General features: G+C 47.7%; 1 protein-coding gene across 2 annotated transcripts; it reads left to right on the forward strand.

The window, feature by feature from the left end:
• Positions 1–24,069: 24,069 nt before the first annotated feature.
• CCR7 (C-C motif chemokine receptor 7) lies at positions 24,070–38,389 on the forward strand. Of its 2 annotated transcripts, XM_010594428.3 has the most exons (3): positions 24,070–24,153; positions 32,285–32,334; positions 36,271–38,389. In XM_010594428.3, exons 1-3 carry the CDS (start codon positions 24,144–24,146, stop codon positions 37,345–37,347), a joined length of 1,137 nt encoding a protein of 378 aa, XP_010592730.1. In that variant the 5' UTR covers positions 24,070–24,143; the 3' UTR covers positions 37,348–38,389. The 2 variants fall into 2 exon arrangements, with proteins under 2 accessions (XP_010592730.1, XP_023409442.1); XM_023553674.2 differs by lacking the exon at positions 32,285–32,334.
• The last annotated feature ends 33,237 nt before the right edge of the window (positions 38,390–71,626 follow it).

The following is a 71,626-nucleotide window of genomic DNA, read 5'->3' on the forward strand; positions in this document are numbered from 1 at the left end:
TTCATTCGCTTATCCGACAAATATTCATTAGGTATCTGTCTAGCACTGTACTGGGTGCTGAGGATACTAGAATGAAAAGACAAAGTCCCTTTCTCCAGGAACTCAAGGTCTAGTGGGGGAGCAATGAGGTCTTTATTCTTCTATCTCACCCCAGCCAGCGCCCTCTCCTAGCTCTGTAACCCTGATATCAGGAGGTGAGACAAGCTGGGTTGACTCAACCTGGAAAACTCACTAGTCAAATGTCAACAGCCATTTTAACTAACGACCCAGTGGAATCTGAAAAGTTTGGAATGTGAAGTAATCTTGGTAGTCTGGGGTGGGGATGAGGGGATGGAATTATGTTCTGCGATCCTAATAGTGGACAAGCTCACAAAGAGAAGATAAAATGGTCACAGAACTGGAAACATTGTCTGCTCCTCTGGAGAAAGGAAAATGATACAAGTAGAGAAAGATGCAAGTGGCCAAGACTTATACCAAGACAGGACAAGTGGGAGAAGGTGTGAACCCAGGCACCAGCCTCCTTACAAGGGCCTTAAGGCCTGGGTCCAGACTTTGGGGAACTGTTAGCACCTATGCTATCTGGTTGGGAAAGTATGGAAGGTGAGCAGTGACATCTCAAGTGGACTAAACTCATGGAAACCCCTCCCCATCCCCACCAATAATTTGGCACAAGAGGCTGAGTCTGGGCAAGTCTGGTCAGGCATGCAGCTCAAAGGCCACCCATGCCCTAGTCAACAGAGCCCCGAGTTCAATTCCCAGCACTTCTCCCAGCTTGCTGTGGCCCCTTGGAAAGCTCACTGATTCTCTTTAAGCTTCAGTTTCCTTGTACGTAAACTGAGGGACATTATCGGTACTCATCCATGGGGTTGTTGTGAGACAAATGTGCAAAGCACTTAAACAGTATCCCACAAGAGATTGAGGCTCATTACTTGCTAAATGTTATTGTCAGCTACATGGAGTCTTTCTCAACCCTCCCAGCTAAAATTGGCCTCTGACCCACCTTGAAATCATGTCACAGCCTAAGTTTACCTTTTATTTTCTGCCCTTAAAAGGAAGATTCCTGTCTGATTCAAATTCACAGCATCTAGTCAGAATTCAAATGATGAGCAAGAATTTAAATTGTTCTAGTGAGAGAGGGTGGAGAAAAAAAAGAGCTTAGAAACAGTGAAGTTTATTGGCAGAAATACGCAACTACTTCCAGCTACTAAAACAAAAGCAAAAACGTTGAGTTGATGGGGCTTGGAATCCAATTTGTTAGTTAAAACAAAGAGGAAATTAAAGACTGGCTCTTGCCACCACTCAAAGTGTGGTCCATGGACATCGCCTGGGAGCTTGTGAGAAACGCAGACCTTCAGACCCTTCCCCACCTAGGGAATGAGGCTCTGAAGTTTAACAAGTTGCCCAGTTGATTCCTATGCATGATAAAATTTGGGAAGCACAGGTTTTACACCAGTGGCTCTCAAGCTTGGATACATATTGGAATCACCTGGAAAGCTTTCTAAAATCCTGATGCCCAGTGGTCTGAGACTAGAGGGATCCCAGTAGACATGGCCATCGGACTCTCTGTTAGCCCAAAACTAAAACCATTCCTGAAGCCAACTCTTCAGACAAAGATTAGACTGAACTCTAAGACATAAAATGATATTTGTGAAGAGTGTGCTTCTTAGCTCAAGCAGATATCTACATGAGACTAAATGGGCAGCTTCTGTCCTGAGTTGAGATGAGAAGGCAGAGAGGGACAGGAACTGGTTGAATGGACATGGGAAATACAGGGTGGAAAGGAGGAGTGTGCTGTCACATTACAAGGAGAGCAACTAAGGTCACATAACAATGTGTATATAAATTTTTGTATGAGAATCTGACTTGAACTGTAAACTTTCCCTTAAAGCACAATAAAAAAAAATAACAATAAAATCCTGATGCCCAGACTGCATCCTAGAACAATTAGAATCTCTTTAATTTTTATAGCTCACCAGGTGATTCCAATATACGGCTAGGGTTGAGAACCACTGGTCTAGACCAACCCTATAATTTATAGGTCAAGAAATTACAGTCTAAATGGGTAAATTGACCTGCCCAAAGTCAAACATCAAGTAAGTGATAGTGCTTGAAACCTGAACCCAAGTCCTCCAACTGCAGGGTAAATTTCACAGCTGAACAGCAGAGTTCAGGAAGCAGGAATGAGATGAGGGGGAGCATCAGGCTTTCCCTTCTGCCTTGGCTTCTTCATGGTTGGGTCCTTAGCATCAGGTCCCGAAGGAGTTGCTTTCTGGACATGGGTGACCTTATACCTTTGAATTCACTGAGGGACTATGTCCATGGAGAGCTCACTCTCCAAGGCTATAGGGCCCCAGAAGCCTTGTAGAACTCTGCCTTCTAACCCATGTGTATTTTCTCGGCTAAGAACAGCCCCTACTCTCTACCTAGCCAACCTGGCCCTGCCATTCCCACATACCTCTGTCTTCCCAGTGACACAAGTGCTCAGGGACTGTCCCACCACCCAGGCCCTACAGTTCTCAGAACTCAGGTGAGGTTTCTGAGCCCCCACAGCCTGAACTCCCGGCTCCTCTCAGAACTGCTGGGACAGGCCCGTTCTCAAGTCAGCGACCGCGACGATCTCGAAACCATCAGAAATAAAGGCTCCCTTGTGACTTGTTTTTGCTCTCATGTCAGGGTTTTGGGGGTGTGTGTGTCTCAAACCTCTGATTGTCTCTGCTTTGTGACTTTTTCTGGTGTGTTTTTGAAGTGGCTTTTTGTTATTCTGCCTCAGCTCACTCACCTCTCAGCTGCTGTGGAAAACATTCAGCCCTGTTCTCTCCGCTGAGCACTGGATTCCATGTAAACAGCTCGCCCCGTGGCCTGGCATCGCTGAACAAGTGGGAAGGGTTTGAGCCTGTAGAGTTCTTGAAAATAAACATGGGCATAAAGCTTCCCATGCTTAAGGACACTGATGGGTCAGACACAAGAAAGCAGAAGGAACTTTCTACGCACACGATTATTCTATTTATGACCCAGGCAGGCCTATTCTACAGCCTTGGAGCGGACAAAGATAGAGAACTTCTCCTTCCATGGACCTCACACCTGCTAGAAGGAAGCACCCACATTCCAGGAGACTTTCTGGTCTCCTCTCCTGAAAATTGAGGGGGGCGCAGATCTGGACAGGAGAGGATTATCCAACAGGCAAGGTAAGCAAGGTGCTTACCTTGCTTACCAGATCATCTGTAGTGAACAATTTCACATTTTTTCACCACATCAAAGATCCTGCTTCTAGGTATGGCTGGCATCTGTCTCTCTCCCAACCCCATGACATCTTCCTACAGAATCAAAGCCTGTTTTTAAATTTACAGTCCCTGACAGGGACAGATTACCCAGTAAGCAAGGTAAACACGGGTTTACTTGTGCTTACTTACTGATCTGTGAAATTGTTCCCTACACATCAGTAAGTAAGCACAAGTAAGCCCATGCTTACGTGGTGAAACCCATGTGATCTAGACCTGCGTTGTCCAACAAGATCACTACCACATGTGGCTACTGAGTGCTTAAAATATCACAAGTGCAACCAAGGAACAGAATTTTTTAATTTATTTAATCAATTCTGACTCATAGCGACACCATAGGACACAGTAGAACTGCCACATAGGGTTTCCAAAGAGCACCTGGTGTATTCAAACTGCTGACCTTTTGGTTAGCAGCCATAGCACTTAACTGCTACACCACCAGGGTTTCCTAATTTTACTTAATTCGAGTTAAATTTTAATAGCCACATGTGGCTACTGCGTTGGACCATACAAGCTCAAAAGTTGTCAAACCTTGCTGCACATTAGGATTACGTGGGGAGCTTTAAAACACCCAGCAGTTCTGGTTTAATTGGTAGAGGGTGTAGGATGAACATCAGAGTTTTGATATTTCAACAGATAATTCTAATCTGGCCCAGAGGACTTCTAACAGCTCTTCCAACTCTGACATCCTACACTTTGATTTGGTTTCTATAGTTTTCAGAATCGATGGACCAGAAAGTTTAAGAATCAACTCAAGACACTTAAAAAGAACTAATGGACCACAACTACCACAGCCTCCACCAGACTGAGTCCAGCACAACTAGACGGTGCCTGGCTACCGCTACCGACTGCTCTGACAGGGATCACAATAGAGGGTCCTGGGGAGAGCTGGAGAAAAATGTAGAACAAAATTCTAACTCACAGAAAAAGACCAGACTTACTGGCCTGACAGTGACTGGAGAAACCCTGAGACAATGGCCCCCAGACTCCCTTTTACCTCAGTAATGAAGTCACTCCTGAGGTTCACCCTTCAGCCAAAGATTAGACAGGCCCATAAGACAAAATGGGTCTAAAGGGGCACACCAGCCCAGGGGCAAGGATAAGAAGGCAGGAGGGGGCAGGAAAGCTGGTAATAGGTAACTCAAGGTCGAGAAGGGAGAGTGTCGACATGTCGTGGTGTTGGTAACCAATGTCACAAAATAATTTGTGTACTAATTGTTTAAGGAGAAGCTAGTTTGTTCTGTAAACCTTCATCTAAAGTACAATTTTTTTTAAAAGATACATAAAAAGACGTTTTTACCATGCTCCAAATGTAATACATGTTCACTGTAGAAAATTCAGAGAAGCAAAAAAACAGAAATAAAAAGCTTAAATCCCCCAAAATCTCACCACCCAGAGATAAGGGGTTAACATTTCAGTGCATACCCTTCTAGAAATTTTCCACGGATATATTCTTGTTTTTTCCTTAAAAATTGGGATCATACCATGCTTCCTATTTTGTAATTGGCTTTTGTCACTATTTGGTTAATATTCTTCTATCATCAATTTTTAATGGCTACATGGTATCTTATCTTACACTTAAACCACAATCTATCAAATTCCATATTAATACTGGCCCCATTTTTGCTATTGTTTAAAAAAAAACACTGCTGTGAATATAATAGTAGCCATATCTTTATGAAAAAACATTCACTAACCCTTGAGGAGAAAAGAGAAGAGAAGGGAAGGGAAGGCAAGAGAAAAGCTAAGTCAGTAGGTTAAAAGGTATACAAAATTCTAAGTCTTCTCCTGCATGTTTATCAAATTATTCTCCAGAAAATTGAAACAATTTACATTCCTACCAAAAAAGCATGAGACTACCTATTGTTATGTATGCCCTCACTGGGGATTGAGCTTTTCAAATTAAACAAGGTCAAACAACCAAATGAAAACTGTTGTTCCAAAGCTCAGCCCATCTTTCAAATGCACTATGTGCCAGGTGCTGTCTTAGGTATTGGGTGTAAAGTTTAACAGAACTCATCCCTGCCCTCTAACAACTTACCCTCTGGCCAGGGAAAAAGATGGGGAAAGCGTATGGCTTTCAGTCAAGGGAGAACAAAATAGGTGCTAGAAAGAGGTACCAAAGTCCCGTTGGGGAGCAGAGAAGGAAAGAAACCTATAATCCTGAGCTGGGAATGCTGGGAAGTCTGTTGCTGTTAGGTGCCATCAGGTTGACTCATTTCAATCCCATGTGACAAAGTAAAATAGAACTGCCTGATAGAGTTTTCTTGGCTGTAAGAAACAGAGCAAGATCCCCGGGTCTTTGTCCCACAGTGACAGTGGGTGGTTTCCAACTACCCACCTGCCCAGTTAGCGGCCAAGTGCTTAATGGTTTTGTGACATCAGGGCTCCTGGTTCTATTTGGGCTGCCTCTAGAACAATGACTACTGACACTCATAGTGTCGTTTGGCAAACACCAAAATGTGCTGGATGGGCAAAGGATTGGAAGAGTGCCCCTTCCACTCTCAGTAGCTCCTATGTTTATCGGTCCTCTACAACAGCCTTTTATTGCTGCTTAAATCTCTTCCCTCTGGATATTGGTAGTGGGAATGAGAAGTAAATCTGTTGCCATTCTCCGTAGTCTCTATCAGAGACTTCTGTTAAAGTTTAGTTGTCACAGAGTCAGTTCGACTCATGGTGACCCTGTATGTGTACAGTAGAGCTACTCCCTATGGTTTTCAAGCCTGTGGTCTTTCAGAATCAGGCAGCCAGGCCTGTCTTCCAAAGCGCCTCTGGGTGGATTCAAACCACCAACCTTTCAGCTAGTAGTCAAGCAGTTAATTAACCATTTGTACCACCCAGGGACTCCAGAGACTTGTAGACCTAGGCAAATCCCAAAAGAAAACAAGCAAGCATGGTATGTTTTTATTGGTGAATTGATTATCTTTTGGGTTATTTGTTCCTTTCAAAAAAACAAAATTGACTTTTCATTATACTAAAAAAAAAAAAAAAGTACCAGAAGTCAAGGTTACAGGGCAAAGCCTGGGGTCACCGGGATTCCCCCATCCTCCAAATCCCAAGCCCATCTTCCATACTGTTGTTAGGATGGCCAGTGTCAATCCCGTATAAAGAAGGAGGAATCCAGTTCAAGTCCTGGCTTTCCCACTTAGAACTTCATGGAATTCACTTCATCTTGACGAGTCTGTAAGACATGGATTGTAAGACTAGTGTAAAAATTTTAGGTTTAAGAGGTGGGAAAGCATTTTGTTAATACTACTGGTACTACTATTACTAATAAAAAGCCTGTGACTCCATCAATGTAGACTCACTGTCAAGCTGGCCAGCCCCTTGCCCTCTGTTTTGGCGAATTTCTGTGACCCACAAACACACATACCCTTTAAGCCATGACTGTGACGTACTAACATTTCAGGAATGAGGCAAGTCCCTGAAGATGGCCTTTCTTGAGAAGCTCGTTGAAAAACAAATTAAGGAACTTGCCCAACTGCATCTCGGAGCAAGAGATGGGAAGGGCATGACACCCATGGGACCTTTGCGTGTGCTGCCCCCCTTTCCTTCCATTGACCCCCCCACCCATTCTGCCCTATTACGTCAGGGACAGAATCAAATTCCCCTGCCTGACCTGCCTTCACCTCCCCCTTCTCCTCACTGCTCTGGGACACGTGATGTCCCTGGAGAGTCCCCCACATCATTACAGAACAAAAACAAAAACAACAAAGAAAAAATACCAGACCTTTCCCCTTGCCCGATGCCACCCCCGCCCCCTAGAAGTTCTTCGACTTGAGTGTCAAATACTAGAAATGAAATGGCCCCTTTTTTTCTCTCTCACTTCTGCTATTTACACAGAAGTGCCTGCCAGGGACCTCAGCAGCTAAACCCACCATACTTCAAGTTTATTTTTAGATTTCTCAGCTGTTCTCCTTTGCCATAATGGGTTTGCGTGATTCAATCAAGAAGAAGAAGGAAAAGGGAGGAAGGCAATGAACTGTTGCAGAGAAGGAGCTCTGGGCCAGGTGCCTTATTGATGCAATCTCATTTCATCCTCACACAGTAACTCTTAGAAGAAATCATATTGTTGATCCTTTTTCCACAGATGGTGAAACTGAAGTTCTGAGTAGTTAAGTGACTTGCTCAAACAATTAATAATTAGCAAGACCTGAATTTGAAACTATGACTGATTCAAAAGCCCAAGTACTTTGTGCTGAGTCTCTCCTACAGCAAATTCACACATCCCATCTTACCTATTTGTTTGTATTCTCTCTGTCCCAACCACCTCCTGTACTTTGCTGTTTTCTGCTTTGTAATAAAAACAGGAGCAACCAGAGAAGGCTCTGGAAAGTTCTAGAAGGTTCTAGACATTTCAGGTGATGCCCCCCCCCGCCCCCAGCAGTGTCTCACACCTCTTTCCAACCCATTTAAGTGACTGACTCCTTGCCACTGGGAATAATGGTGGGGGAAAAAAGGGTGAGTCAGGACACCACTCAACTTGGAGTTATACACAGGTCTGGGTCGGCTACTGAATTCACTTAAATGTCAATGAGGCTTAGCTTCTTCATCTATAAATTGGCGATGATACACCCACCTAGCAGCATAGTTGAGAGACCCAGCTGGGATAATGCGAGAGACATGGCCCAGGTCAGATTCAGATACATAATAGACACCCAATAAATAATTATTTCTTCCTCTCATTTCCTCAGGAGAGGGGTACACGGCTGCCACCAAGTAGCCTAGCCTGCTGGAAGCTTTGGTAACTATCTCTGAGGAGACTCAATTTTAGAAGATGAAGGTGTTCTCTGAGGCCTGTCCAGAACATTTTCAGGGGGCACGTAAGATACAAATGGAGGCCCACATACCACATGGTTAAATATTTGTGTTACAAATCAATCTAATAATAATAATAATAATTTGTGTTATAAGTCAAGTTAAATTATATAGGTTCCTTCAACCTTGCAAAATATTCTTTCATAATGACCTAAAGTGCCATGTGCAAATTTCAGATTCTCAGAGAGCTTTCCCCCAGCCCTGAACCAGGGCCTGCAGCCTGGGCCCCTTCTATTTCTACTCTCCAGCCTGCACATCTAACCACTGTCTACATAACTCCTTATGAGGAGCCACCTCTTGGCCATCTCTTCAGCCTAGGGGTACACACACCCACTGTGCAGTCTGCCCTGGGGTGGATTGTTCCAGGGAAGAGACTCACACAAGCCCTGAAAGTGATTCAGAGATATTTGGGCAGAGAATTCTGGGCCCTGAACCCTGAGTGAGATAGGAACTCACTGCAAGACCACCCTTTCACCTGACAGAGAAGGGTGCAGTCAGAAGAAGGCCAGAGAGGGGCTCTAAAGCATGGAACTCCTCCACCCTGATGGGAGGGTGGCCCTGCATTTAAAAAGTACTGTTTAAAAAAATTTTTTTTTTTTTTGTTTACCTGTCATTCTAATAGTAAATTCATACAGTGAAGCGGAGCTGCAAGAGTTACCTCACCCTTCTTCCACCATTAAACCCTAAACCTGACATTTAAAAGGAAATTGTCCTTCTGACTATTTCAATCTATTTGCAATCATCTCTGCCCTTTCTTCCCCCCTGGGACAGGGGGCAGAGGAAGGAATGATTCTGACTTACATACCTTGACATTTACACAGTGTCTCCTCAGCTCTATTTTTGTTCCTTGCTTAAAAAGTCTTGCCCTAAAAACTACAGACAGAAACCAAATCAGTGGTTGCCAAAGGCTGGGAGTAGAGGAAGGGGTTGACTACAAAGGGACATGAGGGGATTTTGGGGGTGATGAAACTGCTCTATATCTTGATTGTTGTGGTAGCTGCACTACTGTATGCTTTCTCAAAAGCCCTAGAGTTGTACACGAAAATGGTAAACTTTATGTAGATTATACCTCAAGTTTTAGAATTATGTAATAAAAATTCCTTGTTTCAAACCACAGTTTAAGAAAGGAGCAAGGGGAATGTGTTAGGCATTGAAGTTTTAAATAACTTCCCCTGGTGTGGTATTTAGGGTGAGTCAGTGTAGTGGGCATGTCACATTCGTGGCTGCCCACTATATCATGAATAGCCTTTCTTTCTGGGGGAAATTCCCTTGTTATGGTCCTGCCTCCCCAAGTCAAGAACTCAAACTCCCAGCCTCCCTTGAAGCTAGGATATGGGTATGTGACCTACTCTCCACCAATCAGAAGCACTTGTGCTAGACTTTGATTAAAAGCAGACATTGGATGGATGCCAGGGTTGTGTGGGGCTTCCATTTTTGTGGGCACAGGGTCAGCAGAGGCATTTGGCTTTGGGGCTTTCTGTAGTTGTAAATTTGAGATCCTGGTTGTCAGCTAATGTGGTGTAGGGAAAAAGGACGGATGCGGGAGTTCCATTTCTGGCTCACTGCTACTGACTTTGAGTCTCCTTTGGGCAAGTCCTTAACCTCTCTATTTTCTCATCTTTAAAATGGGTATCATGATGCTTATATTGCTGAGTTGTTTTGATGTTAAATAAGGTGTTTCAGGGTCTGGCATGCAGTAGGTGCTAAGTATTAGTTCCCTTCCTTCCTCAAACATTATGTAAGACTCTTTACTTGATGACCAGTCTGTCAGCCTGGGAGCTTCCTGAAGGCTGGGCTGTGGTCCCTGGTCCAGCCTAGGAGTCTCCCCAGAGCAGGGACTCCATGAGCTTTACACAATAGACACTGACCTTTGAGGAGCGGGGGCAGGTAGCTAGAGATCAGGAGTGGTCACACATGTAGCTAGAGATTAAAAGCCCCGTTAATCTTCCCTTCTCTGCCCAGCTCCTCCCTAGCAGTACCAAGGAGTGGCCACTATTTCATGAGCCCTAGGAGGAGCCTGTCTGAGGTCAAATCAATAGAAACATGCTTCAATTTAAGTTAATACCCACTGGTTGTTCGCCACAAATATGCCAGGGGCTATGTCAGGTGTTTACAAAAACTAAATAAGGTGCCACTTAGTTGTAACTTGATGGAGAGAGAAAGATGCCTCCACGCTGATGATAAAAATTTATACTAGACGGTGTTATAACAGCAGTGTGAATAGTATGCTATAGGGACCAGGAGGAGGGAGTCAGGAATTCTTCTGGAATCCAAGGCTATTTGAGCTGAATCATGAGTGTTGAGTTAGAGTTTGACAAGAGGAGAAGGAGGAGCTGGGGGCATCTTAGCATGAGAAAATGCATGTGGAAAAGCCCAGAAGAACGAAAGTACACAGTGCATTTAGAGAAGCCAAGTTTGGGCCAGAATGGTTGTAGCACAAAGTGGGTACAGGTAGGGAGTCAGGAGATTGGAGGAAGAGATGACAAATGGGCCAGGTTGACAAGGGCTTTAAATGCCATGAAGGGGACACAGGAGAAAGATGAAGCAGACATTGTCTTCTCAAACAAGTCTGTGGAAAGGAACAAGTGGTTTCAGGAGGCCCTCTCCCCTTTCTCTTTCTGACCAATGCTCTACTAAACTAAAAAAAAAAAAAACAGTTGCCGTTGATTTGACTCCAACTCATGGCAATCGCACGTGTGTCAGAGTAGAACTGTGTTCTGTAATATTTTCAATGGCTGATTTTTTGGAAGTAGATCACCAAATCTTTCTTCCAAGATACCTCTGGGTGGATTCAAATCTCCAACCTTTTGGTTAGCAGCTGAGAGTGTTAGCCATTTAAACCACCCAAGGACTCCAAAATTCTACCAGGATTCCCTAAATGTGTGTAACCTAAGCATCAAGGACATCATACATGAAGAAAGAAAGAGGTCATTAAAAAGACAAGAAAGAAAGAAAAGACCTAAATGGATGTCACAAGAGATTCTGAAACTTGCTCTTGAACATGGAGTAGCTAAAGCGAAAGTAAAAAATGATGAAGTAAAAGAGCTGAACAGAAGATTTCAAAGGGCAGCTCGAGAGGACCAAGTAAGATATTATAATGAAATGCACAAAGACCAGGAGTTAGAAAACCAAAAGAGAAGAACATGCTCGGCATTTCTCAGGCTGAAAGAACTGAGAGAATTCAAGCCTCAAGCTGTGATATAGAAAGAGTCTATGGGCAAAATACTGAACAAGGCAGGAAGCATCAAAAGAAAATGAAAGGAATACACAGAGTCACTGTACCATAAAGAATCAGTCGACATTCAATCATTTCAGGAGGTAGCATATGATCAAAAACCCTTGGTACTAAAGGAAGAAGTCCAAGATGCACTAAAGACGTTGGCAAAAAACAAGGCTTCAGGAATTGATGGAATACCAATTGAGATGTTTTGACAAACGGATGCTGTGCTGGAAATGCTCGCTCATCTATGCCAAGAACTTTGGAAGACAGCTACCTGGCCAACCAACTGGAAGAGATCCATATTTATGCCTATTCCAAAGAAAGGTGATCCAGCCAAATGCAGATATTATCAAACAATGTCATTAATATCACATGCAAGTAAAATTTTGCTGAAGATCATTCAAAAGCGGCTACAGCAGTACATCAACAGGGAGCTTCCAGAAATTTAAGCTGGATTCAGAAGAGAACGTGGAACCACGGATATCATTGCTGATGTCAGATAGACCTTGGTTGAAAGCAGAGAATACCAGAAAGATGGTTACTTGTGCTTTATTGACTATGCAAAGGCATTCGACTGTGTGAATCATAACAAATTGTGGATAACATTGCAAAGAATAGGAATCCTGGAACACTTAATTGTGCTCAAAAGGAACCTGTACACAGGCAAGGAGGCAGAAAGGAGGGACCTCATTACCACCAGAAAGAAGAGCCAGGAGTGGAGCACATCCTTTGGACTCGGGGTCACCGCACTGAGAACCTCCTAGGCCCAGGAGACAGACAGAACTTTAACACCAGAGACAGTGCAAGATGGCAAGAAGCAGTGGGAGAGAAATGGTGGCAGCAGAACCAGGGGACCAGTGTAAGATGGTACAGTGGGCTTCCCAGCCCACAGAACAAGATGGCTACAGTGGCTTTGCCAACCCACCGAGCAAGAGAGCTGAGAACCTTCTGGCAGGAGGCTTGCTGGAGGAGTGGGGTTCCTCTGGGCACTTAGCAGAGATAAAGAGCTTTGTAACACTTGCTGAAGAAGGGCAGAGCCCAGGCCAAGGGGCCTAGAGGCCGAGGGCCAAAGAGAGGCCTGCCTATGGCAGGCACAGCCAAAAAGAAGCTCTCCTGATGGAAGAACTGTATCCTGAGTTGTTCCTTATCCTGAATTGTAGCCTGTTACTTCCCTAATAAACCTCATAATCCTGAGTATTGTCTGTGAGTTCTGTGTGGCCATTGCAACAAATTATCGAAACCAGCAGAGAAGTGTAGAGTGCCATGGAAGGGATGGTTTGTGTGAGAATTGGTAAAAAGGTTTGAAAGAGGAGGTATGTCTGACCACCACCTCATAGGGATCCGCCTTGGACTGATGCTGATGGTGATTCTCTCTCCTCTCCCTCCTGAGTTTAGAGGAGGTCAGACGCCCCCAAGCCACCATTTTTACACAAACTCAGCCGTGAAACATGTAGGATCTACCCAGCAGCAGCTCAGTCTGGGGATGTGGAGTGGGTATTCTGGATGTCTAATTCATCACTTGCCATGAGACCTACCTCATCATTTCCGGCCCCTGCTTGGAGCCCCCGGGTGGCGCAAATGGTTAAGTGCTCAACTACCACGGAAAGATTGGTGGTTCAAACCCACCCAGCAGCACCTTGGAAGCCAAAACCTGAAACCCATTGCCACTGAGTCAATTCCAAATTGTAGCGACCCCATAGGACAGAGTAGAACTGCCCCATAGGGTTTCCAAGGAGCACCTGGTAGATTTGAACTGCCAACATTTTAGCTAGCAGCAGAGCTCTTAACCACTACACCACCAGGGTTACCTACCCCCGAAAGCAGGACCTGTCAGTTTGCTTCTGAAAGGCCACAGCCTTAAAAACCCTATGAAGCAGTTCTAGTCTGCCACATATGTGATCACCACGGGTTGGGATCAACTCAACAGCAACTAACAACAAGAAGCTCTCCCCACAGAGGCTATTTCAGTCTAGGTCCCTGACCACCCTTGCCACCTCACCAAGGGTAAAGGCCACCAGAAAAATCAACATTGGGTCTCACTGAAGAATAAAAGGAGCCAGAGGGGTTCTTGGCAACTGTCAGCCACACACAGGAGCTCTGGCTTGGGGCTGTTGAGGGACACAGGACAGTGTGGCCAGCCCCACCCTCTCCAGCTGGCCAAAACTAGAGTGGTGTGAGGTTCCACTGAGCAATTATGAAAGAATAAACTGCCCCTCTGCTTTCTCTTTTCACCTTCCCTCAGGTCCCTGCCATCACCTGCCCCCATCCTTCCACTCAGGGAGCTTAGCAACCTGAAAAACACAGACTGGGCATAAAACCCCTCCCTCTTGATGCCCAACAATGAACCCACGCAGCAAAACAGGAAGCATCTTCCTGTCAAGGCAAAACCATTGTGTTCTCTCTGTGCACGCGCCCTGACGAGAGTGCAGGAAACCGCCACGGGGCCATGGCAACAGGTGTCGGAGTAACCTGGAGGCTTTCCACTGGCCTATGCCCAGCTCACCTTCCCTTTTTGTCCTTCTAAAGAGCTGTCCCCTTCCTCCCTGCCACTTGACAACCCCTTCACCTCCCACCTGTTCATCCTTTCCTTATTGGTGGTCCCAAACCCAATTAAGACCGTCTAAGGCCTTAAAACCTAAAAAGATTGTAGTCTCTCTCCAAGTGTAACTTCTAATACTGAACAGAAAACACAAAATGTACACATATGCTGAAATTTAAACAGCTTTCTTTTTCGATTTGCCAAATTAAAAATTTTGATAAGTTCTTCCAAGTTGAACCTTCCTCATATTTGGGGTGCCCCTCTCTGGCTGGGGCCTGTTGTTGTTTCGTGCTGTCAAGTCGATTTCCAACTCATAGGGTTTTCTTTGCTGTACTGGGAACAGAGCGCCAGCTCTTTCTGCTGCGGAGAAACTGGGTGGGTTCAAACTGACAACCTTTTGTTAGCAGCCAAACGCTTAACTGTTGCACCACCAGGGCTCCTTGCTGGGGCCCTAAATCCATGACAAATCTGCCTACTGGGTTACCAAGCACTGATGGAGGGCCACTCTCCTTGGGCTTCACGTGGGGACAGATATTCCTCAGTGAGATAAAACCGGGGTGGGAGTGGAGGGAGTGAGAGACGGAATTTTGAACTTTGCCTATTGAATTGCGAGACCAGAGGAACTGGAAGCCACTGACCATTCTGGGTAGAGCCAAAAAAATTTTGACTTGGACCAGGGCTCCCTCTGCAAGAAAGGCAAGACAGAGTTTCTGCAAACCTGGCTCCCTCCAGGGATCTCTGGGTCTGGCACCCTCTGTAGGGTCTCCAGGTCAGGGACCTTCTCTATTGGTCTCAAGTTCCACCCTGTTCTTTTTATGATAGAAAGGGTTGAGTTTATGCTAAGCTATGTTTATTCTCTACCCTCCAGGTAACCAAGTCTTCAAGGGGTGATTGAACTGAATGACTGAGGAGATGTCTTCCAGGTCTACTCCCTGCTCATTCTCAGAAACCTTTGTCCCCCGGCAGGACTTCCCCCAAGGACAGTGATGCACATTCTCAGAAAGCAGAGCAAGGTGTGGTAAATCTCATCTAAGGGCATCTTTTCCATACAGGAAGGGAGCAGCTATGCCTTCTCAGCATCAGCATGTCCAGTATTAGCAGACAGCCTGGCATTGGTGGGGGAGCCCTTTACCTTGGAGTCAAAGGTCAAGTCTACTTCTTCTCTTTCAAGTCTCAGTTTCCTCAAACATTAAAATGGATATCTACTAAATAGAGGAGGCCTGAGGGTGAAATGAGGTAACATATAAGAGTACACTTGGAAATACTGAAGCCCCATACAAATGTGGAGATTTATTATTTTCCATTAGTTGGCAAGCTCCTTGAGGCCAAGGACCATGTGTCACCGAGCCTTCAAGTTCTATCACCTGGCCCCACACTTTGCAGAGTAGGTGCTCAGTAAATGGATGTTGGATAAATGGATGGATGGATGGATGGATGGACAGATGGATGGATGGACGGATGGATGAACAGATGGATGAATGGATGGATGAACGGGTGGATGAACAGATGGGCAAATGGACAAGAAGAGTGCTGGGGAACAGCCAATTCTGAGAAACACTTTGCACATCATTTGTTTCACATGTCACAGCAGCAGGGAGAGAGTCAATGCAAAAACATGGCAAAAGCAAAAGACATCTTATGTGACAAACACAACCAACCCATTAAGCAGGTAACAGAGGCCAGAACTCCGGTCCATGGGCCACATCAACTCTGCAAAGGAGGACACATTAAACTGTGGCTCTTGCTGCCTCCCAAAACCTCAAGCTTAGGGACTCGGATAAAATAAACAAACTATATTAGAAACTGTTTTTAAAATCTCAACACAGCAGGCAAAATTTTGTCCTCAAGACGCACAAAGATCTACCCTGGAAGAAAAAAAAATAGTTCACATGCCATCACCATATGTGTCAATTTGTATGTCCCCAAATTTAAGTGCTATGGGACATCAGAGTAGAGAGGTCAGTAAAGATGGGGCCTGGCTGGGCCTCAAAAAATGAGTAGATTTTGGAAAGAGAACCCTCCTACACTGTAACTCTCATACAGTGTGGATTCTCAGTTAATAGCCACTAACTACATGATTCCTGGCTAAGGGAACACTCACATTCAGTGCTGAGAAATACTAGGGAATCCCCATCACCTCACTTAGAGACCAGCTAAGAAACTGAAACTGAAGGCTCTCCAGCAAGAGTGTACAATGCCCACATGGCCAGAGTTGAACGGGTTGGGAAGGACAGTGAGTAGAGGAATGATGTCTGGGGTGGGCACTACCACTTAACATCAAGCAGTGGCTGCTGAGGACATCAGAACCAGGACCACCCCTTCTTGCTACTCAACAACATGGTTCATTTGCCATAAAGTTCTACAGTCCTGCCCTGTTCATGGACTCTCTTGATCTGGGGCCTTCTATAGGGGTCTATACCAGTTGGAGAACCAAGAAATCCTTGAGAAGAATAATGTCAGACTGAGAAGTGAGCCCAAAGCTTGTGTGGTCCAATCCCATTGCTTTGAGGGTAGGCATCTAAGATCCAGAAAAAGGAAGTGATTTTCCCAAGGTCATATAGTGAGTTATAGCAAAAGAAGGACTGAAAAACAGGCCTTATGGCTCTAAGTTAATTTTTTATTAGAAGCTCTGGCACATAGAAAAGGGCTCCAGGAGGAAGTTTCTGGAATAGGTCCAAACTGAAGTTGCCCAGCCTTTTCCTATCAACACACTTGCCCAGATGTGACCTCTGAGAGTCCTCTCCACCCTGTTCAAGAGATCGATGATATTCCTTAAATCAACTGGGCTCCAAATGCCAGTGAGGAACAAAAACCTTGGGCTAAAGCAAAAGTTCTGTGAGGACTTCTCATGCCTCTCTTTGGGGAATTTGGTATAACAGAGAGTGGTTAAGCAATGGGCAGGGTGCCATGAGAAGGTTCTAGACTTCAGAGTCTCAGGATACCAAAGCTTCTTCTAGGTCCAGTCTTCTCACTTTACACAGGGAGCTGCTGAAGATCTAGGTTCACTGCATTACACCCCAAATGAATGTTCTTCATAACTCTGGCGGGGGGGAGAAACTAGAAAATACTTTCTAATGAGTGGAAATAAAAACACAACATACTAAAGCAGCTAAAGCCGTGCTTAGAGAGAAGTTTATAGCTGCAAATACCTGTATTAAAGTGAAGAAGGAGGAGGAGGAAGAACAGAAAGAGAGAAGGAGGAGGAAGAGGGGGAAGAGGAGGTGAAGAAGAAGAAGAAAAATCTCAAATCAATAACCTAACCTTCCACCTTAAGAAACTAGAAAAAGAAGAGTGGGCTAATCCAAAGCAAGCAGAAGAAAGGAAATAATAAAGATTGTGGTTGTTCTTAGGTGCCATGAAGTCAGTTAAAATTCATAGCGACCCTATCACAACATAACAAAATACTGCCCGATCCTGCGCCATCCTCACAATCTTTGCTATGTTCAAGCCCGTGGCAGCCAGTGTGTCAATCCATCTCATTGAGGGTCTTCTTCTTTTTCGCTGATCCTCTACTTTACCAAGCATGATGTCCTTCTGCAGGGAATCGTCCCTCATGGTAACATGTCCAAAGTACTTACGATGAAGTCTTGCCATCCTCCCTTCTAAGGAGCATCCTGGCTGTACTTCTTCCAAGACAGATTTGATCGTTCTTCTAGCAGTCCATGGCATATTCAATATTCTTTGCCAACACCATAATTCAAATGCATCAACTCTTCTTTGGACTTCTTACTCATTGTCCAGCTTTCTTATGCATATGAAATGATTGAAAATAGTATGACTTGGGTCAGGCGAACCTTAATCCTCAAAGTGACATTTTTGCTTCTTAAGACTTTAAGAGGCCTTTTGCAGCAGATTTGTCCAATGCAATGCTTCATTTGATTTCTTGACTGCCACTTCCATAGGCATTGATGGTGGATCAGAGTAAAATGAAATCCTTGACAACTTCAATCTTTTCTCCGTTTATCATGATGTTACTCATTGGTCCAGTTGTGAAGACTGTTCTTTTCTTTATGTTGAGTGTAATCCCTACTGAAGGCTGTGGTCTCTGATCTTCATCAGTAAGTGCTTCAAGCCCTCTTCACTTTCAGCAAGCAAGGTTGTGTCATCTGCATATTGCAGGTTGTTAATTTGTCTTCCTCCAATCCTGGTGCCGCATTCTTCATACAGTCTAGCTTCTCAGATTATTTGCTCAACGTACAGATTGAATAAGTACAGGGAAAGGATACAGCCCTGATGCACACATTTTCTGATTTTAAACCACGCAGTATCCCCTTGTTCTGTTGGAACGACTGCCTCTGGGTCTACATGCAAGTTCCACAGGAGCAGAATTAAAGTATTCTGAAATTTTCATTCTTCGCAATGTTATATATAATTTGTTAGGATACACATAGTCGAATGTTTTTGCATAGTCAATAAAACACAGGTAAACATCTTTCTGGTATTCTGTTTTCAGGCAAGATCCGTCTGACATCAGCGATGATGTCCCTCAGTCCACATCCTCTTATGAATCTGGCTTGAATATCTGGCAGTTCCCTGTTGGTGTACTCTGCAACCATTTTTTAATTATCTTCAGAAAAGTTTTACTTGAGTGTGATAATAATGGCATTGTTCAATAATTTCCACGTTCTGTTGGATCACCTTTCTTTGGAATGGGCACAAATGTGGATCTCTTCCAGTCCATTGGCAAGGTAACTGTCTTTGAAATTTCTTGGCACAGACAAGTGAGTGCTTCCAGCATTCCATCCGTTTCTTGAAACATCTCAATCGGTATTCCATCAATTCCTGGAGCTTTTTCTCACCAATACCTGCAGTGCAGCTTCTTTCTTCGATATAATCGGTTCTTGATCACACGTTACCTCCTGAAATGGTTGAACGTCAACCAATTCTATTTGGTACAGTAACTGTATATTCTATCTTCCTTTGATGTTTCCAGCCTCATTCAATATTTTCCCCATAGAATTCTCAAATATTGAAACTCGAGGCTTGAATTTTTTCTTCGGTTCTTTCAGCTTGAGAAATGCTGAGAGTGTTCTTCCCTTTTGGTTTTCTAATTTCAGGTTTTTGCACATTTCATTATAATACTTTGTCTTCTCTAGCCACACTTTGAAATCCTCTATTTTTATTTCATCTGTTCACTTTAGCTACTCCACGTTCAAAAGCAAGTTTTAGCGTCTCTTATCCATTTTGCTCTCTTCTTTCTTACCTGTCTTTTTAACGACCTTTTACTTTCTTCATGTATGATGCCCTTGATGTCATTCCACAACTTGTTTGGCCTTCGATCGTTAGTGTTCAATGCATCAAACCTATTCTTGAGGTGGTCTCTGAATTCAGGCAGGTGGGATATATTGAAGTTTGTACTTTGGCTCTCTCCAACTTGTTTTAATTTTAATTTCAGTTTGAACTTGCATATGAGCAACTGATGGTCTGTTCTGTAATCAGCCCCTGGCCTTGTTCTGACTGATGATATTGAGCTTCTCCATTGTCTCTTTCCACAGATGTAGTTGAATTGATTCCTATGTATTCCATCTGGCGAGGTCCACATGTACAGTCACTGTTGAAAAATGGTATTACCAATGAATAGGCCATTGGTCTGGCAAATTTCTATCACTCAATCTCAGGTGCTTTTTCTACCACCAAGGCCATATTTTCCAACTACTGATCTTCTTCTTTGTTTCCAACTTTCACATTCCAATCACCAGTAATTATTAATGCATCTTAATTGCATGTTTGATCAATTTCAGACTGCAGAAGTTGGTAAAAATTTTCAATTTCTAAGTCTTTGGTATTAGTGGTTGGTGGTTAAATTTGAATAACAGTCATTGTCTTGGTCATCTAGTGCTGCTATAACAGAAGTACCACAAGTGAATGGCTTTAACAAAGAGAAATTTATTTCTTCACAGTAAGGTAGGCTAAAAGTCCAAATTCAGGCCATCAGCTCCAGGGGAATGATTTCTCTCCCTGTCAGCCTCTCATCAATCTTTCCCCAGACTAGAAGCTTCTCCATTCAGGTATCCCGGGTCCAAAGGATGCACTCTGCTCCTGGCACTGCTTTCTTGGTGGTATGAGATCCCCCCTCTCTTCTTGCTTTCCTTTCCTTTTATCTCTTGTAAGATTAAACGTGGTGCAGGCCACATCCCAGGGAAACTCCCTTTACAATGAATCAGGGATGTGACCTGAGCAAGTGTGTTACATCCCACCCTAATCCTCTTTAACATATAGTTACAATCACAAAATGGAGTACTATCACACAATACTGGGAATCATGGCCTACCCAAGTTGACACATATTTTGGGGGGACACAATTCAATCCATGATAGTAGTATTACCTGGTCTTCCTTGCAGGCGTATGGACAGTATTGTACTTCAGGATAGATTTTGAAAAGTTCTTTCTGACAATGAATGTGACACAGTTTCTCTTCAAAATTTGTCATCATTGGCATAGTAGACCATATGATTGTCTGATTCAAAATGGCCAATATATCAGTCCATTTCAGCTCACTAATGCCTAGGATATTGATCTTCAAGCATTCCATTTCATTTTTGATGACTTCTAATTTTCCAAGAATCATGCTTCGTACATCCCACATTTTGATTATTAATGGATGTTTGCAGCTGTGTCTTCTCATTTTGAGTCATGCCATGAAGGTCCCAAAAGCTTTACCCCATCCACGACTTTAAGGTTGACTCTACTTTAAGGAGACAGCTCTTCCCCAGTCATATTTTGAGTGTCTTCCCACCTGAGAAGCTCATCTTCTGGCACTATATCAGACAATGTTCTGCTGCTATTCATAAGGTTTTCACTGGCCATTTTTTTCAGAAGTACATTGCGAAGTCCTTCTTCCCAGTCTGTCTTATTCTGGAAGCGCCACTGAAACTTGTCCACTATGGGTGACCCTGCAGGTTTTGGAAATAAGGTGGTATAGCTTCCAGCATCACAGCAACATGCAAGCCACCACAGTATGACAAAATGACAGGCTAGAGTGGAAATAAATGAAATAGAGAATAGAAAAGCAATAGAGAAAATCAAAACCAAAAGTTGGTTCTTTGAAAAGATCAACAAAACGACAAACTTTTAATGAGACCAAGAAAAAACAGAGAGAATATTCAGAGCGCTAAAATCAAGAATGAAATAGAGGACATTAGTCATCACTATCAACCTTACAGAAATAAAAATGATTATAAAGGAATGCTATGAATAGCTGTATGCCAACAAATTAGATAACCTTTACGAAATGGATGTGTTCTTAGGAAGACACAAACTATGTGACTCAGAAAGAAAGAGAAAATTTGAATAGATCTATAATAAGTAGAGATGATTCAATAATCCCCCCCCCCAAAAAAAAAAATCTCTACTAAGAAAAGCTCTAGAAAAAGGACTAGATGAATTCACTGGTGAATTCTACCAAATATGTAAAGAGGAACTAATACAAATCCTTCACAACCCTTATCAAAAAATAGAAAACGAGGTAATATTACCCAACTCAATCTATGGCCAGTATTACCCTGATGCCAAACCAGACAGAGACATCACGAGAAAAGAAAGCTACAGACCAATGATGCTTATAAATATAGGGTGCAAAAATCCACAACAACGTATTAGCATACTGTCCTAGGCTGGGTTCTCCAGGGGAGCAAAACCAGTGAAGCATATAGAAAGAGAGAGAGAGAAATTTATTTCAAGGAAATGGCTCACATAGTTGTGGAGCCTGGCAAGTCCCATATCCATGGGTCAGGTGTCAGGCTGGAGGCTTCTCCTGACTCACGTCAGGCTGCAGGGGCTGATGAACCCAAAATCTGCAGGTCAGGTGGCAGGCTTCCATCCCAAGATCCGGAGGTCAGAAGATGACAAGTGGGATGCAGAATCAAAAGAGGGCGAGCTTTGCCAGAAGATCTATACATATGGGATGCATGCCACTCTCTCAAGGAAACTCACCTTTCAAATGATTGACTGCTTACATCGGATCGCAAAATAGAGGATGATTACAGAATATCTGCTAAACCACAGAGAATCACGACCTACCCAGTGAGAATCATGGCCTACCCAAGTTGACAGATAGTTTGCAACCCTGCTAAACTCATTTATTTTAGTGGTTCTACTAGTTTTCTTTTTTTTTAATGGATTTCTTAGAATTTTCTATATATAAGATCATGTCATCTGTGAATAGACATAGTTTTATTTCTTTCTTTTTAATCTGGATGCCTTTTATTTCTTTTTCTGGCCTAATTGCCCTTGCTAAAGCCTCCAGTATATAAAAAAAACAAACCAAACCCAGTGCAATCGAGTCAATTCTGACTCATAGAGACTCTATAGGACAGAGTAGAACTGCCCCATAGAGTTTCCAGGGACGCCTGGAGGATTCAAACTGCCAACTCTTTGGTTAGCAGCCGTAGCACTTAACCACTATACCACCAGGGTTTCCTCTCTAGTATATAGATATATATAAACTTACATATAAAATTTTTACAATTCAACAATAAAACACAAACAGCGCAATTTAGAAATGGGCAAAGGATTTGAATAGATATTTCCCCAAAGAAAATATAGGAAAGATCAATATGTACACGAAGAGATGCTTAATATCATTAACCATTAGGGAAATACAAATCAAAACCATAATGAAATACCCTTTCACACTCACTGAGATGGTTATAACTTAAAAAAAAATGGACAATAAGAAGTCTCATCAAGGATGTGGAGTCCTCACACATTGCTGTGGGAATGTAAAATGGTGCAGCCACTTTGGAAAACAGTTTGACCTTTCCTCCAAATGTTAAACACAGAGTTACCATATGACCCAGGAAATGAAAACATATGTCCACACAAAAACTTGTACATACATGTTCATAGCAGCATTATTCATAATAGCCAAAAAGTGAAAACAACACGAATGTCCATCAACTGATGAAAGATAAAATGTGGTATATATATGCAATGGAATATTATTCAGCCATAAAGAGAAATGAAGTTCCAATACATGCTAAGACATGGATGAACCTTGAGAACATCATGCTAAGTAAAAGAAGGGAGGCCTGGTGGCACAGTGTTTAGGGGCTTGGCTACTAACCAAAAGATCATGGGTTTAAACCCACCAGCCACTCCACAGGAGAGAGATGTGGCCATCTGCTTCTGTAAAGATTACAGCGTAGGAAACCCTATGGTTTCCTACTCTGTCATATAGGGTCACTATGAGTCGGAATTAACTTGACGGCACACAACAAACAAGTGAAAGAAGTCAGACACAAAAAGCCATATATCATAAGATTCCATTTATGTGAAATGTCTAGAATAGGCAAATCTATAGAAACAGAAAGTAGATTAGTGGGTGCCAGGGACTTGGGGGTGGGGTGGGGAAGTATGGGGAGTCATTGCTTTGAGGGGGTGATGAAAATGTTCTAAAATTGATTGTGGTGATGGTTGCACAACTCTGTGAACATACTAAAACCTTTAAAGGGGTGAATTTCATGGTATGTGAATTATATCTCAGTAAGCTGTCATACAAAAGGAGAGAGAGAAGGAAACACCCTGACATGTCTCTCCCTTCCCACCTTCCATCACCTGCCAGTGCCTCCCTTTGGTCAAACCTACCCAGAAGCCAGAGGGCAAATGTAGTTTGGGAAATGTGGTCCCCTGTGACACTGAATGGAAACCCTGGTGGTGTACTGGTTAACAGCTATGGCTGATAACCAAAAGGTCAGTAGTTCAAATCCACCAGGCGCTCCCTGGAAACCGTATGGGGCAATTCTACTTCGTCCTATAGGTCACTATGAATTGGAATCAACTCAACAGCAACAGGTTTTGGTGACTCTGAATGGGGCCAGGGAAGGATGGTGACACATCTCTCACTCATCTTTGACTTTCCAGCACCTGGCACATGGTATTCATGCTATACACATTTGTTGCCTCAAAAAATGCCTCCTACTCCTCTGCCTCAGGCTGGGCCCCCTCATTTAGGTTCTGCCAGGCTGCACAGGGGGCTTTTTTAAAATATAAATGGCCTGATGATTCAGGGTCCTGTGACCAGGCTGAGTGGGGCTGTCATTCTCTGTCACTCTTCTCATACTCCTTGGTCCCAGAGGGTGCTGGAGGGAACCTGGGTGAGGCAGGGAGGAGTGGAGGGAGGAGCAAAGGTGGGTGGAACAGGGCAGGGAGGAGGAGAGAGGCTCCTGTCACAACTTAAAAGGGACTCGTACCACTTCCTCCACAGACAAGGAGCCACCAGCAAGAACTCAGCCCCCCCCCACCCCCCACACAGATTTCCTGTGTGGTTTCAGCTGCCCAGAGAGTGTCATGGACCTGGGTGAGTAAGCCTCCTGGTGTGAGAAGGACCAGTACCGGGGTCGCCTTGATACCCAGGCTGGCCCTGTGGAATGAGGGGTGGGGTGGAAGGTCTGGGGGACACTCCCTGAGAAAGGAAGGTCTGGTTTGGTGGGAATTGGCGTCTGCTCTCAGAGAATGCTCCCCTATTCTCCCCAGGTAGGAGAGGGTGCACCTGCCCTTTTAGACCCAGCGGTGTCAGGAAGGACACAGGGCTGAGGTCATGTCTTTCTAGAACAGTAGGAACTGCAGGAGGAGACAAGGCTGAGGTTGGTGGTGGGATTCTGCTCTGGTCAGCACCTGTTCTCATCCCAGATCGGGGTGATGGGTAAGGTCCTCTGAGACCTTGAGGACCAGTTTTATCAGGGTGAAATTCTCCTCGGAGGACTCAGAACCCTACGGTTTAAAATTATTCACAAGTCACCAAGGACTTCTGCCTTCTGAACCGGCCCCCAACTCCATTCCTCTCCCATTCCCACCTTTCTCCCTGTTCTATGAGGATTAGAATCCCCATACTCTTGAGGTTATGAGAAGGAGCAAATGAAAGGTGACTGCTTCTTGTGAATGTTAGGATGTGATACAAGCTGTGGCTGTTTCTCTCTGCTGCACATGCCACCGGCTTTGTTGTTCGTTACCTCTGGCAGGTTAAGGGGTGGGCAGGCAACATGAGGGGGACAGCAAGGGTCATTCAGCTTTGAGAAGCCATAGCCAGGCCCTCTCACACATTCCCCTGCCTCTGAGTAAATCTCCCTTACTCTGCCCAGGTAGATGACTCTTTCCCTTTAAAAAACTCCCTCCTCTGATATAACCAAGCTCCTATGGTTCTGCCTTGACTAGAGAGAATGCATGGGAAGCTGAGAGGGGGCTCTGAGTGGTTCCTCCAGCTCCAGCCACTCTAGTTATAAGTCTTGGCTGTAGAGTCAGACGGCCACGTTCCTAGATGGCTCATTCTCACCAGCAAGCAAAGCACCACGGCGGCCTCAAAGCCACAAGGGGTTGGCTTTAAAAAGTGAAGGTTCCCTGGTGCACCCCGTGCTGTCCTCACCCCCCTCCCCACCACACCACAGCCTCCTTGCCTTCATCGTCTCTGCCTTCTCCATCCGCCTGCAACCCTGGGTCGAGATCCAGCATGCAGCAGTTAAAGGGTTAAAGTGGCCACCCCCACCCCCCCACACACACACACCCACCCACCCACTCACCAACTATGAACTCCTGGAAGGCAGGGTCTGCTTCTTTCATCTCTGTGTGCCCAAGTGCTTGGGGCAGGTGGACAGAAAATATTTGTGGAATGAATGAATGAATGCCATCAAGAATTCTGAATAGATTTTAGTTTTAGGAAATCTCTTCCAACTTCTTCTCCTCCCAGCCCGGCTGTTCTCTAATCCCACCCCCCAGACACCCACTCCCACTGACCACAATCCCAGAATGCAGACATCATCCATTGGAGATCCTGCTCCAGACTCTCTGTATTGACCACCATGCAGGAAATGAGCAGCGTCTCAGTGGTGCACTGTTAAACGTTTGAAAACTGGCTCCCTGGGAGAAAGGTCCTGATTTGTAGCACTTGCCAATTTCCATAGAGTAAATTGCTCCCACCATAGCCAATCTCAAGCCATCAAAGTGCCTGAACACGGGGTTGGGAAGAGATGTGCACAGTGGGCTCCCACAAGCCTGTGAGAGCCAGCTCCGGCACACAGTGCCCTCCCCTGAAACCTAGGTCTGGGGGTGCTAGACCTGGGCTCTGATGCGGGGGAGGGAAGGCCATCTCTGGTCTAGGAGGAAGGGGTGTTCTTGCTGCTTCACTCAACCCGAGAGAGCCCCAACGGCTGAACCCAACTGCCAGCAAAGGAAGCCACTGAGCAGCTTTGCTCAGAACGGCTCTGGGCTCTGGGCCGTTGGGGCGGGTGGACCAGGAAGATTCTGTTCTTTTCTCTTAGTCTGCCCAGCAGGGAGCAGGAGGTGGGCGAGGGGGCAGGGTTTCTATTACACAAAATGAAAACTCCAAACCAGGGCTGAGCTGGCCCTTTTCACTATTTGAATGAGTAGCCCTGAAGTACCCTTCCCACCTTCGAGAAAAGGGGCCTAAGATCTCAGTGAGAATTCGCAAAAGCAGAAAAAAGAAAAACAAACCTGTGAGAGAATCATCTCTCACAAGTTGGCCAGAGATGGTAGCTGAAGGGGATGCTGAAGGCGTTCAGGACCAATTCCTCCTGGCCTTCCAGGAGCTTTTCGGGGGCGGGGGGTGGGGGGACTGCTGTTGAAAATCCCTCCTCTTGGCTTGTGCTTTCTTTCATTCAACTGTCATTTACAGAGGATGTCGGGGATGACCAGTCTGGTGGGGAGAGAGGAACATGTCAATAAGCCACTGCAGCAGAGCGAAAAACAGTGCTGGTGGGGGTAAGGGCGAAGTGCTTAGGAAGCTCAGAGTAGGCTGTAGTGAACATGAGTCAAGAAAGTGTTTAAGCTGGGTTTTGAAGGGTATGTAGGAGTTGGCAAAGCAGACAAGGAGGAGCCAGGGGACCAGGAAATGGAAGGTATGGCAAACTCTATTGTCAACAGAGGCCAACAAGGTAAATGAGAGAAGTAGCATAAGATGTGGAAGCAGAGGGGAATGGAGTGAACCAGAGGATGCATGTCCCACCTAAGCATCCAAATCTTTTTTTTTTTTTTTTAACCCCACACAGCCAAGGCTGAATTCAGCCTTTGGGCTCCCAGATGGTCAGCTCTGGAAAGAGTGATAGAGACAAAAAAGGAGCAAGTGGAAGGGGTGCAAAATACCTGGCCACGCCAGGAAAGAAGATAGGAAGACAGGTGGAAGGGCCAGGCAGGGCTGATCTTTAAAACTTTGTGTGGCACGACTAAGAAGCTCTGGGCTTTATCCTGAAAGCAACGGGGAGCCAGTGAGGTGTTTCTTCTTTAATTAGGTGAGTTAAAGGACAAGGCCTGTGTTTTCGAAGGAGCTCTGTGGCAGCAAAGGGGCAGCAAAGCCTTTCGTCAGGGCAGAGGCAGGGTCAGCTCTGGGAGATATTAAGGGACAGGAGCAACAAAACTGGTGACCAGTAGGATGTGGGAGAGTGACGGTTCCCTTCATGCTCCACGGAGGACCCTATACACGGCAGGCTTGTCAGAAATGCAGGGTGTCACAGTCTGATTCAAGTCTCAAATTCATTTCCCTGGACCTGCGTTACCCCAGACAAGTGGTTTAACCTCTCTGGGCCTCTATTTTCTGGAACTTAAAATGAGAATCACAAGGGGTAGCTCACAAGATGTTATGAGGCGGAGCTACATAAAGACTAAAAGGCAGCACAGTAAAGTGTTTAGGAGTGTGGTTTCTGGAGTTGGTTAGCCTGAGTTCGAAACCAGTCTCCGCTCTGGCCAGTTGTGTGATTCTGGGAAAGCTACTTAATCTCACCGTACTTCAGTTTCCTTATTGGTAAGCGGAGATGCTAGTGGTACCTACTACAAAAGGCTTTTGTGAGGATGAAATGAGAACACACTTATAAGTGGTTTTGTGCACAATGAGAGCTCAATCAATGTGAGGTATATCCTTGGATAAAGCAGTTGATATTATAGTGCGGGCAGTGGTGGTTCAGTGGTACAATTCTCGCCTTCCCTGCAGAAGACACAGGTTCAATTCCCAGTCAATGTACCTCATTGTACAGTCATGACCCATCTGTCAGTGGAAGCTTGCATGTTGTTATGATGCCGAACAGGTTTCAGTGGAGCTCCCAGATTAAAACATACTATGAAGAAAGAAGGAAACCCTGGTGGCGTAGTGGTTAAGTGCTATGGTTGCAAACCAAAGGGACAGTTCTACTCTGTCCTATAGGGTCGCTATGAGTCAGAATCGACTCGGTGGCACTGGGTGTGAAGAAAGAAAGGCCTGGTGACCAGCTTCTGAAAAACCAGTTGGTGAAAACCCTATGGATCACAATGGTCCCATCCCGTTTTCCATAGGGTCACCATGAGTCAGGGGCTGACTCGATGGCAGCTAACAACAGGATTCAACCAGCTCTCACCCACCCTTAGCTGTTGTCTGAATTTGAAAGGAGTTCAGCCAGGCCTCTCACCTTCCCTCCAGATCCCTTACCGCTTCCTCTCCCCCACCCACCCCCCCAAAAAAGAAAGCTGCCTTGGCAGATGATGAAGTTCAGAGAGGGAAGAGCTGGGGTGGCCCTTGGGCTGCCTGATGGGTCGCCACGATTCCCAGAGCAGCCTGGAGGACCTGAAAAATGTGGGGATGGAAGTTTAGGGGTCAGGGGAGCAGCCAGCCAGCAATCTCCTCCTCCCACATGGGCAGGAAGTCTCTCTTGCTGGGGACTCAGGTTGGAGTTCTAGGGAATTTTTATTATGGTCATTTCTGGAAACTCAAGAACTCAGAAAATACCCAACACCCAGGCCTTTACCCCCGACATTCCCAACTCAACTGGTCCTATCAAAGTTTCTACCAAAGACCAGTTGCTTTATGACTTTGTAGTAGATAGGAGTGATCTGACTCATGGCCACTGACCAGGCCCCCTCTGCCACACACCAGAGTTCCCCGCAGTTCCCCTAAGTTTCCCTGTTTGGTTACCTTTCCTGAAAATGGCCTGTTGTTGTCCTACAAGACCCCAGCCCATCCAACACCTCCAATACGCCCAGAACGTGAAATCACCTACACTCACACACACCAGACCCCTGCACCACCACTCCGCTCAGTGCAAAAGGAACGGATGGAACCCAACAGGAGAGGTCGGTGGAGTAAAATAGAAACACGGTTCTTGCTCCTCATGCTTTAACTCGTTTTAACTTATCAAAACTTTGAGGTTTCTCAGTTCTCACTGACAGTCAGAGTGGGCTTTCTCTAGAGTAACCGAAAGCATTTACGTGTTTAAAGAAACCTCGAGTGCTCAACAGCAAGATGAGTCAGTCGGGGATGGGCGGTGCACTGAAGAGAGCAGTTGAGCGTACAGACTTGGCCTCTGGCTCAGGACTCAAGGGGTAATTCAACGAGGAAGGGCGAGTGAGAGGAGAGGAGAGCTACACGGCTACCCAAGAATCCACTGCCACCCAGAGCTTCGAATACTTAGGCACAAGCTGGTGACAATGGGACAGTGATGCCTGTCTCCAGAAATAGAAGATGTAGCTAGGAAGGCAGGTTAAAGTAGACAGTGGACGGTATGATTGCCGTGCTAAGCACTGGACATCATCGTTCGGCTGGATAAAAACAAAAACCAAACCAGCTGCCATCGAGTTGATTCCAGCTCGTGACAACCCCGTGTGTGTTAGAATAGAACCGGGCTCCATGGGGTTTTCGGTGGCTGATTTTCCAGAAGTACGTCTCCAGGCCTTTCTTCTGAGGTGCTTCTGGGTGGACTCGAACCTCCAACCTTTCCATTAGCAGCCAAGTACGTTAAGCATATGCACCCCCCAGGGACTCCCCCTTCTAAAATTAGAAGTTAGGAAAAGTCTATTCTGTCCTCAATCTCTCTCCCTCTTTCCCTTTCAACTTGGTTAGCAGCCAAGCACATTAACCATTTGCAGGGACTCCTAGGGCTATGTAAACCGAAAAAAAAACACTGCCGTAGAGTCAGTTCTGACTCATACAACCCTGTAGGACAGAGCAGAACTGCCCCACAGGGTTTCCAGAGAACAGCTGGTGGACTCGAACTGCCGTCCTTTTGGTTAGCAGCTGAGCTCTTAACCACTATGCCACCAGGGCTCCAAGGGTTGCCTTAAAAAAAAAAAAAAAAGGAACCCATTGCCATCAAGTCAATCCTGACTCATAGCGACCCTATAAGATAGAGTAAAACTGCCCCATAGTGCTTTCAAGGAGCACCTCGTAGATTTGAACTGCTGACCTTTTGGTTAGCAGCCATAGCTCTTAACGACTACGACACCAGTGTTTCCAAGGGTTGTGCAGAGCTCTAAAATTTTAAGAGGAGGGAGGTGGTGGGGGGTTACCATTAGAGCTACGCTTTAGGAAGGAGTGTCTAGAAGTCGCATGCCGGATAACTTTCTTGAAGCAGGAGAAATATCTTCTCATTTACATGACTTGGTGCCCTTCCCCGTTTTCCTAGGAACTCCCAGCCCCAGAATTCCCCAGCCTGATGTATTCCCTTTGGAAAACATTAAGTGTCCCTGGGTGGCACAAGTTGTTAAGCAGTCGACTACTAACCTAAAAGCTGGTGGTTCGAACTCACTGAGAAGTGCCTTGGAAGAAAGGCCTGGCAATCTGCTTCCAAAAGGTTTCAGCCTTGAAACCCTACGGAGCTCCTCTACTCTGACACACATGGGGTTGCTATGAGTCAGAACCAACTCAATGGCAACTTGTTGGTTGATTGAAAAACCAAAAAAGCCAAACCTGTTGCCGTCGAGTTGATTCCAATAGTGACCCTATAGGACAGGGAAAATTGCCCCTCAGGATTCCCAAGGCTGTAAATCTTTACAGTAGCAGACTGCCACATCTTTCTCCCATGAAGTGGCTAATAGGTTCAAACCACTGACCTTTTGGTTAGCAGCCAAGTGCTTAACCACTGGGCTACCGGGGCTCCTTGGTTGGAGCACGTTAACCCAACTTAGGTGTCATACAGCTAGATTTCCACCAGATGGTGCTGTGGCCAAGGACATGAATCACTGGGAATGCGCTCCTTCCTCTTGGGAAGGAGGAACGCTTGCTGGAGAGGGCCCCCAGCCTCCAGAAGATGCTTGAGTCAGGGTCTCAGACTCTTCGTGGTCCCTGCTAAGACTGCAGCTGTGATGGGCCTGCAAGTCTTGCCCGTGGGCTAGACCCTGGCTGAGAACCGAGGGCCAGGTATACAGCGGGGTATAGCCCTTGGGGTGCTCCAGACTGTTAGGTGGGATGAGACCTTTTCCTAAATTACCCTGTGGACTATCCCGCTCCCTCAGCCCTCAGGAAGAAATAAGTTCCAGGTTCCGCGGACAGGTTCCAGGTTCATCCACAAAGCAGAACCAAGTGGTCCAGTGTCTGCCCCCAGCACTTTCTGGCCTTGTGCTAACCTGGGGTCTCAGTCTGCGGTTCAGACCCAAGGGGAGCCTCCTGACTTCCAGAATGTACCCAGACTCTGCCCTCTACTCTGGACAGGGCCAGGCGAGGCCTCTTCCCAAAGCTTACCATGCCTGCCATCCACCCATCTCACAATGCCTTGGATTAGAAAACCAGTTAAAGGAGAGAAAACATATACACATGCCCAAATCAAGCAAGTTTAAAAAGGAGAGTAACCTCAAAGAATAGCCTCCCTCTACCAGCAGATCATAGGAACGTATCTGAGGCCACCTTGATGTCCCTCCCTTGGAAGGACAAGCAGGCCATTCACTCACTCACTCATTCATCAGCACACAATTCTTGAGCACCTCCTTGATTCTGGGCCTGAGCTAGATAAAAGCGTCCCTCCCCCAACGCAGGCTGAGTGGGTGGGACATGGAAACCAACAGTCAGTGCTCAAGGATTGCCTGTTGAATGAGTGGGTGTTGGGGAGCCTGTGGGCCCCCAAAGCACTCTCCCATCATTGAGAGGCCAGCAAGTACACTCATTCCTCCATCCAGCCCTGTGAAGTCACTCTACTTCCTAAGCTGGCCTCCCTTAGGAGACACTCAGGGCTTCAGTCATGGCTACCCACTTACCTGGCTCAGGAGAAATCCTCCCCAGGTCAGTGGCAACTGGCGCCAAAGTGAGGGCATGCACACACACATACTCACCCCTACTACCATTACCTCAGGACATGGGTAGCATGGAGTGGGAAGGGGCACTCAGACCCAGGAATCAGGTTAAGTTGGAGCTCAGCCTTGAGGGCAAACCTGGACCAAGGTGGACTTTACAACTCCAGGAAAGGCCCAGAGGGACCAAGAAAGGAGGGGGTGCCCTGCATTCTGATCCCACTTCTTTCCGGTGACCTTGGAGTGGATGAGAAAGGCCAGGAGGTGAGGGCAGGGATGCTGGGCAGCGGGCCAGGTGTTCAAAGGCACAATCTGGTTCTGCTGTTCTGTTTCAGCAGACACAGTGCCTGGAGCTTGTGATGAGAGTTCCCAACAGCGTCTCCCCCTCTCCTCTGCTTTCTGTAATAACAAAGAGTTTTCCCTGCCAAGCAATAACTTTTTCGCCTTGTCTCCTGCAGGGAAACCAATGAAAAGCGTGCTGGTGGTGGCTCTCCTGGTCGTTTTCCAGGTGAGGTTTCCTGCCAGGGAAAGCTCTATTCCCTCCTCCACAACCCCCTCCTGGGACCCGCCCCTTCCAAAGCCAGAAGTTCTAGTAGAGGAGCTGGGCATTTGCCAGAAGGAAATAGGAGACCCAGACACAAACCCACCAGCCATTCATTAGGCCGATGGCCACCCCTCTCCATCTGCTGAGTGACCCTGGAAAGCCGCGGATGTTGTCTGGACTTCCTTTACTCCACTTATATTAAAACAGAGGGGGAAATAAGTTACCACGACCTTCCCCACCCACCTCCAACATACACCACCCAGAAGAGAGAAATGTGGGCTCTGTCTTGAGTTCAGAGAGAGAGCTGCAAAAGTAAGCCACATCACTTCTCTGAGCCTCCCTTTCTTCATTATCAGGTTTTACACATACGTGCACACACCCACACGTGTAAAACTTCACATGTGAACTGAGAAAAGAACCCTTGGTTTGGTGGCCTGGTTCCTATCCTATCACCCCAAAGTCGTCTCCCCACCCCCCACCTCCCCAGCCAAAGTCTCCCCATGAAGACCCGTCTGAGCTCTGCTGTGGGGAGGGAAGAAAGGATGGGGCCCGGGACAGTGGGGGTGGGGAGGGGATTAGTGCACACACTTTATAGGGACCCAGCGCAAAGGCTACAAAGTCCCGTCCCTCCCCCCCTACCACCGCCGTTTACCACGTTCCGCTTTCAGGAGTGGAGACAAAATCTGCCCGCCACCCCCACCCCAAGTGCCAGCGTTAGAAGAAACTGTAACTTGTTGAGTCCTCTCTCCCATTCGTTGGGGGCGGAAGCCCTGGGAGGGGGAGGGGCAGCTGAGCCAGAGCTGGAAGTGCGGCGCTTCAGAACTTGGCTCTTCCCCGGCCCTGGAGGCCAGAAGGGCAGCTTTCCAGGAGCTCCGGCCAGAGGCAGGCCCCAAACTGGGCACTGTTCCTGAAACCCCAACCCAGAGGTCCCCCCCCGCCCAGAGCTTGGGCTGCAGCCCACAGCCTGGCCCCCTTCTCTATCACGCCTCCCTCCCGCCCGTCTCTCCCCCTGGCTCCAGGGGGCCTGAGGGGCTGCACTGCTGGAGCTGGAGGCTGAAAGACCGGGGCGGGACAGAGGGACAGAGGGACAGCTGTGGCTCATTCTTCTCTTTCACTTGATGTGGCGGGGGAGGGGGGGTCGTCTCTGATGGGACAGGAAGTGGTGGGGCTGTGAGCTGCAGAGATATCAAGGCTGTTGGCTGGTGGGGGGTGAGTGGAACTGCCCTTTGGGGGGTGGGGCGGGGGAGAGGAGATGAGAAGAAAGGCCGGACTGGGTGATGGGGAGCACCTTTCATAGAGGTTGGGGGCAGTGCCCTCCAGGAGGGCCCCGGAACCGGGACCTACAGCCTTGGGCCTTTCCATGGGTGCAACGGGGGCAGCCAGCCTCTTCCAGGGCTTCCAGGCTGCGACCTTGTCAGACAAAGGGGTGCCACTTAGTTTTCTCCTCAGGCTCGCAGTGCCCGAAGAAAAGGCTCCTGGACATCATTTCCACCTCAGCCTGTCCAGAGCAGGACTGTGGTGAACACAGAGACGCAAAAAGAGAGAGACAGGATGCAGGGAAATCGGGAGACTGGGCTGACTGCTAGCTGTGTGACCTTGGGCAAGCCTCCTCACACCTCCCCTTCTTCATCTCTAAGGCTCCTCCAGCTCCCCAGTTGTCTGGAAAGCCATCGTGGAGGAGCTGCTGGGAGCCCAGTGCACTGAGTGGTTCTCCAGGACTTGGGAGGGCAGGAGGGTTCCAGGCACACCATCCTACCCCCTCTGCAAGTATCCCTGGGGTCCTATCTTTTCTTCCTTCCCCTATAGTGGGGCTCAGACTGGTCTGAAAGAAAGCCTTTGGCAGAAGGTTGCAGGGATGGGAGACGACTTTGGAGTGATATGATAGGAACCAGGCCACCAAACCAAGGGTTCCTATCTCCCATGTAGAGTCTTACACGTTTGGGTGTGCACACATATGTGCAAAACCTGGTCATCACCCAACCTTTGCTTTTGCAGCTCCCCTCTCGTCCATGGGAGAGAGGCTCTGTGAAGTGAGCGCCCATCACCCCGTCCTGCCTTCTTTTCTCCACCCCCACCCTACTCATGAGGCACCTGAGCCTCCTATGTGGGGTCTTCCACCCCAGCTCCCTGCCCTGCACGTGCCATTGTCATTGTTGTCATCGCTGTGCACCCTGAGGCACGACTGGCACATGTGCCTTCCCTCATTGATAAAATCACAGCAGTCCGCCTGAACCTTCCCCCAGCCCTGCAGACAAGCTAAAAAAAGCCCTGAGCAGCTGAGCATTGCTGATTGGGATATGCAGGAAGAGACTGCGAGGAAGAGAGGGTGGGAGCACGGAGGGAGAGTGGGAGATGCCAGCCGCCAAGGTGGGGAAGTCAGAGAGGACTCAGTCACAGCTGAGGAGGCCTCAGCCCCCAAGAGCCCCAGCATCCATTCATTCAATAGTCATGGAGGCTGAGGCACTTCACATGTGTTGCTTGAGCTTTTGCTGTGTGCTAGGCACCATCCCACTGGCACCAGGGATCCAGAAAAATCTCCAAGTCACTCACCACCCATGATCACAGCAGCTTACCCCAAACCTGTGAATTCAGTAGCCTCTTGTTAGCTGAGGTCAAGTTGGCCCCTGACTCATGGCAGCCCCACATACAACAGAAAGAAACACTGCCCCCTACTGAGCCACCCCCACAGTTGGTTGTGTATCGGATCGTTGTGATCCATAGGGTTTTTATTGGCCGATTTTCGGAAGTACATTGCCAGGCCTTTCTTCTTAATCTGTCTTAGTCTGGAAGCGCCACTGAAACCTGTTAAGCATTGTAGCAACACACAAGCCTCCACTGACAGATGGGTGTTGGTTGCAAGTGAGGTGCATTGACCGGGAATCGAACCCTGGTCTCCTGCATGAAAGGAGAGAATTCTACCACTGTCCCATCAGTGGCCTATTAGTGGGAGCCTCTGGCCTTCCTCTCCTCTCACTCCAAGCTTTCCTCAACCCTAATCCCAGGGTAGATATTCCCTCAAAAATTGAAGTATTCTGTAGGCCTACTATGTTCTAAAGGGGCTCAAGAAGAAAGACATACACTTCTACTCTCAGGTTTCCAGCAAGCAAAAAAAAAAAAAAAAACCTCCATGGAGATGAAATGGGGCAGGCCATTTCCAATGGGAGGACGAGGGTCTCACACTGACTCAGCCCCTCTGAAGTGCTAGAGCCTGGGTCAGGTATCTGTGTCCATGAGTTCAAGGAACTCTCACAACAGCCCTGTGAGGGAGGTATTATTTACCTGGATTTCACAGATAAGAAAACTGAGGCTCAGAGAAATGAAGTGTGTTCTACCAGCTCGAGGCTCTTCCAACTCCAAAGCCCAGGTATTTCCAGTCCACAATTTTGATCAGCAAATGAAAGGCTGAGATTCTTGGAGCTGACAGAATCAGACTCTTGCTACTCATTAGAAATTCAGAATCTCACTCCCTGACCCCAGCCCACTGAATCAGAATACGCATTGTAAAAAAAATACCCCATACTTCATACGCACTGATTTTGTACTGAAGAATCACCTGGAGAGTTCAGAAGAACATAGATTCCTGGGCTGCACCCCCCCGAGATTCGTACTCATTAAGTCTCAGGTGAGGCCCAGGAATCTGCATTTCTAACAAGTTCCCAGGTGACAATGATGCTAATCTGTGGACCACACTTTGAAACCACTGCTCTAGGTAATCCCAGGCCCCAGACCCCCGAGGTTTAGACCCACCTAGCTAAGCTGGCTATCACGCGGATGACACTGGACTGGCCACCTTTCATTCCATCCTGCGTGGTGTCACCATGAGTCCCAGGGCAAACTCAATGGCAGCTAACAGCAACAACAGCTAAGCTGGACTGTTTTCTTCTGTTTCCTTCCCCCCAGGTGTGCCTGTGCCAAGATGAGGTCACAGACGATTACATCGGAGACAACACCACAGTGGACTACACCTTGTATGAGTCTGTGTGCTTCAAGAAGGATGTACGGAACTTTAAGGCTTGGTTCCTCCCAGTCATGTACTCAGTCATTTGCTTTGTGGGTCTGCTGGGCAATGGGCTGGTCATGTTGACTTACATCTATTTCAAGAGGCTCAAGACTATGACAGATACCTACCTGCTCAACCTGGCCATGGCAGACATCCTCTTTCTCCTGACCCTTCCCTTCTGGGCATACAGCGCAGCCAAGTCCTGGGACTTTGGTGTCCACTTTTGCAAGTTCATCTTTGGCACGTACAAGGTAAGCTTCTTCAGCGGCATGCTCCTCCTTCTTTGCATCAGCATCGACCGCTATGTCGCCATCGTGCAGGCTGTCTCAGCCCACCGCCACCGTGCCCGCGTCCTGCTCATCAGCAAGCTCTCCTGTGTGGGCATCTGGATACTTGCTGTGGTCCTCTCCATCCCAGAGCTGCTGTACAGCGGCATCCAGAAGAGCAGCAGCGAGCAGGCATTGCGATGCTCCCTCATTACTGAGCACGTGGAGGCCTTGATCACCATCCAGGTGGCCCAGATGGTGGTAGGCTTCCTAATCCCCCTCATGGCCATGAGCTTCTGCTACCTTGTCATCATCCGCACCCTGCTCCAGGCACGCAACTTTGAGCGCAATAAGGCCATCAAGGTGATCATCGCTGTGGTCGTGGTCTTCATAGTCTTCCAGCTGCCCTACAATGGGGTGGTCCTGGCCCAGACTGTGGCCAACTTCAATTTCACGAGCAGCAGCTGTGAGCTCAGCAAGCAGCTCAACATCGCCTACGATGTCACCTATAGCCTGGCCTGTGTCCGCTGCTGTGTCAACCCTTTCTTGTACGCCTTTATCGGTGTCAAGTTCCGCAGCGACCTCTTCAAGCTCTTCAAGGACTTGGGATGCCTCAGCCAGGAAAGGCTTCGGCAGTGGTCTTCCTGTCGGCACAGCCGGCGTTCCTCTATGAGTGCAGATGTTGAGACTACCACCACCTTCTCCCCATAGGAGGCACCACTGCCTGGACTAGAGAGACTTCTCCCAAGGCCCCTGTGGCGGGGACAGGGAGCAGTTGCAATGACTCAGAATCCAAAAGCTGCTGAGGGAAAGACAGTTGTTGCCATTAATGTTTATCTCAGAGAGAAAACCTGTGCCTCAGAAGCCAGCTTCACCCCAATCCTGGCTACCTCAACCAAGGCTGAGAAAAAACATGGCTGATAAGCCAACACCAGAACCGGCAACACTCCAAAACCAAGGCTGTTGTCTCCCCAAACCAGAAACAAAAAGTGAAAGAAACGATTCACAAGTGTCCTGGTGTGAAGGAGAAGGGGGTGACGAGAGATAGGGTAGTGGAGGTAGGCTGGCGAGTCCTCTGAATGAACCTTCTTCTGACCTAGAAAAAAGTCCCCCCAGAGATTCCAAGAGCGGAGGCAAGTCTTTCAGAAAACAAGACTTTGTCTCCAAGACCAGAGATGGGGGAAAGACTCTGCCTTATGGCGGAAAGAGGAAGTCAATGGGTCAAACTAACTCTCTCTGAATCCCTCCTTCCATCTCTCCTTTTCCACTGTCATCAAAGCAAGCAAGAAATGGCAGCCTCCAAGCCTCCTTAAAGACACACTTGCCCCCTCGCCTGCCCCTCTCCTCAGGCTGGTCACCTCCCCAGCTCTCTACAGGGGAGGGTATGGTGTTTCCTGCAGACTCACTGCCTGGGCCTGGCCAAAGCTACATCTTCCCAGCCCAGGCTCTGGCATGGGAATGAGATGTGGTCACCCCTACTCAGGTCTGGGCTCTGCTGGGATGGTGGAGAGGGCAGGGGGAAAGGTTAGGAGAAAGGGGTGGTTACAGTGCTGGCTGCTGAAAGCCAATGAGCTTCATCTTTGTTCTTTGCCATGGGGACAGAAAAGCTTGCATCAGTTCTGCTTTCAATTCATTAAAGGAGCACATTTTATTCAAACACACAAGTTTTCCCTTGAGGAAAAAACAGCTTTAAAAGAGAAGAAAAAAAAAAAAACTTTCATAAATGGTAAACGAGTGTGTTCTTGTTTTACAATCCCCCACCTGACCACCCCTACTTTCCTCCTCTCCTCCCTCCCCCGTCTTAATTTCTCAGATGCCCAGAGCCACGAGGTCTTCTGAGTTACGCTCTGAGCCCATCCAGTGGCATAGGCCCAAGAGACTGAAAGACGTGGAAAGAGGGGGAAAATAGGGGGTCCATCTTGCAAATACCCTCCAGAGCTCATGGGATAGGATCCAAGCCTGTGTGGTCAACAGTGGCCCAGAGATGCTGGTCTGAGCTGAGATTTGAAAAGACCCAAGTTGTCCTGGTAAACTCTGTGGCTGGGAACTGGCCCGACCCGTGGCAACATTTGCACACTGATCTGCTTACCTGGGTCCCTGGGTGGCACAAATGGTTAGCATGCCTGGCTGCTAACTGAAAGGTTGGAGGTTCAAGTCCACCCAGAGGTACCTCCAAAGAAGGTCTGATGATCTACTTCTAAAAAATCAGCCATTGAAACGGACTTGCCTTGAGTCGAAACTGGTTTGTTTTGGCTTTTTTCTGCCCACCTGTTCCAATTCAGCCTGGAACTAGAGCTTCTGACCCTTTGTCAGCTCCCTTAGCCTCCCAGAACTGGTGTTTAGAGGGAGGGCCTTTTCCTGGGATCGACAGCCACAGCATCCTGAATTAAGGGGGCCTGGGAGAGGACTCAGAAGATAAACTGTACCCTTTGCTAGATGCTAAAAAGCCAGGTTCATCCATGACCCCCCTACTGGTCACCGCAGCACCAATGGCCCTCTATGCTATGGTACCCATTGTGGAGGGTGGAGATAAAGCAGCAGCCCTCCCTGACACCCGGGCCAGGTATCCATGTCACTGGGAGCCCCAGTGCACGCCCACAGCCCTGACTTCTCCAAGCCGGAGAGAAGCCTTGTCCAGTGACACGTGGGGAAGTGCCCTGAGGTGCTGTCATTCTGGGCCTGGGGTGGGAGGGCAGACAGAGAAGGGCTGAAACACTCATACGAAAGGTCATTCCATCTGTTTTTCAGAGTGAAAAAGAGCCCCATGGAGAATGGAGCCTGCCTGGTAATGAAGCCCATTCTCTAATCTCGCAACTGCATTACATGACCCTCCTCCTCGGATCCACTGGGCTGGAGAGGTTTTTAACTCAGCAAATTTGTCAGCCGGCCTCCGAGCCGGGAAGCAGGGCCCTGAGAGGAATGGTCTGGCACGGACACAGTCAGCGTGGCACAGCCTCCACAGCCATGGTACTAAATATTAAGAGGTGCGGCTCCAGCTGTGTTCGTGCGACAAGGAGCAGGGAGGGGTGTTTCCAGCGTGTGCGTGTTTGTGTGCGCGTGTGCGTGTGGAGCTGCTGGTGTGTGCATCCTAATGAGGTTCTGGGTGGGAAGGCAATCCTCAGTTCCTGAAGGGGAGGAATGTAATAGAGAAGTCATGGAAAAGGGAGCCAGGCCAGTCACACAAACATGCCGCCCCAGTTTCAAATACAGTCTTCTAAAATAACTGGCCGTCTCCAAATATTTACAGAGACAACAAAATCCCCAGCAATGTTAATTCCCCTAGACCGCAATATCTCAGTTCTGACCTCAGCTGTGCAGGCCCTGGGGATGGCCTGACCCCTGCCTCCTTGTCCAACTCTTTCACACACCTACCCTGTGCTTTCCGGTGACCCCAGAAGAAGGAAAGGGCCCACTGGGGAGACCCATCCAGGCCTCCTCTCTCTATCTCTTTCTCTCTCGCGCTCACTCTTTCTCTTCTGCTTGACCTGGTTCACTGCCCCCATGGCCCTCCTGAGCCTCTTGCAGCTTCCCCCTTCATCCCATCGCCAGCCCCATCCCCCCTCATCCTCTCTGGCTGCAACCCCAGGCCAAACAGAAAGTGTTCCCAGGCTATGAATCTGCCCTTTCAGCTAGAAACACCACACCTCTTGAATCACACACTCACAGAGTTGCAAAGGAACCTCAAAGATCTGCTGGTCCAACCCCAGTCATTCTCTAGATGGGGAAACAGAGGCCCAGAGGGAGAAACTGATTTGCCTGAAGAGATATCGCAATGTAGAGCTATTGAGTCAACTTGCTTTGGGAGCCCAAGGGTCCAGCAGGGTTGCAGGAGTGGGGTGGCGGAGAGCAGAAGCTTTGGAGCAGGCCAACTTTAAATCTCATCTCCACTGCTTCCCAGCTGTGTGACCTTCGGCTGTTGCTCAACTGTTCTGAGTCTCAGATTTCTCAACTGCAAAATGGAGAGAAGTTGAGTAAACACTTAGCACAGTGCCTGGAATGTAGCTGTGGAGTGCGGAGCATGGACTCTGCAGCCAGGCTGCCTGATCTGAATCCCGGCCCCGCCAGTTGGCCTGGCTACTTAACCTCCCCCTACCTTAGTTTCTTAATCTGTATAGTGGCAGTAATAATAGTACCTACCTCTTAGGGCTGTTGTGAGGATTAAACGGATCCCTATAGGTAAAATGCTCAGAAATCCTTATGTAAATATCCTTGATAATCATTGAGGAGATGTTCAATAAATGCTGTTGTTTGCTGCCGTAGAGTCAGCTCCAACTCATGGTGATCTTATAGCAGAATAAAACATTGCCTGGTTCTCCGCCATTCTCACAGTTGGTACATCTGAGCTTATTGTTGCAGCAGTTGTTCATCTCACGCTGCATTTCCCTCATTTTTGCTGACCCTCTGCTTTAGCAAACATGACGTCCTTTTCTAGCAACTGGTCTTTTCAATAAATAGTAGCTTTAAAAGAAAGTTGCTAACTGCAAAGAAATCGAATTCAATTCCTTAGCTCCATATCCATCCCCATCCAATTTATAAATCAAGCTGGAAGGCAACTTCAGTGCAATGGATCACTTTTGTGTGACCTTTCTCGCCATGGTCTTGTAACTCCCACCGAAGCGACTGAGTGGGACTGTGCAAATAGGGCAATTGTGGCCCACCAGGGGGATTGGTTAGTTTTGCCATGCCACTGGGCTTGAAATAAGCCATCCCAAAGGCAGGAAGGAGAGGATCCCACCACCACCGAGGAAGAAGAGCAGAGTATGTCCTGAGAAGTTCCTGGAACCAGGAGACCAAGAGAGAGAGCTGTAACACTGAAGTGGTGGCAGAGAAGTGGCGGCAGGAGAGATCAGCAGCAGAGACCAGCAGGGGACCGCACACTGGGCTTCCTGGCCCACAGAGAGAGAAAGCTGAGTGTCCTTGGGCCAAGGCTGGTGGAGTGGGGTGCCTCTGGGTATTTATTGGCAGAACTAAAAGAGCTTTGTAACAATTGCCTGAAAAGGGCAGAGGCTCAGGGCCAAGGCTGCCAGCTCAGCTGAGAAGAGGCTGTCCTGATGGAAGAACTGTATCCTGAGCCTTCCTCAACCTGAATTGTAACCTGTTACTTCCCTAATAAATGCTATAATTATGACTATTGTTTGTGAGTTCTGTGTGGCCATTGTAATGAATCATCGAACCCAGTGCAGAACTAGAGAGTGCCATGAGATAGATGGTTGGTGTCAGAATTGGTAAAGATAGCGGAGAGGAGGAGGCATATCTGACCTCTGTCTCATAGGAATCGGCCTCGGGCTATTGATCTCGATTCTCTTCTCCATTGTGAGGTTGGAAGAGGTCAGATGCCACCCCTATACTGTTATTACAGAAACTTTGAACTTAGTCCTGTCCTTCCTACTAACTGTACAGGTAAGTCAACTGAGGCTCAGAGAGAGAAATTACTCAACTGAGGTCTCTCAGGAGCAATTGGCAACATGAGAACTTGAATCCCAACTTCCCAGGCTCCCACTCCAGAGCTCTTCCCAACAGACTTTGCTACACATGCTTGAACACTCCTACACACCCACAAGCCCATACTCCGTGCTTATCTCAGGACCATCAAGTTCCTTCTTGCCAGGTACTGTCCGTCTTGTCCTCTGGCCACGTCTTGAAGGAGAACCTCTCCTCTCCCCCATAAACAGCTTCCATCCTTGCCAGTTTGTTTGGGGGTGTATAGAACAGAAGAAATCTGGCAGCGGGGCTCAGAAGAAATCTGGCAACTGATCTTTTTAAGAAAGGAAAATAGACCCCTTTCCCTGGGAGTTTCTCAGTTTCATTTCTGTGTTGAAGGTGAACAGATTAGAGGAAGAAGAAGCAGGCCTATGGGGGTGAGGACAGGGGTGGGGTGTTAGGGCAAATGAAATGGGGAGGGAGAGGGAGGAGAAGCAGGGGGAGGGGTGGCAGAGGTGGGTTGTGGAGAATGGACAACTGGGGGGCCTTGGGGAGTATCTTCAGCAGGTAGATGCCCCCCTTACACACACACACACACACACACACACACACACACAGAGCTTTCCCAGGCCTCCAGTCTCAGGTGGGGAGAAGGTCTTAGAGACAGGTGGGTCTTTGGGGAGATGGGAGTTAGAAATAGCGATGTTTTCCTGATCTGAGCCCCTAAAAAAGCCCCAGTGGAAAAAGTAGTGAGGAGCCTCTCCTCAGAAGAGCAACCCTGTCAAACTTCAGAAGGGTGAGCCTCCATCCCCTTTCCCATGGGAGCAGATGTCTGAGGGGCCCGTCTCCTCCCTGCAGCCCACCCTGCAGTGAGTACCTCTGCCCACCCAGACACTACAGCGAGGAGAAGCCTCATTACCTCCCATCAGCCATTCTCTTTGTCTTGGGCACAGAGAGCTGTGGAGAGACACAGACAAGAGGTCTGTCTGCAGAAAACGCCACCCCAGCCCTTGCTCACCAGCTAGGGCAGCTCCAGGCTAATGCATTGACCGATCGCATGAATGGGAACATGGGGCTCCAAATTCTCCCTCAGGCTCCTCTGTCTGCGTTTGCATGACCCAGTTCTGACTCCTCTGCTGTTGCCAAGTTCTCTCCCCCCACATTCACTCTGGAGATGGATGTCACCTTATTTTTGTCTATTGTTCATTAACCCCAGGGAATTCACTTACTGGATTGTTCTGTGTATCATGTCAGTAACCACTGCTGCTGTTTGGCCTCCAGGTTCCCATCTCTGGGTAAATAAACCCCTCCCTGCACCACCAGGTGGAATCGGGCCTTGCGGGGTTCTGACTGGCTCCATTTCCTCCCAAGTCATAGGTCTTAGGGTCAGACATCATTGCCAGTAGCAGGAGGGCAGGTGAGGAAACAGTTCTTGCCCCAAAGTCCTAAGAGCTTGCTTAGGACAAAATAGTTTATATTTGCTCTAAGTAAATATCTGACAATGTGAAGTTCAACAGATGCTGTCGATGAGGTGCCCCCAAGCTCCAGTGTTTCACAATGTTTAAAAAGAAGGGCTGGAAACGCAAGCATATTTCTCTTGTATGGTTTATGCAAACTGCACTCAAGTGGCTGGAACAGAAACATGGTCACGTACAAAGACTGAGTGGTGTTTTGGAGGGTGCTGGCGTGGCCTGGCCAGAGGCCTGTGGTCTAGCTGGGAGCTAAGGAGTCATCTTTGATGGAACCAGCTCTGCCTCCAGCCTGAAAGCTGGGCTGTCGTCATCCACAGCTGACTCTCTGGCCACCGCCATCTTGCTTGCACTAACACCTGCCCTTCTCTACACACCCCCGCTTCAGGGAAGCTGCTGGCAAACTTTGGACTTGGGAGACTGGGAAGGAGGGGGAAGAACAAGGAGAAACTTTGTGCCTGGGCCATTCAGGGAGGCATCTCTCTGTCTTCATCTCCCAGAGCAAGACACAGACCGAGACCCACCTGGAATCCTTAAGTCCTTTGCCGAAGGCAGAACCTGGACCACTCGCCCCTCCCCCCCCCGCCCCCTTCTTAGTTATCTCATCCACATTCATACCCCACTCCTGTCAGGGTCATACTCTGGGGACCATGGACTGCCAAGAGCTTGTGAGCTCTTGTCACTGGGACAGTCAAACAGAGGCTGGGTGACAGCAAGTGGGGGTGCCATGAACAGGGTTATAGGACACAGAGCTCAGGGTAGGATGAGACTTTGAAGAAGTGGAGTGGGCTAACCTAGGAGGGGACAGGGAGCTAACATTTATTGAGTGTCTATGATGTGTCAAGGGCTGTGCTAGGTACACTGAGTCCCATTTTTAATTCTTAGGACAAGAGGTGAGGAAACAGAGGCTTAGAGAACTCATGTAACCTACCCAAGGTGACACAGCAGGCAATAATAATGACAATGTCATTGGGATTTTATAACAGACTACACACTGTGCTAAGCATCTTATCTCATTTAGTCCTCACAACACCACTATGAGAGTTCCAGCTTACAAATGAGGAAACTGAGGCTCAGAGAGGTCAGTAAGGTAAAGCTACTAAGTGATTTCAAACAGTTCTAGCTGGCCTCCAGAGTCTATGCTGTTGCCACCTCACTACACCGTTTCTGACTGAATAGCTGTTTATTCATTACCAAATACATATGGAGCCCCAACTTTGTGCCAGCATTGTGTCAGGTACAGGCAACCCTTCTCAAAATCTTCTAGAAGCAGAGCTCTGACCTGGGAGGAAGGAGTGTAGATAACAAAGACACAGCTAGCACCCACCAGGGGGGTATGACCCCCACAGCTAGGCAGCCACCAGGTCTTTGCTGCTCCCCCAGAGCTCCTAGTCTCCCCAACTTCCCTCCAGCTTCTCATCCACGCTTCCTTCATAGGCCAGATATCTACCACAATGGGCAACACAGGCCTCTATCTCCTTCACTGTAAAGCAAGGGATTGCACCAAATGATTTTGCCCATCGCTTCCAGCTCTTAGGTGCTGCAGGCGCCTTGTCTGGGTGGGGTCTGGGTGCCCAGCACTCAGCCGAGCAGGGTTCTGGGCAGGTTGATGCCTGGAAAAGGTGCCGCGTAAGTGGGTGAGGGGCTGAGGAAGCTGCTCCACCCCCAGCTGCGGTTTCTGGTGGGGCCACTGTGGCAGCAGGTGGAGGGAAGTGTTTGTCACCCTTCCAACAAAGGCAGTAAAACAAAGGCCTCCTAGGGCATTATGTGAACAGGCGGCAAAGGCGCCAAAAATAAAACACATCTTTCCTTTGACAGCCACCAGCAGCTGCTGGGGAGCCTGGGAGTCCAGGGTGGGGGCGAGATGGCAAAAGGAAAGGGCTCAGATTTCAGACCTGAACACGAGAACACACAGAAAATGTACACACACTTACATGAGTGGTCCAGCTACACAAGCAGCCCACAAAAATAGATGTTTAATGTTCACACAATAAACACCACTGCACCAGTACAGATACATGCACCCACACACACAGCATCCGTGCATACTCACACCAATTGCCCCTCATGAACATGTACAGTAGCACACACATCATTACCCAGAAGGGATGTGGACACTCACGAGTACACTCACACACACAAGCAGCTCACATGCAGCTCATTGACACAATTCTGACTGATTTCAAATTGGGGAGGGGCAGCAGAATAAAGCACTGAGGAGGAGGCATGGTAGGAAAACAGATTTATTTCTTCTACCCCCAAACTTCCCCAACAGCTACAACCAGCTTCTCTAGTTGGCCTTGGACCAACCTGTCGGAAGAGCTTGAAAGGGGAGGAATTGATAGAAAGAATTCAGAGCATGGGATGGAGAGGAAGGGAGGCAGCAAGAAAGAACTAGAAAGGCAAAAACCGAGTCTCCAGGTGAGTTAGCCCAAACAGTGCTTGTATAAGGACTTTAAAAGGTCTTGTACCCAAAGAGGTAAGAATAATGCCCCTATGCTCCCCCACCATCACTGCCCAGCCCACCCCCTACAGAGACAGTCTAAGGATCTGGATTTGAACCCCTCTTTAGGAGCTGCAAACCAAAAGGTCGGTAGTTCAAATCCACCAGCTGCAGTTCTACTCTGTCCTATAGGGTTGCTATGAGTCGGAATCAACTCAACAGCAACTGGTTTGGGTTTTTGTTTTTGTCTTTTTTTTTTATCTGCTTCTAACTAACTATGAGTCGAAATCAACTCGACAGCAATAGGTTTGGTTTTTGGTCTAACTACCTATGTGGCATTGGGCAAGACACTTAACTTCCTACCCTCGGCTTCCTCCCTGTGGAATGGGGACAGCCATATGCACATGGCATGTGCTCTCCCCTCCTGGATTTTCCCCAGCATTCAACCTCTCATCTCCTTGTCAGACATTGCAATCCAATTCTTGGGTCAGAAACTCCAGACTCCTCATCGACAGCAGATATTCAGAACACGTTTATTTGTCACCTTCTCCTCTCCTCACTTCCCAGCCGAATGCAAATGTGAGGTGGACATAGTTCATCACTCACCATCCTTTCAGGGACCTTTAGCATCCCAAAGCCATTTAGATCCCACCTCCTGGTGCTCTCTACCATACCCCCATCAGGCCAAGCAAGACTCCAAGGCCTGGAACTTTTTTTCCTCCTAGATCCCCAATCCTTCTTCTTCCGGTTGCAGTTGAGTCAGTTCCTACTCATGAAGATCCCATGTGTGCCAATTGAACTTTGCTCCATAGGGTTTTCAATGGCTGATTTTTTCACAAGCAGATCACCAGGCCTTTCTTCCAAGGCACCTCTGGGTTTCTGGTGGGACCACCATGGCAGCAGGTGGAGGGAAGTTTTGGTCACCTTTCCAAAAAGGCAGTAAAACAGAAGGTTTGGGTGGACTCAAGCCTTTAACTTTTCGATTAGCATCCAAGCGGTTAACTGTTTGTACCACCCAGAGATTAGCCTTCCCTATTTAAAACTATTTCAGGCTCTGTCCCTCCCTGAGGACCCAACAATCTGGTAGGTGATACCAGATGCTAAGGAGTTAATGGGAGAAATGAATCAGCTGTAAACTGTGGGCTACCCTGCGTATTCTAATTACAATGCCCATATCTCCTGTGGTCACCCACAGAGCACAGAGGAAAGGCCACCTGAGTAGTCTCTGACAAGAAACTTGATTTAATTAGAAACTTATGAGGGCATAGGTCATCCAGAGTCCCTCCACCACACTCTCTATCAATTTTCTGGGAAGGAAACTGAGGCACTGAAGGGTGAAAGGACTTGGACCAACCAGGCAGTTTGAGCCTGTGGTCTTTCTGATATGCAGCCTCAATAAGACCAGATATAGAACAGTCCACCCCCCATCGCCCCTATCTCACCTGCCCACAGCTTTTTCCCATTCCCCAGGGGGCAGAAAGCAGCCAGGCTGGTTGGAGGCTAGCCAGGGCAAGAGAACTGGTCACCAAGTGCCCCTTGGCGGGCAGGGGGTGGGCAAAGACAGGGATCTGGCATCCGGGTTCCCACACTAGCTTCACCACTTACCATCTGTGCAACCTTGGACAGTTGCCTTAGCCTCCCCCAGCCTCCGTTTCCCCATCAGAAAATCACCGTGATAATGTTACAACGATATTCCTAGAGCTGTTAGAATCATATTAAATGAGATAGTGGGTGTAGGAGCTCTTGGTAACTGTAATCCCATTGCCGGCAAGTCGATTCGGACTCATAGCAACCCTATAGGACAGAGTAGAACTGCCCCATAGGGTTTCCAAGGAGCGGCTGGTGGATTTGAACTGCCAACCTTTTGGCTAGCAGCCAAGCTCTTAACCACCGCGTCACCAGAGCCCCTGGTAACTGTAAAGTCATGTGAAAATAATAACTCTTTTTCACTGGCTTGTTTGATCATATCTAACAGGGAAACCAACTTAGAACAAGGACCTTACCTTGGTGGTGACTAAACCAAAAGGCCTCCAGTCCTGGACAAAATAGACCCCTTTCCACAGCAATAACTCAAACAATCCTCTTTTGTGTGGGTGCCTCATTCGACAGTTTCTCTTTCACCATGTGGTGTAGGAATTAGCCCTTCTTTACACATGAGGACACAATTCATTTGCTTCGGTGACACAGTGAAGGGAGTGGCAGTGCTGAACTCATGTGGCCTGGTATCATTTGGCCCTGCGCCTCTTTCTGACCGTAGCACCTTCCAGGAAGGGAGGCTTCATGCCCCAAACATAGCAAGTACAGACCAACTCCTGATTGATGGGCCTAACTCAGTGCCTGGCACACAATAGATAAAAAAAAAGCCTGTGGGAAAAAAATGTATGAATGGTGAATTTGGGGTCTTCCCACACCCTTGACTCATAGGTTTAAAACCTACCCCAAAAACCATGCATTGTAGAGATATGCCCAGGATGACGGGCTTCTGTGTGGGGAAAGCTGTCAGTCATGGCGAAAGGTAAGGGTGCCCTTTCAGAAACGCTGTCCTGGAAAAGTCCCAGACAGTAAGCAGATGTCCCTGCGTTTTCATGTCCACCCTGCCTCAGCCCCAAAGCACAGGGTCTCAAGCTCTGACGTGAGCACCTCTGCAAATAGATGCCATCTCCATGGGAACTGAAACCCCAGTTTGTTTTTCCCTCTGAGACATTGTAATTTCCAGCACGCTCTGTGTGACGTCAGCCTCGAAGCCTCGTGGACCCGTGCAAGTCCAGCACAGGGCAGCAGGGCTGAGTTGGAAAGGTCACGGTAAGTCCCTCCTCCCAGAATCCTCCGAGAAGGGCCTCCAGAGGCCGAGGGTGCCAGCCCCCTGCCTGCTTTCTGCAGAGGGGTGCCCAAAATTTGGTGGAGTCCAAGACGAGTCCTTGATCCTCCCTGAGGGAGGTAGGGGGAGGGGAGGAGCTCATTTCCAGTAAGAAGTGGGAGGGAAGAAAAAGGTCTCGGTCTGGCAGCCCTGGCCCCAGGGAGGGAGGGAGGGAGGGAGGGAGGGAGGGAGGGAGGGCGGGCAACTGGTAACATAATTTCTGGATGCAGGGGGTGGGGTACTCTCATCAGTTGGATGATCAGTCTGTATTGTCCCGGCCTATGTGAGGAAACAGGAGCCATGGCGATGCAGTGGTTAAGTGCTCACCTGCTAACCGAAAAGTCTCCAGTTCAAACCCACCAACTGCTCCTTAGGAGAAAGCTGTGGCAGTCTGCTTCCATAAAGATTACTGCCTTGGTTACATAACAATGTGTGTATAAGTTTTTGTATGAGAAACTGACTTAAACTGTAAACCTTCACTTAAAAAAAAAAAAAAAGCACAATTTAAAAAATTACTACCTTGGAAACCCTATGGGGCAGTTTTACTCTGTCCTCTAGGGTCACTATGAGCCAGAATCAACTCCACCGCAGCGTGTATGGAGGAAACAGACAGGGAAGCAACAGTAAGGGAGAAAAGGACTTAGTGATGGGAGTGGGTGCGATTTGTGGCCAAGGCGAGGATAAACGGGGTGGATGGGATGATTAAAGGATGGAGGGGCTGCCCTTTCCAGAGGATGCATCCCCATCCCATTCATGCTTAGGACCTGGGGGGGAAGACCATTGCCCAGTCCAGCCTCGAGATGATCACAGCCCCGGCCAACACCTCAGCGGCAACTTATGAGTGACGCTGAGCCAAAGGACCCAGATAAGCCAGCTCAGACTGTTGCTGCTGCAGCCTCTTGTCACCGCCCCCCCAGGGGCAAATAGGCACAATGTGGCCCAGGTGCCCTCGGGGACCCAAGGAATCTGAGACCAGGGTTGGAGTTTGGATGCTTTTGAACTAGCTATTTGACCTTTCTCTCTCCCCGAGCACCCTCGTCAGCAACACGGGCTGAAACAACAACACCCGCTCTCGCCTCTTCCAGGAGTATTGTGGGTGAGGTGAGGACACTGGTGTGAAAGTGCTCTGCTCGGTGAGCCTTTGTTGTTGTTATTATTATTACCTGTGGGGAGAGTCCCACCCGGACTTAACCGCACAAGTTCAACCCCAGGGTTCCGCCACAGCGCTTCCCACCCCCACCTGCAGAGCTCTGAGCCCCAAGGCAGGGTAATCTTCAGTCCCCTGACACCTCTCTCTACAGCGTCCACCAGGGGAGGCTTCAGACCCAGGGAGGCTCCAAGGGGGTGAGGAAAGGGAGAGGGATGCTGAAAGGGAAACAGGATGTGGTCAGCAGCGTCCGCTCCCCAGATTGACAGCCATTTCCGCTGCTTTCTGGGGACCCCGCAGCCTGGGGAGGCCATGTGGCTGGTGCCTGGTAGCCCCAGACCGTCCTGCCCATAGCTGTCAGCCCAACACTTGTTCAAAGCGGCGACAGCTGAGGCCAAGGCCACCTCCCCACTCCACCTTTCGGTTACTGGCAACAGTCAAACCGCTGACCTGATTTTCTGCAGAGAGGAAGAGATAATAGGGCACCTCGGCAAGGCTGGCTGGCGGCCGAGCACGGGCGCGAGCGCGCGCGCGCACACACACACACAATGGAAACTTTCTCTGTCTCCTACACAGGAACCCAGCCCTGAGAGGGAGAGGCTAAAAGCTTTTCTGTCAGGAGCTTCCTCAGGGTACAAAGCTCAATGTTTTCCTGTGGTGGAGGTTGAGTTCCCGGTAGGTACCCTGCTGCGTGGGCACAGAAGGTTTGACCCACCTTCCCTGCCCGGGGATAGTGCCTATAATGTAATCTGCGTTCCTGTGAGGTGCCTGCTTTCCCCCTGGGGCAATAAGCCGTGCCTCACACTCTGCAGCGCCCTCCACCCTCCCCCACCCAACCCGGCCACAGCCCCTGGCACTGTGCTGGGCATAGAGAAAGGAATTAATAAAACCTCAACCCCCAAGGGCTTGAGAGATCGTGGGTGGAAGTGTTTGCCAAATAAACAAATGTCTCCATCCCTCCATTTTCTATAACCCCATGGCCTCACAAACATCCTGGGCAAATTCTGCCACTTGTTGGCGATAAGGTCTCCTCACAGTTAAGTTCTCAAAGACTGGTTAACTGTTCATATTAATCACCATCAAAGGGCAGCCGCCTTCCTCTGCTCACCTGGGACAGCACCCAGCTGAGCAGCTCAGTGGATGAGGTCAGCACCCCTGGCCACTCACCCAACATGTGGCCTTAGAGACGCACAGAGTGTCAGAGCCAGAAGGGACACTAGGAGTCACAGGCCAACACCTTGAGAAATGCCTGAGGCCTAGAAGAGAAAGTGTTTTCTTGCTCAGAGCCCTCCACCCTTGCAATTCAAACTGTGGTCTCTGGACCAGCAGCACCTGGGAGTTTGTGAAAAATGCAGACTCTCAGGTCCCAGATCTACAGAACAGAATCTGAATTTTAACCAGACTCCCAATTGATTCTTAGCCCAATTATGTTTCAGACAAGTGCCATTTCACGACACCGGGCTCAACCCAGGCCTACACCTCCTAAGCATCTGTTCTACCCAACAGAGCTGGTCAGTCATGCCCAAGAGAGGCTGCAGCCAGCCAGCCACTGCACCACTGCCTTTCTTCTGCTAGAAGAGTTAGATGAGGTTGATGTGGCCATAGCCCCAGAGAGTCCTGTCTGCCTGCATGGAAGATGGGCAGGATGCAACAGACTCCTACCCTGTGCATGGAGAAGCTCCCTGCTGTACCTTGCCTCCCAGCTACACCTTCCAGACTTTGCTTTTCTTGAAGCAAGGAGCAATGGGGAGCAGTGGTGGGCAGTGGTGTGTAGTGGGGGCAGTGGTGGGCAGTGGTGGGTAGTGATGGGCAGTGGTAGGCAGTGGTGGGCAGTGGTGTGTAGTGGGGGCAGTGCAGGGCAGTGGAGGGCAGTGGTGGGCAGTGGTGTGTAGAGGGAGGCAGTGGTGGGCAGTGGTGTGTAGTGGGGGCAGTGGTGTGTAGTAGGGGGCAGTGGTGGGCGGTGGTGGGTAGTGGTGGGTGGTGGTGGGCAGTGGTGGGCAGCGGTAGGCAGTGGGGGGCACTGAGGAGCTGTGGGGTGCAGTGGGGGCAGTAGAGGGCAGTGAGGGAGTAATGGTGGACAATGATGGGCAGTGGTAGGCAGTGGTGTGTAGTGGTGGGCAGTGGTGGGCAGTGGTGGGTAGTGGTGGGCAGTAGTGAGCAGTGGTGGGCAGTGGTGTGTGGTGTGTAGTGGGAGACAGTGGTGTGTAGTGGGGGCAGTGGTGTGTAGTGGTGGGGAGTGGTGTGTAGTGGGGGGCAGTGGTGGGCAGTGGTGGGGGGTGGTGGGCAGTGGTGGGGGGTGGTGGGTAGTGGTGGGGGGTGGTGGGTGGTGGTGGGCAGTGGGGGGCAGTGGGGGTAGCGGGGGCAGTGGGGAGCTGTGGGGTGCAGTGGGGGCAGTAGAGGGCAGTGAGGGAGTAATGGTGGACAATGATGGGCACTGAGGTAGGCAGTGGTGGGCAGTGGTGCGTAGTGGTGGGCAGTAGTGAGCAGTGGTGGGTAGTCATGTGTAGTGGGGGCAGTGGTGTGTACTAGTGGGCAGTGGTGTGTACTGGGGGCAGCGGTGTGTAGTGGTGGGCATTAGAGGGCAGTGGGGAATAGTGGTGGGCAATGATGGGCAGTGGTGGGCAGTGGCAGGCAGTGATGTGTAGTGGTGGGCAGTGGTGGGTAGTGGTGGGCAGTGGTGGGTAGTGGTGGGCAGTGGTAGGCAGTAGTGAGCAGTGATGGGCAGTGGTGTGTAGTGGGAGGCAGTGGTGTGTAGTAGTGGGCAGTGGTGTGTAGTGGTGGGCAGTGGTGGGTAGTGGTGGGCAGTGGTAGGCAGTAGTGAGCAGTGATGGGCAGTGGTGTGTAGTGGGAGGCAGTGGTGTGTAGTAGTGGGCAGTGATGTGTAGTGGTGGGCAGTGGTGGGTAGTGGTGGGCAGTGGTAGGCAGTAGTGAGCAGTGATGGGCAGTGGTGTGTAGTGGGAGGCAGTGGTGTGTAATAGTGGGCAGTGGTGTGTAGTGGTGGGCAGTGGTGTGTAGTGGTGGGCAGTGGTATGTAGTGGGGGCAGTGGTGGGCAGTGGTTTGTAGTGGTGGGCAATGGTGTGTAGTGGCATGTAGTGATGGGCAGTTGTGGGCAGTGGGGGGCAGTGGGGGGGCAGTGGTGGGTAGTGGGGGGCAGTGGGGGGCAGTGGGGGGCAGTAGTGGGAAGTGGTATATAGTGGGGGGCAGTGGTGTGTAGTGGGGGCAATGGTGGGCAGTGGTGTGTAGTGGTGGGCAGTGGTTTGTAGTGGTGAGCAGTGGTGTGTAGTGGCGTGTAGTGGTGGGCAGTCATGGGCGGTGGGGGGGCAGTGGTGGGTAGTGGGGGGCAGTGGTGGGCAGTGATGTGTAGTGGGGGCAATGGGGGGCAGTGGGGGCAGTGGGGGGCAGCGGGGGGGCTGTAGGGGGCAGGGGAGGCAGTGGGGGACAGTGAGGGCAGTAGAGGGGAGTGGAGGTAGTGGGGGCAGTGGGGGGCATTGAGGAGTAGTGGGGGCAGTGGAGGAGCCTGGAGAGGGAGTCGGGGCAGTGGGGGGCAAGGGGCCACGTGCGTGGTCTCATCTTATCTGACCTAAACCTTTAGGGCCAACTGGCTCACCCACTCTCCAGGAGCTGATGATCACAAAGGTGACCCTATGCTCCAGTTCTGCCTGGCTTATGCCCCCTGGTTGGCCCTGCTCCTGACCCCCTGGTTTGGTTCCCCAACCCCAGACTAGAACCAAAACCTGGGCCTCCTATCCCAGCGGCAATCAGCATTCCAGCTGAGCCCCAGCCACTTCTGGGAGATAAGTTGTGGTGTTAAGAAGGCAGTTTGGTTGAACCTGAAAACCATTAACAGCTATCGACACCCCTAGACTGTGAATATCATTTATTTGGTTATTCTGATTAACATCTTAGTGTGAATTCACTTACTGACTCTTTTTCAGTTGGTGGGCAGAGAGTGCGATGGGACATCCAGACTGTAAATTTTGATAGGAGACTGGTCCACAGGAAGGAAAAGCACCAAAAAACCAAGCCAAACCCACTTCCGTTGAGTCAATTCCAACTCATAGCGACCTTATAGGACAGAGTAGAACTGCCCCACAGTGTTTCCAAGGAGCAGTTTGAAAGTGGATTCAAAATGCTGACCTTTTGGTTAGCAGCTAAGCTCTTAACCGCTGCACCACCAGGGCTCCAAGGGAAAGCACAGGCCTAGCTTACTTCCACGGAGTCCTTGAGTGGCACACACAGTCAAGTGCTCGACTACTAGCTGAAAGGTTGGCAGTTCGAACCCACCACGGAAGACAGTCCTGGTGATCTACTTCTGAAGGGTCACAGCCTTGAAAAAAACCCATAGTTTTCCTCTGCACACGTGGGGCTGCCATGGGTTAGAATGAACTTGATGGCAACTAGTAAGAACAAAACTTGTTCCCATTCCTGCCTCCCTACTCGAGCTCCCCCTCCAGCTTATCTTCGCCTTGTGGGTCCTACAACACGGGATTCTGGAGGTGGCCAGTGCTTTAATAGACCTGACGCTAGAGCTTTGCGCCTGGGGGGGCCACAGCACCAGTTTCCCGCAAGCATCTGGTGTAGTGAGCTCATTCCAGTCTGATTGGGCAATATGTGATGTAACAACGGCCAGAATGGCACAAACTGCAGGGCCCCAGCCATCATGCCAGGTGGGCGGAAGGGCAAGTGGGGGAGCCAGCTAGGCCTGGGGGAAGGGGTAGGGCTTCCAGCCAGGAGCTTCTTCCCCAAAAAGTTCAAACACTGGATGAAAAGGAACAGGGGCAGTCTGTCAAGGCTAAGCAGTCAGCAGCACCAAATTCCTGAGCCTCTCCCCCTCCTCCCAAATGTCAGTCCCTGATATTTGGAAAACCCATATTTATTGAACACTGACCGTAAGAAAGCCAGGGCAGTTATCTCATTTGTCATGAACAATAGGCACTGTTATCCCCACATCACATTGAGGAAATCGAGGCCCCAAGAGGTTTACCACCTCACCCAGTCACACAGCAGCAGGTGCTGAAGCTAACAGGCAAGCCCCCATCTCTCTGGCTCTTCCTGCATTCTGGCCCAATACTTCGATCCTTTAAAAGTGAACTTAATTATTTAAAAAAAAAAAAAAGAAGTAAACTTGATTCTTGAGACCGAAAGCAGAGTTCCCTGCTCCCAAGTCCTCTGGCCCCTGGAATGTGATCAATGGCAACCTGAGCCTACACTCTGTACCGCCCTGAAGGCTGTAGGATTGCTCCACAGGGCAAGGGCTGCTGAGCACGTGTGTGCAAGATACAGAGCTCGTCAGTGCCCCTCATACATGTCCTTTAAAATACATGTACTGTAGTCCAATAAGATAGCAATGTACAAAATGGCTGACAGAGGCTTTCAAGTCACATGGTATGTACCTGGGTTCATCTTCAAAATCAGAGACTGGTCTTTGAAACTCGTGGTTTTTAATGACAGCTGGCTTTATGGGAGGCATACAACGTATGCACTACTGTTGTAAAACAATGAGTGTGAGTGTGTGTGTGTTTATATGACGGAGCCCATTCATCACGTCTCAAACTCTTTGGAAATAGTGCACCCATGTAGGCTACTAGCAAAATAGTGTGCGGAGGTGATCTCCTAGGCAAGGCCCCCACTGCCTGCTCAACCAAATACAAACCTCCTATTCAGGGCCTCCTCCATGTGACCCCAACCTCCTACCCAGCCTCAGGCCCCATTACTTCCCCTCACTCCTGTGTTTCAGCTAAGCTGGTCCCGTCTATGCTCCCCACAGTGAGGCAGGCATTTCCCTTCCTCTCCACATTTTCACATGCTGTTTCTTCCTCCTGAAACACCCTTTTGGCCATCTTTATGACCCCTTACACATACCACCTCTTTCAAGTATCATTTTAATGTTAATTCTCCTTTCTTTAGCTCCCAGTGGGTCTTGTACCTCTTTTGTGGTACTTCCCAGGGTTGGTTGGTTGTTGTGGTTGTTAGGTACCAAGTCGATTTCGACTCCTAGTGACCCCATGTGACAGTGTAGAACTGCCCCATTTTTTTTTTTTTTAATCTTTATGGAAGTAGGTAGCCAGGTCTTTCTCCTGCTAGGTGGGTTCAAACCACAAACCTTCCAGTTAGCAGCAGAGTACTTAACTGTTGCATCACCAGGGCTCCTTCCAGGGTTGGTAGTTCTCTAAATAATATCCCGTTCCTCCATCTACCCACTCCATTGTAAGTGTCTTGAGTACAGGAGCCCCATCTTGTCCCTCTGTGTTCCTCCTCTGGTGCCTGGCACAGTGTTGGGCTCACAGTCGGTGCCCAGCAGGCTTGTTGGAATTGAATTGACGAAGCATCTCTCTGGAGGTAGGTCTTGCATCGAGAGGGTGGGGTGACTCCAAACAAGACTTAGGTGGGCAGGGTGTTCTTAAGCAAGATGCTGCCTCTCCAAGGGTGGCTGGACGTGCAGCTCTGTCACCAGGAATCAGGAGAAGCCTGGGAACAGGCAGCAGAGCCAAGGAATGTCCCACCCACAGCATCTGGAGCCACTTCCTTCCTCGAAAGAGAACAAAGCGGAGAAGGGAGATAAAGCCCTACCTGTCGGAGGGCTGTGGTAGTCTGGGCCCAAGCAGGCAGACATCCAGGAAAGAAGGACGCAGGTGCTGCCAGGTGACATCTGGGACTCACAGGAGCTGGGAGGCTACAGGGAGCAGAAGGGGGATGGGATGCGTCAAGGACCCCTTCCCTTCTCTCTCCCTCCCTCTCCTCTGCTCCTTCTCCTCTCTCATGCCTGAACCCCGGACTTTCTCCTCTCACCCCACTCCTTTCTCTTCCTCCTTCCTCACCTCCTCCTTCCCCAGCTCTCTCTCGTCCTTATACCCCCCAGCCACCCACTGCCCTGGACTTCACTGCAGAAAGACCATGCATTACTCTGGTCTTTATCTTACACCCCCTTATCTTGATTTTTTTTTTTTTTATCTTGATGTTCCAGCCTCTTCCTCGTGGGCTGCCAACACACCTCTCCACCCTATCCCACCTTGGACTCTCACCCTTCCCTGAGTTTTCCTGCCTCTTGACTCCGTTCTTCCGTGTGATTCCTCAGCCGCACCAGCCTTCCTGCTCCTGCTTTCTCTGTCTCACATTGTGAAAATCCTGCGCCTCCTTTAAGATGCCACCATACTTCACCTTGTCTACACAGCACTGCCTCATCCCTCAGTCAAAATACCTCTCCCCTTTTTAAGACCTCGCGGTGCTTTTGACTTTTATCCAGTGCTTATTAATCCGCCTTGGATGGAAATAACAACCATAATACCAAAAAATCCCTGCTTCCCCTTCCACAGTGTACAGAGTTGACAATGGGAAGTGGATGCTCAGCCAGGGACTCTGTTTCCTCATCCCCCATGGCATGTAGAGGAAACACTGGTGGCTTAGTGGTTAAGAACTACGACTGCTAACCAAAAGATCAGCAGTTCGAATCCACCAAACACTCCTTGGAAACCCTATGAGGCAGTTTTACTCTGTCCTATAGGGTCACTATAAGTTGGAATCAATTCAACGGCAATGGGGTTTGTGGCACGTAGAAGGAGCCATGGGACTAGTTCTCACAATGGAATGTGAACAGGAGCGTCCCTTCTAGGCCAAGGCAGTCAAGAAGCTGGCGTGCCTTCTCCACTCTCTCTTCTCCATCCACTGGCTCGATACAGATGGCCAAAATGATCTTGGCAATCACATGTTGGTCTTGGCAGCCACATGTCAGCAGCCTGGTCTGTGAGTGAGCCCCACCGTCAGCCTGGTGTTTCCTTAGACCTTTAAGGAGCAAGAAACAAACTTCAATTGCCGCTAAGCATTATACATTCTTCGGTCTGTTTGTTACAGCAGTTAACCTGTACAAACCATTATAAACAAAAAAAAAAAAACAGTTTCCTTTGAGTCAATCCCGACTCATGGCAGACCCATATGAACTTTTGGAGGCAGATCGCCAGGCCTTTTTTCTCAGGTCCCTGGGTGGGTTTGAACTGCCAACCTTTTGGTTAGTAGTCAAGTACTTAAGCATTTGTACCACCCAGGGACTCCTTGACCAATACAAGTACCTACCAATTTATTGAGCACTTACTATGCACTAGGAAGTACAGCCAGAGTGCTCCTTAGAAGAAAAGATGGTGACACTTTGTCTCACATACTTTGGACATGTTGTCAGGAGGGACCAGTCGCTGAAGACGGACATCATTCTTGGTAAAGTAGAGGGTCAACAAAACAAAGAAAGACCCTCAACGAGATGGATTGACACAGTGGCTGTAACAATGGGCTTAAGCATAACAACGATTGTGAGGATGGCTCAGGACCGGGCAGTGTTTTGTTCTGTTGTACATAGGGCTGCTTTAAGTTGGAACCGACTCCATGGCACCTAACAACAACGGAAATTATAGTAAGGACTTTTACGATCATTATTTCCGTTAATCCTGAGCTACTGCTAAGTCTCCATTTTATAAACAAGAAAACTGAGGTGTAGGAAGGGTAAGTAGCTTGCCCAAAGTTACCCAGTAAGCTGTGCTCTAACAGGAGCCAGAGTACATAGCAACCTGTACTGAGTCTGGCACATGTCTGACATCTATCTCAGACTATTGTCACTGGGAAGGTCAGAGTGGTGTCTTTGTCAAACCTTCCCCCTGCAGCGACAAGTGTCTGACCCACAGTTGATTTTTTTCAGGGTAATTCTTTTCAGCTCCCATTTTCTGAGAGTCTGCTAGGTCCTACACAGGGCCAGGGGACTTCACATACATCAACTCTGATCCTCGCAGAAACCCTGCTAGGTGGGCATTTGCTTTGCTGATCTGGAAACAGGTTCTGGGAAGCTAAGGGGCATGGCTGAGGTGTTGCTGCAGCTGCCAAGTGCCCAAGCATGGAAGTAACTGGATCTGTGTGAACTCTCACTTCCACTCTGCCCCACACCACACCCCTCCCATGTCAGGTCACTTCTGACCCAGGAGGCAGCTGGGGTTTCCCGCAGGGCAGGGATAGGGATGGAGGAATGTGTGTGTGTGTGTGTGTATGCACGTACACATGTGCACTCACCCCCTACGTAAACATTCCATCACTCAGTCTGGTTTTCATTCTTCAGGGAAGGAGATGGAGCATGACAAAAGAGTGGAAGAAGAGAATTCCTCAGGCTGAGGGAATAAGAGATCAGAAGACGTCAGTGCTGATGGGAATTGTAGGTATCATGGCCAAACCACCAGTGCCGCTGAAACGATTCCGACTCATGGCTACCTCATGTGTGTCAGAGTAGAACTGTGCTTCAGAGGGTTTTCAATGGCTGCGACCTTTCGGGAGTAGATCACCAGGCCTGTCTTCTGAGGAGTCCCTAGGTGGATTTGAACCACCCACCTTTCGGTTAGTAGCCAAGTGCTTAACTGTTGGTGCCACCCAAGGACTTCATCATAGCCAAACACCTGGTTTAACCCAGGAGGGATCTCAGGCCCAAAGAAAGGGACTGGCTCAGGGAGTTGGGGTTAGAAACCTGCGCTTCTAAAACCCCACGAGTTCTCTTTGTACTATACCCTCTGCTCCAAACCTTAGGTGGGGTTAGAGCATCCATGGGTTTCATGGCTCAGCTCAAGTGTCACCTCCTCCAGGTAGGCTCCCTTCCCTCCCCTCAGCATCTCTACCACTCTTCTGTATTACAGTGGTTTACTCACTTGCTCCTCTCTCCCATTTGACTGCGAAAGGGCAGAAACAGCTTCTGCCTTGGTCGCTATTGCCTCCCTAGCCCTCAGGAGATCTGGCACGTAGTAGACAATAAATACCTGTGGAACTGAATGTCCAAATGAGTGAACGGATAAAGTGAGAACACGTTATTATACACGATAATGGCCTCACATCGACACAGTGTTTTCATTTCTCAATTCACGTCTTTTCAAGTGAACTCTGTAAGACCCTGTGACAAGAAGAGTGACATCAAGTGTACACACACAAGCACACACACATACACATGTACACACGTACTTACATCCACCCCAGCACATACAGATCCCATCTGTGTATATCTGTATGTGTATATAAACTAGATAGACCCATCCCCTTCCTAGCCAGCAAAGACTACTACTACTACATTTGCAGAAATGGATACCTCTCCTACCCTCACCCACCCCTGAGACACACACACATATTATAAAACTCGTTGCCATTGAGTCGATTCCGACTCATAGTGACCCTATAAGGACACCGTAGAACTGCCCCGTAGAGTTTCCAAGGAGTGCCTGGTGGATTCGAACTGCCAACCTCTTGGTTAGCAGCCATAGCTCTTAACCACTATGCCACCAGGCCTTGAACACACATTGTATCTCTTGCATAATGCAGGGCTGGCTTTCCCTTTAGCTGGGGAAAGCAAAAGAGAGCCAGCTGTCCACAAGGGGGCATCCAAAGACCACTGGACTCTATATCTCAAAGCCAAGATTACTTCTTCAACCTCAGAGAGACAATAAGCTCCCCAGGAAAGACTGGAGAGCCTTGGTAGAACCCCCAGAGGAAAAGATGGTTAGCCACTGGAACAACAGGGCTGAGAGATGGGAACTGAGCCCAGTGTCACTAGAATGGTCATCATGATCGCCCTTCATATTTTTTGAATGTTTACCATGCGCTAGTCCCTGGTATATAGAGATCTCCGGGTGGTACAGATGGTTAAGCACTTGACTACTAAATGAAAGGTTGGCGGTTTGAACCTGCCCAGAGGCACCTCAGAAAAAATACCTGACAGTCTGCTTCCAAAAGGTCACAGCCATGACAATCCTATGGAGCGCAGCTCTGCTCTGCCGTACATGTGGTCGCCATAAATCAGAATAAACTCCATGGCAAATGGTTAACTGGTTAGTCCCTGGTCTATCTAATCATGTAACATGTAATAACTTACTTAGTCTTCATCTCACCTCTACGAGGTTCAGTACTACTATAGTCTCTGTTTTACCGATGAAGAAACTAATGTCTCAGAAAGGTTAAGTGATTTGTACAGGGTCATTCAGTGGTGACATCAGAATTTGAACCTAGGGCCATTCTGTTAACAGCTCACTCCCTTGGCATTAGACCTTCAAACCTCCTACTTCTCAGCCCTGGGCTCTCTGCAGTGGCCACCGCTTCCCTAGTCTCTAAACCCTTTCTGGTGGTTTTTTAAAAGGCCTGGAAGCTGATTTCCAAGGAGTGAATAACTGGTCAAGGTTACCCTGAAGCTGGCCCCTCATACACTATAAATTGTTGATGGTGAGTTACTGGTAGTATAGCTCCTTTGGAAAGCAATAAAGCAATTCCTTGCAAAAGCCATAAAGCCTGGATTGAATTTTGTTCTCCAAAAATATGTATTGTAAATCCTAACCTCTATGCCTGTGCTTATAATTCCATTTGAGAATGGGTTGTCTTCATAATGTTAATGAGGCAGGATTGGTGTAAGATGTATCTTGAGTCAACCTCTTCTGAGATATAAAAGAGATTAAACAAGTGAGCAGAGGAGAGATGGAATAAGACAGATGCCAAAACACGTGGAGAACTCCAAGGAACCAGGAAACAAGCTGAAGAGACAAGGACTTTCCTCAAAGCCAACAGGAAGAGAAAGCCTTCACCTAGAGCCGGCACCCAGGATTCGAACTTCTAGGCTCCTAAACTGTGAGAAAATAAATATCTGTTTGTTAAAGCCATCCACTTGTGGTATTTCTGTCATAGCAGCACTAGATAACTAAGACACTGTTCCTCCCCCTTTGGCCCAGTAATCTCATTCCTGGCACCTTATTCCAAGGAAGTAATTCAAACGGAAGCCAAGTATTATCTGCATAAATGTGTACACTGAAGTCTTTTCTCTAAAGGTCAAAAACTGGGAACCGCAATAGGGAAATGGTTTCGTAAACTGGGACATCGACACAATGGAAAATCAGGCTGTCGACCACCACAGCTGCATGACTGATGGGACCGTGGAAAATGCTTCTGTTCCATGGCGTAGCACTCTGACGCTCACGCTTAACTAGCTCATTCAGCTAATCATGCTTATTAAAGAGCAAGAAAGAGAAAGCTCTCCTTTCCCGTTCAAAACAGACTCTTCACCTCCGCTGCCCACCAAAGAAATGAAAGAGAAGCTAAAACGCAACAAACAACAAAACAACTAAATAATTCTTGGCTTTTGAGATCCTAAGACCCCAGGTCCTCATGGTTCACAGGATTTCCTGAGTGATTTTGATTATTGGTGGTTTTCACCCTGCACACCACACTGGTTATTGATACAATTCTTCCTATTAATTTCTGTTAAAATAACCATTGTACATAATCTCGTTATAAGTCAGAACCAACTCAACGGCACCTAACAACAACAAAATAACTGGGGTGGTTTCTGTTTTCTGACCGGACCATAACTGATCCACACACAGACCACAGACCCTGACATATGATATCACTCCCATAATAAGTGATAAAGAAGACTTCAAAATTAGTGTGCCCACCAAGATTCAATGTATGTAAATAAATATGTAAGGATGGTGACAAGTGTACCGGGTCTTTCCCACATGATACTTTGTAGTAGATATCTATTGCCACATGACAAATTACCCCAACACTTAGTGTTTTAAAACAACATTTATTATCTCACAGTTTCGGTAGGTTATGAATCTAGGTTCAGCCTAGCTGAGACCTCTAGGCTGCAATTAGCTGGGCTATAGTCAGTCACTTCAAGGTTGCATGGGAAGGATTCACTTCTGAACTCACTCACATGGTCATTGGCACAATTCAGTTCCTCACAGGTCTGGTGGACTGAGGATCTCAGTTTCTCGCTGGCTGTTAGCCAGAGGCCACCTTCAGTTCCTTGGCCCATGGGCTTCTCCATAGAGCAGCTCACAATATGGCCTCTGGCTTCATCAGAGCGAGTAAGAGAGAAGAGTCATAGAAGAGCCACACCCACTAGTACAAGGAAGATAGAAGTCACAGTCTTTTATAACTTGATCTCAAAAGCGACATCCTATCACTGTTGTCATGTTTTATTCATTAGAAGCAAGCCACTAGGCCCAGCCCACACCCAAGGAGAGGACGTGTGGTATGGCAGGCCTTCCACATACTGTAACATTTATAGCATCTTCTCAGTAACAAAAACTATTTTCAAAAGTTACTTTTCCAATATGGAAATTCTCTAACTCTGTTGGTGAACTCCCATACCCATTTCTCAAAAGCCACAGTCTCCTTGCCCCCCACCCCTGTTGGGTGAGTGAGTGGCTCTTCGCCACATTGTGGGAGAGGGGTTGTGTGAGGATAGGGTCAACATGGGGACTTCCAGAAGCTAAGTGTCAGAGGAGGGAGGCAAACCAGGGCTTGAATTTGAAAAAGGCTTAGTTGGCCTGAGGGCAACAGTCTCTGCCCCATGGCCTTCTCATAGCTTTCAGACTGAATTCTTAACCAGCTCAGCAAGGCCTGGTCAGATGCAGCTTCACCTACGTTCTCCAGGCTCAACTCACCCCTTTCTTCTCTTGGCTCTCTCTGGCCACATCACATTGGCCTTTTCTCTGGCCTCAGATGAGCCAGGCTCTTTCCCTCCTCACGGCATTTGTTTATGTTCTTTCCCCTCCTGAATCCCCTACCCTGCCCCAGACCCTCACTTGCCTAATTCCTACTGAGTCTTAAGACCTCAACTTGGATGTCCCTTCATTGCAGAAGTCTTCCCTAAGCCTCCAGACTAGGCCAGGCCCCCAAGTTAGTCACCTGCCCCCCGCCCCGCCACTCCCGGAGATTTCTGATTCCAACCAGGAATAGCATTTTCAACAAGCCCCTGTTGGATTTTTAAATAGGGCAGTTAAGGAAACACTGCCACACGCTCTCATAGGATTCCCACTTCTCCTGTCCCACTTGTTGTATTTGATCAGTTAGTTGATTGACTCATTAGTTCTGTACTGTGGGCCCCTTAAGGCCAGATCTACAGCTGCCTTGTTCCCTTTGAGTGCTCCAAGCCCAGTGAGGGTGAGTGGGGACGGAGAGGGCAGGCTGGAGGGAAATGAACTTGAATGGCCTGTGCAAAGGTGCAGCAGAGGAGATGCACAAACTGCTTACGACATGGGAGACAAGGAGGCTCAGCTTGGTTCCCGGGTGGCTGGTGCTGCAGGACATCCAGGTCCCACTGAGAACAATCAGGATGCTGGGGGGAGGGTCAGGACTAGGAGAGACTTTCCAGAGCTTTCTCAGCCACAAAGCAGAAACAAGGATCCTTGGGCTCCTTCCGTTACTGCGTGGGTCGCCTACCCACAGCCCCACTATCCAGGATTACAACTGGGAAGCCCAGATTCAGCAAATAAAAATACAAAATGTCCATTTGATTAGAATTTCAGATAAACAACAGAAAATTTTTTAGTGTAGATATGTGCCAAATATTACATAGTCATCCTGGATTTTATCTAGCAATTCTACCAAGGCTGAGATACCAAGGCTACAGTATGGGATTATTCCAAGGGTTTCCTGGAGAGAAGAGCAAATTCCTAGGGCTCTTCTCTCCCAGCAATGGTGCTCAGAAAAATGACAACAGTTACCATCATAATAGTTCAACCTTAGAAGCAACCTAAATATCCACCGAGAATGGATAAATTATGTGAAAGGATGTACACTGTGGGTTTTTGAGTGAAGAAAAAGCAAGGCACAGGACAGAAAGCACATATGCATAGCATGACCCCCCCCCCCTTTTTTTTTTTTTTTGGCATCAATCAGAGCTTTTTTTTTTTTTAATTTTTATTGTGCTTTAAGTGAAAGTTTGCAAATCAAGTCAGTGCCTCATACAAAAATTTATATACACCCTGCTGTATGCTCCTGGAAACTCTGGTGGCATAGTGGTTAAGTGCTACAGCTGGTAACCAAGAGGTCGGCAGTTCAAATCTGCCAGGCACTTCTTGAAAACTCTATAGGGCAGTTCTACTCTGTCCTATAGGGCCGCTAAGAGTCGGGATCGACTCGATGGCAGTAGGTTTGTTTTTTTTGGTATATACTCCTAGTTGCTCTCCTCCTAATGAGATAGAACCCTTCTTCCCTCCACTGTCTATTTTCGTGTCCATTCAGCCAGCTTCGGACCCCCTCTGCCCTCTCATCTTCCCTCCAGACAGGAGCTGCCCACATAGTCTCATGTGTCTACTTGATCGAAGAAGCTCACTCTTCACCAGTATCATTTTCTATCCTATAGTCCAGTCCAATCCCTGTCTGAACAGCTAGCTGGCTTTAGGAATGGTTCCTGTCCTGGGCCAACAGAAGGTCTAGGGGCCATGACCACCTTCTAGTCTCAGTCAGACCATTAAGTCTGGTCTTTTTACGAGAATTTGGGGTCTGCATCTCACTGCTCTCTTGCTCCCTCAGGGGTTCTCCGTTGTGTTCCCTATCAGGGCAGTCATCAGTTGTAGCTGGGCACCATCTAGTTCTTCTGGTCTCAGGCTAATGTAGTCTCTGGTTTATGTGGCCCTTTCTGTCTCTTGGGCTCATAATTACCTTGTGTCTTTGGTGTTCTTCATTCTCCTGTGCTCCAGGTGGGTTGAGACCAATTGATGCATCTTAGATGGCCACTTGCTAGCGTTTAAGACCCCAGATGTCACTCTCCAAAGTGGATGATCCCCTTTTTGATCTTAGAAAAAGAAAAAAAAAAAAACTTTATATGAGCATTTATGTGTGATGATTGCTTACTTATTAATTCAGTTAACAAATATTTACTGAGCACCCACCAAGGACACGGCAGTGACTGAGGCAGATCCCATCTCTGCCCTCTTGGAGCCTACTGTTAAGTATGCATCCTTCTGGAAGGATATACATCTACCCATTATTCCTATTTCCATCCTTCTGGAAGGATATACATCTACCCATTATTCCTATTTCCAAGTGACCTTGGAGGGGGAAAAAGGAAGATTTTTTTTTTCTTTTAATTTTTTCTCGGTATTGTTTGCCTTTTTATAATAAGTATGTATTAATTTGTAACTTTAAAAAAATGTGGTTTTGGTTTTTTGTTTTGTGTTCAATTCCAAAGGCCAGCCCATTGTAAGCATCGTTGTTATGTCTTCCTAAGCACAGTGGCTGTGGTACAATTTGCTAACTAGTGGCGCCACCACACGCAGCTCTCCCTGAGTGTGGATAAGTAGGAGTGCTGTGCCCAATCCAATTATTCATTTATTAAAATTTTATTAAAAGAGTTGAATACTTATATTTGTACATTTATTTGTGTGTTTGATGTCTGTCTCTCCTAGTAGATTCTTAGCTCCAAGATGGCAGGGGCCATGTTTGTTTTACATAACATTGTATAACCAGCCTCCAACACAGCACTCAACATAAGAAGTACTATCTAATAATTATCAATTTTTTAAACCATTGCTTTTTTCTAACCTTTGCTTATCCTACTGGGGCTAAGAATTCAACAGATGTTAGAGTTTGTGGGTGCTAGTTAATCACATCCCTCATTTCTCCAAGTTCTGACCCAATTGAGAAATAGTCGCAGGAGGCATGTAGGGATTAAAATGTCAGCTTTATTGCTGATCCAGATGGACTGGAGGATGTGGCATAGACCCAAGGCCCAAATGGGCTTCCTATTCTTTCTCCCCTGAATTGAACTTACCCACCCACTCACAGCAGAGCAGCTGGACTATTGAAGTCCTCCCAGGCAGGGGCTGGGCCCACCCTGGTGCTCATTGCCTGGAGGAAGCAGGAGCAAAGGGATCACATGCTGCTTGCAGTCGTCAGTCCTAGAAAGCCAGAGCCAAGCTGAGCAATGCACACTGGGTACCATTTTTCCATCCCCACCAAGCCAAGAGGTCACTCTTCTCATAGTGGGGAACCAGTGACGAGGGTACAAAGAAAGTCAAATGGTTTCTTCCCAGTACTACCAAGAGGATGTATGTTCCTGTTTTATGGGAAAATGACAGAATGGAAAGGAAAGAAAATTGCTCCCCTTAGTGACAACTTTCAATTCACTGAATACCTTTTCATAGAATCTAAAATCCTCTGGGTTCCAGCAAGATGCTCTGAGGTTAAATGTTGTATCAGTTGAAAGGGAATTTGCTGCAAATAACAGAAAAGTGAACAATTGGAAACTTAAACTAATAAGGGATATATTGTTCTCATGTAACAAGAAATAAAAAGGTAGACAGTCCCGGGTTAGTGTGGAACTCTACAATGCCAGCAGGAACCCAGACTCTTTCTGTCTTTCTGCTCCACCATCCTTAGCCTGTGGCTTTTGTCCTTGTGCTCACAATATGGTTACTTCAGCTTTAAGAATCCTGCTACATTCCAGGCAAGAAGAAAGGAGAAGGGCAAAGGGCCAGCTAAATCTGTCCCTTTTTATCAGGAAAACAATAGCTTTTCTGGAAATCCATTGTTATGGACTGACTGAGTCCCCCCAAAATTTGTGTTGTAAATCCTAACCTTTATGCCTGTGTTTATAAACTCATTTGGAAATGGGTTGTCTTTGTTATGATAATGAGGCAGGATCAGTGTTGGGTGTATTTTGTGGCAATCTATTTTGAGATATAAAAGAGATCAAATGCAAGCCATCAAGCAAAGATGCAGGAAGAGAGGTGCCAAGCCAGATGAAGATCACCCAGGAGCAGAAGCTCAAAAAGACAAAGACTTTCCTCCAGAGCACACAGAGAAAGAAAGCCTTCCCCTAAAATCAGCATCCTGAATTCGGAATTCTAGCCTCCTAAACTGTGAGAGAATAAACTTCTGTTTGTTAAAGCCATCCACTTGTGGTATTTCTGTTATAGCAGCACTGTATAACTAAGACACCCATCCAGCAAATATATATTTCCATCTCATTGGCCAGAATATGTCACTTGTCCCACCTCTCTGCAAGACAGCCTGTGAAAGTTAATTTTTAACTTGGCAGAATTGGATTCTGTTAAATAAAGGAAGAAAAAGAACGAATATTGGATAGCCAAATGATCTGCCAAAAAGGTCTTCAATGGGTCTACCAAAACAATGGTGAAAGAAAACATGGATAATATTGCCAAAGACTAGGTTTTTCAAAAAAAAAAAGGTCTGATACTTTTTTGCAAACATTCAAGAAAGTGGTTATTCCCTGGGCACTTTCAGAACATAAAAAGATTAATAAAAAAAAAAAAAAAGTTCATCTCTCAGAGTTGGCCCTGATACTTAAATCTAACAAAAAGAAAGCATGCCTTAAATTAATTAATTAATTAAAATGACATACCAGGCTAACTTACAAACTGGCAAAAATTGCATGTTTTCCCCTTCCTTGGTTTCTCCTTTGTTTTATTACAACACATCCTCAAGTAACTCCCTAAGAAAGCTTGTGGGAAGTAAAATGTCTTAGTACTTATATGTCTAAAAAGTCTTTGATCTGCTTTTGTACCTAAGAGACAGTTTAGCTGGATATTGGATTATAAATTGAACATTATTTTCCCTCAGAACTTTGAAGACATTGCTGATTTCCAGTCATTTATAGGGACTGCTTTTCTCTTTAGAAACCTTTTTTCTATAATTTTTATTGTGCTTTAAGTGAAAGTTTACAAATCAAGTCAGTCTCTCACACAAAAACCCATATACACCTTGCTAAAAAAAAAAGCTACACATTCCCAATTACTCTCCCCCTAATGAGACATCCTGCTCTCTCCCTCCACTCTCTCTTTTCGTGTCCATTTCGCCAGCTTCTAACCCCTTCCACCCTCTCATCTCCCCTCCAGGCAGGAGATGCCAACATAGTCTCAAGTGTCCACTTGATCCAAGAAGCTCACTCCTCACCAGCATCCCTCTCCAACCCATTGTCCAGTCCAATCCATGTCTGAAGAGTTGGCTTCGGGAATGGTTCCTGTCCTGGGGCAACAGAAGATCTGGGGGCCATGACCACCGGGGTCCTTCTAGTCTCAGGCCATTAAGTCTGGTCTTATGAGAATTTGGGGTCTGCATCCCACTGCTCTCCTGCTCCCTCAGGGGTTCTCTGTTGTGTTCCCTGTCAGGGCAGTCATGGGTTGTAGCCGGGCACCATCTAGTTCTTCTGGTCTCAGGGTGATGTAGTCTCTGGTTCATGTGGCCCTTTCTGTCTCTTGGGCTCATAATTGTCTTGTGTCCTTGGTGTTCATTCTCCTTTGATCCAGGTAGGATGAGACCAATTTATGCATCTTAGATGGCTGCTTGCCGGCGTTTAAGACTCCACTCTTCAAAGTGGGATGCAGAATGTTTTCTTAATAGATTTTATTATGCCAATTGACCTAGATGTCCCCGGAAACCATGGTCCCCAGGCCCCTGTCCCTGCTACGCTGGCCTTCGAAGCATTCAGTTTATTCAGGAAACTTCTTTGCTTTTGGTTTAGTCCAATTGTGCTGAACTCCTCTCTCTAGAAACTTTAAGTTCTCATTTTTTTAGGAATTCTGAAATTTCAAAATATTGTCAACGTGATCTCTGTGCTGCAGACTTGATGAGCCCTGTTAGTCTGAAGACTTGAGTCTTTTTGTTCTGAGAAATTCTTTTCAATTATTTATTTGAAAAATCTTTCCCTTGCTTTCTCTTTTCTCTCTGAAATGCTTACTAATCAAACATGGACTTTTTGCACTGATTTTATGTTTATATCTCTTTTCTATCATAAAATTCTCTTTGCTTTATTTCCTGAGAGATTACCTTGACCTTAACTTCTGACACTTCTCTGAATTTTAACTGTATTTTTAATGTCCAGGGGTTTTCTGTTTTGTCTTGTTTGTTTGTGTGTATGTTCTCTGATTATTCCTTTTTCCTAGCACACTATATGTGTTTTACGGTGTCTTTTTAAGTTCTCTTCTACCTATACTTTGTCTCTGTTTCCTCAAAGGTCTTATTTTCGGTTTATCTTGGTCTTTCTATTTCATATTTCAAGCTTTCTCAAATAGCTGGTGGCCTATGATGATTGTCCATTCATATTTAAGAATGAGACAGTAGAAAAGTTTCCTGAAAGCTTTGTGTACATGGATAATCAGAGATGAATAGCAAGCTTTGTTTCAGAGTGAGCTGGTCTTTACACTTTGGGAGTCCTAAATGTCAGCCTGCAAGTGCTTTGCTCTAGGATGCCACCTTAAAATCCAGCTGCCCTAGTCTTCCTCAGACAATTTAATTTCTTTAAAGAAGGGCCTCCATTTTGGCAGGAGGGAGGATATGAAGGGCAGAGCAAGCACCTAGTGGAGCACTCAGTATCTGGGAAGTTAACCATCCATTTACAGACTTTCAATTAAGCCCCTTATTTTCACTTACACATCCCCTTCCTACCCTCCATTGCAACCAGAATAGCAAAGTCCCAAGCTTTTCCAGGCTTCTTGGGCAGGTCAGCTGCAGACCCTTCTAGGTGTATTCCAGACCGCAGCTTCCTCTCTCCTGCTTACTCAGTCATCACTCCTCCATTAAATGACTGCTCCAGAAATTTGTTGAGACTTCTCTCGTCCACAGATGTCTCCCCCACCCAGTTTTCTTCTTTGGAAGGGTTTCTATGTTTTTTATTTATTACTATAAAGTTTCTGGAGGAAGTAGAGAAAAGCTCATGTGTGTTTAGTCTGCCATCTTAGATTGTAAGTTCTATCTGCCTTGTAATGGAGGGTGACAGGCATGGGAATGCGCTCATTTTTACAATTTCACGTGGTAGACCCAAGCAGACTGTGCAGAACTACAGTTTTGTTAATCAGTGACACATTTCCAAGAAATTTAAAAATATGCATGGAGATGGAAGACTTTTTTGTTATATAACACATTTGAGTATGTGTTGATTAAAATATAATTTAAATATGAAATTAAAATCAGACATGTCCCTAAAGTGCCTCCTCAGAGCTATAAAAGTTTCATAGAATATATTCAGAAAACCACTAGCATAATAAAATAAATTAAAAAAAAACTTGAAATTTAGAGTTGGACAAGCCTGTTCTCTTCAAATGTTAGTTTCCCTCAATAGCACCTACCTCCTTAGATTGGTGGGAGGATTAAATGAGATAATATACACGTAAAGCAGTTAGTACAGAACCTGGTGACTAGTAGGTGCTCAATAAATGCTAATTACAATTCTTCCTCCCCGCTTTATACTGATCTACTTACCATGCCTGTAAAAACGGCATGGCGGGGCCAGCACCTGACCTCCTCTAACTTCACAAGGGGGAAGGAGAATCAAGATCAACCAGCCCAAGGCTGTTGATTACTGTGAGGAAGAGGTCAGACATGCCTCCTCCCTCTCCCTTTTTTACCTATTGTGACACACCAACATCACTCCCATGACACTCTCTACTTCTCTGCTGGGTTCAATAATTTGTTGCAATGGCCACACAGAATTCACAGACAATATTCATGATTGTGGGGTTTATTAGGGAAATAATAGGTTACAATTCACTTTTAGGAATGCTCAGGACAGTTCTTTGATCGGAACAACCCCTTCTCAGCTATGCCCACAGGCATACCTCTCTCTGGCCCCTTGGCCTATTATCTTCTCAGTCTGGCTTCTGCCCTGTTCAGGCAAGTGTTACAAAGCTCCTTTAACTCTGCCAATAAGTCCCCACTCCATCGGGAAGCCTCGTACCCAAAGGCACTCAGCTTTCTTGCTCTGTGGCCAGGAAGCCCCACTGTAGCCACCTTGTGCCAGTTTCCTGATTTCTGCTTTCTCTTGTCACTGTCTCTCTCTGTCTTCCATGTTACAGCTCCTCTCTTGGTCTCCTGGATCTAGGAAATTCTCAGTGCAGGGATGCTA

This window comes from Loxodonta africana, chromosome 18, assembly GCF_030014295.1.
Source record: "Loxodonta africana isolate mLoxAfr1 chromosome 18, mLoxAfr1.hap2, whole genome shotgun sequence".
Taxonomy (NCBI): domain Eukaryota; kingdom Metazoa; phylum Chordata; class Mammalia; order Proboscidea; family Elephantidae; genus Loxodonta; species Loxodonta africana.

Excerpts from the sequence above, each read along its gene's own strand:
- CCR7 (XM_010594428.3), top strand. Across the intron at positions 32,335-36,270 it reads CTCTCCTGGTCGTTTTCCAG|GTGTGCCTGTGCCAAGATGA; the intron begins GTGAGGTTTCCT and ends CCTTCCCCCCAG.